The following is a 72,089-nucleotide window of genomic DNA, read 5'->3' as shown; positions in this document are numbered from 1 at the left end:
GAACCCACCTCACTGCATATACCTAGCTGTTGTGTTGAGTGAACCTACCTCACTGCATCTACCTACCTTTTGTGTTCAGTGAACCCACTGCACTGCATATAACTACCTTTTGTGTTGAGTGAACCCACCTCACTGCATCTAACTACCTTTTGTGTTCAGTGAACCCACCTCATTGCATATACCTAGCTGTTGTGTTGAGTGAACACACCTCACTGCATACACCTAGCTGTTGTGTTGAGTGAACCCACCTCACTACATCTACCTACCTTTTATGTTCAGTGAACCCACCTCACTGCATATACCTAGCTGTTGTGTTGAGTGAACCCACCTCACTGCATATACCTACCTTTTGTGTTGAGTGAACACACCTTTCTGCATATACCTAGCTGTTGTGTTGAGTGAACCCACCTCACTGCATCTACCTACCTTTTGTGTTCAGTGAACCCACCTCACTGCATCTACCTACCTTTTGTGTTGAGTGAACCCACCTCACTGCATATACCTAGCTGTTGTGTTGAGTGAACCCACCTCACTGCATATACCTAGCTGTTGTGTTGAGTGAACCCACCTCACTGCATCTACCTACCTTTTGTGTTCAGTGAACCCACCTCACTGCATCTACCTACCTTTTGTGTTGAGTGAACCCACCTCACTGCATATAGCTACCTTTTGTGTTGAGTGAACCCACCTCACTGCATATACCTAGCTGTTGTGTTGAGTGAACCCACCTCACTGCATCTACCTACCTTTTGTGTTCAGTGAACCCACCTCACTGCATATAACTACCTTTTGTGTTCAGTGAACCCACCTCACTGCATATACCTAGCTGTTGTGTTGAGTGAACCCACCTCACTGCATCTACCTACCTTTTGTGTTCAGTGAACCCACCTCACTGCATCTACCTACCCTTTGTGTTCAGTGAACCCACCTCACTGCATATACCTAGCTGTTGTGTTGAGTGAACCCACCTCACTGCATCTACCTACCTTTTGTGTTGAGTGAACCCACCTCACTGCATATAACTAGCTTTTGTGTTGAGTGAACCCACCTCACTGCATCTACCTACCTTTTGTGTTCAGTGAACCCACCTCACTGCATATAACTACCTTTTGTGTTGAGTGAACACACCTCACTGCATATACCTAGCTGTTGTGTTGAGTGAACCCACCTCACTGCATCTACCTACCTTTTGTGTTCAGTGAACCCACCTCACTGCATATACCTAGCTGTTGTGTTCAGTGAACCCACCTCACTGCATCTACCTACCTTTTGTGTTCAGTGAACCCACCTCACTGCATCTACCTACCTTTTGTGTTCAGTGAACCCACCTCACTGCATATACCTAGCTGTTGTGTTGAGTGAACCCACCTCACTGCATCTACCTACCTTTTGTGTTCAGTGAACCCACCTCACTGCATATACCTAGCTGTTGTGTTGAGTGAACACACCTCACTGCATACACCTAGCTGTTGTGTTGAGTGAACCCACCTCACTACATCTACCTACCTTTTATGTTCAGTGAACCCACCTCACTGCATATACCTAGCTGTTGTGTTGAGTGAACCCACCTCACTGCATCTACCTACCTTTTGTCTTGAGTGAACACACCTTTCTGCATATACCTAGCTGTTGTGTTGAGTGAACCCACCTCACTGCATCTACCTACCTTTTGTGTTCAGTGAACCCACCTCACTGCATCTACCTACCTTTTGTGTTGAGTGAACCCACCTCACTGCATATACCTAGCTGTTGTGTTGAGTGAACCCACCTCACTGCATCTAACTACCTTTTGTGTTGAGTGAACCCACCTCACTGCATATACCTAGCTGTTGTGTTGAGTGAACCCACCTCACTGCATCTACCTACCTTTTGTGTTGAGTGAACCCACCTCACTGCATATAGCTACCTTTTGTGTTGAGTGAACCCACCTCACTGCATATACCTAGCTGTTGTGTTCAGTGAACCCACCTCACTGCATATAACTACCTTTTGTGTTCAGTGAACCCACCTCACTGCATATACCTAGCTGTTGTGTTGAGTGAACCCACCTCACTGCATCTACCTACCTTTTGTGTTCAGTGAACCCACCTCACTGCATCTACCTACCTTTTGTGTTCAGTGAACCCACCTCACTGCATATACCTAGCTGTTGTGTTGAGTGAACCCACCTCACTGCATCTACCTACCTTTTGTGTTGCGTGAACGCACCTCACTGCATATAACTAGCTTTTGTGTTGAGTGAACCCACCTCACTGCATCTACCTACCTTTTGTGTTCAGTGAACCCACCTCACTGCATATAACTACCTTTTGTGTTGAGTGAACACACCTCACTGCATATACCTAGCTGTTGTGTTGAGTGAACCCACCTCACTGCATCTACCTACCTTTTGTGTTCAGTGAACCCACCTCACTGCATATACCTAGCTGTTGTGTTCAGTGAACCCACCTCACTGCATCTACCTACCTTTTGTGTTCAGTGAACCCACCTCACTGCATCTACCTTCCTTTTGTGTTCAGTGAACCCACCTCACTGCATATACCTAGCTGTTGTGTTGAGTGAACCCACCTCACTGCATCTACCTACCTTTTGTGTTCAGTGAACCCACCTCACTGCATATAACTACATTTTGTGTTCAGTGAACCCACCTCACTGCATATAACTACCTTTTGTGTTGAGTGAACCCACCTCACTGCATCTACCTACCTTTTGTGTTCAGTGAACCCACCTCACTGCATATAGCTACCTTTTGTGTTGAGTGAACACACCTCACTGCATACACCTAGCTGTTGTGTTGAGTGAACCCACCTCACTACATCTACCTACCTTTGTGTTCATTGAACCCACCTCACTGCATCTAACTACCTTTTGTGTTCAGCGAACCCACCTCATTGCATATACCTAGCTGTTGTGTTGAGTGAACACACCTCACTGCATACACCTAGCTGTTGTGTTGAGTGAACCCACCTCACTACATCTACCTACCTTTTATGTTCAGTGAACCCACCTCACTGCATATACCTAGCTGTTGTGTTGAGTGAACCCACCTCACTGCATCTAACTACCTTTTGTGTTGAGTGAACCCACCTCACTGTATATACCTAGCTGTTGTGTTGAGTGAACCCACCTCACTGCATCTACCTACCTTTTGTGTTGAGTGAACCCACCTCACTGCATATAGCTACCTTTTGTGTTGAGTGAACCCACCTCACTGCATATACCTAGCTGTTGTGTTGAGTGAACCCACCTCACTGCATCTACCTACCTTTTGTGTTCAGTGAACCCACCTCACTGCATATAACTACCTTTTGTGTTGAGTGAACACACCTCACTGCATATACCTAGCTGTTGTGTTGAGTGAACCTACCTCACTGCATCTACCTACCTTTTGTGTTCAGTGAACCCACCGCACTGCATATAACTACCTTTTGTGTTGAGTAAACCCACCTTACTGCATCTAACTACCTTTTGTGTTCAGTGAACCCACCTCATTGCATATACCTAGCTGTTGTGTTGAGTGAACACACCTCACTGCATACACCTAGCTGTTGTGTTCAGTGAACCCACCTCACTACATCTACCTACCTTTTATGTTCAGTGAACCCACCTCACTGCATACACCTAGCTGTTGTGTTGAGTGAACCCACCTCACTACATCTACCTACCTTTTATGTTCAGTGAACCCACCTCACTGCATATACCTAGCTGTTGTGTTGAGTGAACCCACCTCACTGCATCTAACTACCTTTTGTGTTGAGTGAACCCACCTCACTGTATATACCTAGCTGTTGTGTTGAGTGAACCCACCTCACTGCATCTACCTACCTTTTGTGTTGAGTGAACCCACCTCACTGCATATAGCTACCTTTTGTGTTGAGTGAACCCACCTCACTGCATATACCTAGCTGTTGTGTTGAGTGAACCCACCTCACTGCATCTACCTACCTTTTGTGTTCAGTGAACCCACCTCACTGCATATAACTACCTTTTGTGTTGAGTGAACACACCTCACTGCATATACCTAGCTGTTGTGTTGAGTGAACCTACCTCACTGCATCTACCTACCTTTTGTGTTCAGTGAACCCACCGCACTGCATATAACTACCTTTTGTGTTGAGTAAACCCACCTCACTGCATCTAACTACCTTTTGTGTTCAGTGAACCCACCTCATTGCATATACCTAGCTGTTGTGTTGAGTGAACACACCTCACTGCATACACCTAGCTGTTGTGTTGAGTGAACCCACCTCACTACATCTACCTACCTTTTATGTTCAGTGAACCCACCTCACTGCATATACCTAGCTGTTGTGTTGAGTGAACCCACCTCACTGCATCTACCTACCTTTTGTGTTCAGTGAACCCACCTCACTGCATATAGCTACCTTTTGTGTTGAGTGAACACACCTCACTGCATACACCTAGCTGTTGTGTTGAGTGAACCCACCTCACTACATCTACCTACCTTTGTGTTCATTGAACCCACCTCACTGCATCTAACTACCTTTTGTGTTCAGCGAAACCACCTCATTGCATGTACCTAGCTGTTGTGTTGAGTGAACACACCTCACTGCATACACCTAGCTGTTGTGTTGAGTGAACCCACCTCACTACATCTACCTACCTTTTATGTTCAGTGAACCCACCTCACTGCATATACCTAGCTGTTGTGTTTAGTGAACCCACCTCACTGCATCTACCTACCTTTTGTGTTGAGTGAACCCACCTCACTGCATATACCTAGCTGTTGTGTTGAGTGAACCCACCTCACTGCATCTAACTACCTTTTGTGTTGAGTGAACCCACCTCACTGCATATACCTAGCTGTTGTGTTGAGTGAACCCACCTCACTGCATCTACCTACCTTTTGTGTTGAGTGAACCCACCTCACTGCATATAGCTACCTTTTGTGTTGAGTGAACCCACCTCACTGCATATACCTAGCTGTTGTGTTGAGTGAACCCACCTCACTGCATCTACCTACCTTTTGTGTTCAGTGAACCCACCTCACTGCATATAACTACCTTTTGTGTTGAGTGAACACACCTCACTGCATATACCTAGCTGTTGTGTTGAGTGAACCTACCTCACTGCATCTACCTACCTTTTGTGTTCAGTGAACCCACCTCACTGCATATAGCTACCTTTTGTGTTGAGTGAACCCACCTCACTGCATATACCTAGCTGTTGTGTTGAGTGAACCCACCTCACTGCATCTACCTACCTTTTGTGTTCAGTGAACCCACCTCACTGCATATAACTACCTTTTGTGTTGAGTGAACCCACCTCACTGCATCTAACTACCTTTTGTGTTCAGTGAACCCACCTCATTGCATATACCTAGCTGTTGTGTTGAGTAAACACACCTCACTGCATACACCTAGCTGTTGTGTTGAGTGAACCCACCTCAATACATCTACCTACCTTTTATGTTCAGTGAACCCACCTCACTGCATATACCTAGCTGTTGTGTTGAGTGAACCCATCTCACTGCATCTACCTACCTTTTGTGTTGAGTGAACACACCTTTCTGCATATACCTAGCTGTTGTGTTGAGTGAACCCACCTCACTGCATCTACCTACCTTTTGTGTTCAGTGAACCCACCGCACTGCATATAACTACCTTTTGTGTTGAGTGAACCCACCTCACTGCATCTAACTACCTTTTGTGTTCAGTGAACCCACCTCACTGCATCTACCTACCTTTTGTGTTGAGTGAACCCACCTCACTGCATATACCTAGCTGTTGTGTTGAGTGAACCCACCTCACTGCATCTACCTACCTTTTGTGTTCAGTGAACCCACCTCACTGCATCTACCTACCTTTTGTGTTGAGTGAACCCACCTCACTGCATATACCTAGCTGTTGTGTTGAGTGAACCCACCTCACTGCATCTACCTACCTTTTGTGTTCAGTGAACCCACCTCACTGCATATAACTACCTTTTGTGTTGAGTGAACACAGCTCACTGCATATACCTAGCTGTTGTGTTGAGTGAACCCACCTCACTGCATCTACCTACCTTTTGTGTTGAGTGAACCCACCTCACTGCATATACCTAGCTGTTGTGTTGAGTGAACCCACCTCACTGCATCTACCTACCTTTTGTGTTCAGTGAACCCACCTCACTGCATCTACCTACCTTTTGTGTTGAGTGAACCCACCTCACTGCATATAACTAGCTTTTGTGTTAAGTGAACCCACCTCACTGCATCTACCTACCTTTTGTGTTCAGTGAACCCACCTCACCGCATATAACTACCTTTTGTGTTGAGTGAACACACCTCACTGCATATACCTAGCTGTTGTGTTGAGTGAACCCACCTCACTGCATCTACCTATCTTTTGTGTTCAGTGAACCCACTTCACTGCATATAACTACCTTTTGTGTTGAGTGAACCCACCTCACTGCATCTACCTACCTTTTGTGTTTAATGAACCCACCTCACTGCATATACCTAGCTGTTGTGTTCAGTGAACCCACCTCACTGCATCTACCTACCTTTTGTGTTCAGTGAACCCACCTCACTGCATCTACCTACCTTTTGTGTTCAGTGAACCCACCTCACTGCATATACCTAGCTGTTGTGTTGAGTGAACCCACCTCACTGCATCTACCTACCTTTTGTGTTCAGTGAACCCACCTCACTGCATATAACTACATTTTGTGTTCAGTGAACCCACCTCACTGCATATAACTACCTTTTGTGTTGAGTGAACCCACCTCACTGCATCTACCTACCTTTTGTGTTCAGTGAACCCACCTCACTGCATATAGCTACCTTTTGTATTGAGTGAACACACCTCACTGCTAGTGATGGGCGAACACCTGGATGTTCGGGTTCGGGAAAGTTCGCCGAACATGGCCGAGATGTTCGGCATGTTCGGGCCGAACCCCGAACTTCCCGAACATCCCTATTTTGGGGGCCCTATGGGGTCGCAGGCATAAGGGGGGAGCATGCCCCGATCGCGGGGGGGGTCGGAAATTCCCCCCACCCCCTCCGCTAGCGCTCCCCCCTCTGCCCGCTTCCCCATTCAAAAGTTTCAAGAAGTACCTGTATAGCGGATGGCCTGGCAGTGGGCGGCACTGTGGAGTGAGGAGGAGGAGGAGTCCGGAGAGTGACGAGTTGAGGGAGGCCGGGCAGCGGGCGTGAGGTCAGCGAAAGGGCGGAACTTCCGCCCTTTCTCTGACCTCACGCCCGCTGCCCGGCCTCCCTCAACTCGTCACTCTCCGGACTCCTCCTCCTCCTCACTCCACAGTGCCGCCCACTGCCAGGCCATCCGCTATACAGGTACTTCTTGAAACTTTTGAATGGGGAAGCGGGCAGAGGGGGGAGCGCTAGCGGAGGGGGTGGGGGGAATTTCCGACCCCCCCCGCGATCGGGGCATGCTCCCCCCTTATGCCTGCGACCCCATGGGGGGCCGTATTGCGGCCTGTTCGGCCGAACAGGGCCCTGTTCGCCCGAACAGGGGCCCTGTTCGGCCCTGTTCGGGGGCATACAGAAGTTCGGGGCGAACCCGAACTTAAAAGGCCGAACACCATGAGGTGTTCGGCCGAACTCGAACATCACCCGAACAGGGTGATGTTCTGCAGAACCCGAACAGTGGCGAACACTGTTCGCCCAACACTACTCACTGCATACACCTAGCTGTTGTGTTGAGTGAACCCACCTCACTACATCTACCTACCTTTGTGTTCATTGAACCCACCTCACTGCATCTAACTACCTTTTGTGTTCAGCGAACCCACCTCATTGCATATACCTAGCTGTTGTGTTGAGTGAACACACCTCACTGCATACACCTAGCTGTTGTGTTGAGTGAACCCACCTCACTACATCTACCTACCTTTTACGTTCAGTGAACCCACCTCACTGCATATACCTAGCTGTTGTGTTGAGTGAACCCACCTCACTGCATCTAACTAACTTTTGTGTTGAGTGAACCCACCTCACTGCATATACCTAGCTGTTGTGTTGAGTGAACCCACCTCACTGCATCTACCTACCTTTTGTGTTGAGTGAACCCACCTCACTGCATATAGCTACCTTTTGTGTTGAGTGAACCCACCTCACTGCATATACCTAGCTGTTGTGTTGAGTGAACCCACCTCACTGCATCTACCTACCTTTTGTGTTCAGTGAACCCACCTCACTGCATATAACTACCTTTTGTGTTGAGTGAACACACCTCACTGCATATACCTAGCTGTTGTGTTGAGTGAACCTACCTCACTGCATCTACCTACCTTTTGTGTTCAGTGAACCCACCGCACTGCATATAACTACCTTTTGTGTTGAGTAAACCCACCTCACTGCATCTAACTACCTTTTGTGTTGAGTGAACACACCTCACTGCATACACCTAGCTGTTGTGTTGAGTGAACACACCTCACTGCATACACCTAGCTGTTGTGTTGAGTGAACCCACCTCACTACATCTACCTACCTTTTATGTTCAGTGAACCCACCTCACTGCATATACCTAGCTGTTGTGTTGAGTGAACCCACCTCACTGCATCTACCTACCTTTTGTGTTCAGTGAACCCACCTCACTGCATATAGCTACCTTTTGTGTTGAGTGAACACACCTCACTGCATACACCTAGCTGTTGTGTTGAGTGAACCCACCTCACTACATCTACCTACCTTTGTGTTCATTGAACCCACCTCACTGCATCTAACTACCTTTTGTGTTCAGCGAAACCACCTCATTGCATATACCTAGCTGTTGTGTTGAGTGAACACACCTCACTGCATACACCTAGCTGTTGTGTTGAGTGAACCCACCTCACTACATCTACCTACCTTTTATGTTCAGTGAACCCACCTCACTGCATATACCTAGCTGTTGTGTTTAGTGAACCCACCTCACTGCATCTACCTACCTTTTGTGTTGAGTGAACCCACCTCACTGCATATACCTAGCTGTTGTGTTGAGTGAACCCACCTCACTGCATCTACCTACCTTTTGTGTTGAGTGAACCCACCTCACTGCATATAGCTACCTTTTGTGTTGAGTGAACCCACCTCACTGCATATACCTAGCTGTTGTGTTGAGTGAACCCACCTCACTGCATCTACCTACCTTTTGTGTTCAGTGAACCCACCTCACTGCATATAACTACCTTTTGTGTTGAGTGAACACACCTCACTGCATATACCTAGCTGTTGTGTTGAGTGAACCTACCTCACTGCATCTACCTACCTTTTGTGTTCAGTGAACCCACCGCACTGCATATAACTACCTTTTGTGTTGAGTGAACCCACCTCACTGCATCTAACTACCTTTTGTGTTCAGTGAACCCACCTCATTGCATATACCTAGCTGTTGTGTTGAGTAAACACACCTCACTGCATACACCTAGCTGTTGTGTTGAGTGAACCCACCTCACTACATCTACCTACCTTTTATGTTCAGTGAACCCACCTCACTGCATATACCTAGCTGTTGTGTTGAGTGAACACACCTCACTGCATCTACCTACCTTTTGTGTTGAGTGAACACACCTTTCTGCATATACCTAGCTGTTGTGTTGAGTGAACCCACCTCACTGCATCTACCTACCTTTTGTGTTCAGTGAACCCACCGCACTGCATATAACTACCTTTTGTGTTCAGTGAACCCACCTCACTGCATCTAACTACCTTTTGTGTTCAGTGAACCCACCTCACTGCATCTACCTACCTTTTGTGTTGAGTGAACCCACCTCACTGCATATACCTAGCTGTTGTGTTGAGTGAACCCACCTCACTGCATCTACCTACCTTTTGTGTTCAGTGAACCCACCTCACTGCATCTACCTACCTTTTGTGTTGAGTGAACCCACCTCACTGCATATACCTAGCTGTTGTGTTGAGTGAACCCACCTCACTGCATCTACCTACCTTTTGTGTTCAGTGAACCCACCTCACTGCATATAACTACCTTTTGTGTTGAGTGAACACAGCTCACTGCATATACCTAGCTGTTGTGTTGAGTGAACCCACCTCACTGCATCTACCTACCTTTTGTGTTCAGTGAACCCACCTCACTGCATCTACCTACCTTTTGTGTTGAGTGAACCCACCTCACTGCATATACCTAGCTGTTGTGTTGAGTGAACCCACCTCACTGCATCTACCTACCTTTTGTGTTCAGTGAACCCACCTCACTGCATATAACTACCTTTTGTGTTGAGTGAACACAGCTCACTGCATATACCTAGCTGTTGTGTTGAGTGAACCCACCTCACTGCATCTACCTACCTTTTGTGTTGAGTGAACCCACCTCACTGCATATACCTAGCTGTTGTGTTGAGTGAACCCACCTCACTGCATCTACCTACCTTTTGTGTTCAGTGAACCCACCTCACTGCATCTACCTACCTTTTGTGTTGAGTGAACCCACCTCACTGCATATAACTAGCTTTTGTGTTGAGTGAACCCACCTCACTGCATCTACCTACCTTTTGTGTTCAGTGAACCCACCTCACCGCATATAACTACCTTTTGTGTTGAGTGAACACACCTCACTGCATATACCTAGCTGTTGTGTTGAGTGAACCCACCTCACTGCATCTACCTATCTTTTGTGTTCAGTGAACCCACTTCACTGCATATAACTACCTTTTGTGTTGAGTGAACCCACCTCACTGCATCTACCTACCTTTTGTGTTTAGTGAACCCACCTCACTGCATATACCTAGCTGTTGTGTTCAGTGAACCCACCTCACTGCATCTACCTACCTTTTGTGTTCAGTGAACCCACCTCACTGCATCTACCTACCTTTTGTGTTCAGTGAACCCACCTCACTGCATATACCTAGCTGTTGTGTTGAGTGAACCCACCTCACTGCATCTACCTACCTTTTGTGTTCAGTGAACCCACCTCACTGCATATAACTACATTTTGTGTTCAGTGAACCCACCTCACTGCATATAACTACCTTTTGTGTTGAGTGAACCCACCTCACTGCATCTACCTACCTTTTGTGTTCAGTGAACCCACCTCACTGCATATAGCTACCTTTTGTGTTGAGTGAACACACCTCACTGCATATACCTAGCTGTTGTGTTGAGTGAACCCACCTCACTGCATCTACCTACCTTTTGTGTTCAGTGTACCCACCTCACTGCATCTACCTACCTTTTTTGTTCAGTGAACCCACCTCACTGCATATAACTACATTTTGTGTTCAGTGAACCCACCTCACTGCATCTAACTACCTTTTGTGTTGAGTGAACCCACCTCACTGCATCTACCTACCTTTTGTGTTGAGTGAACCCACCTCACTGCATATACCTAGCTGTTGTGTTGAGTGAACCCACCTCACTGCATCTACCTACCTTTTGTGTTGAGTGAACCCACCTCACTGCATATACCTAGCTGTTGTGTTGAGTGAACCCACCTCACTGCATCTAACTACCTTTTGTGTTGAGTGAACACACCTCACTGCATATACCTAGCTGTTGTGTTGAGTGAACCCACCTCACTGCATCTACCTACCTTTTGTGTTCAGTGAACCCACCTCACTGCATCTACCTACCTTTTGTGTTCAGTGAACCCACCTCACTGCATATACCTAGCTGTTGTGTTGAGTGAACCCACCTCACTGCATCTACCTACCTTTTGTGTTCAGTGAACCCACCTCACTGCATATAACTACATTTTGTGTTCAGTGAACCCACCTCACTGCATATAACTACCTTTTGTGTTGAGTGAACCCACCTCACTGCATCTACCTACCTTTTGTGTTCAGTGAACCCACCTCACTGCATATAGCTACCTTTTGTGTTGAGTGAACACACCTCACTGCATATACCTAGCTGTTGTGTTGAGTGAACCCACCTCACTGCATCTACCTACCTTTTGTGTTCAGTGTACCCACCTCACTGCATCTACCTACCTTTTTTGTTCAGTGAACCCACCTCACTGCATATAACTACATTTTGTGTTCAGTGAACCCACCTCACTGCATCTAACTACCTTTTGTGTTGAGTGAACCCACCTCACTGCATCTACCTACCTTTTGTGGTCAGTGAACCCACCTCACTGCATATACCTAGCTGTTGTGTTGAGTGAACCCACCTCACTGCATCTACCTACCTTTTGTGTTGAGTGAACCCACCTCACTGCATATACCTAGCTGTTGTGTTGAGTGAACCCACCTCACTGCATCTAACTACCTTTTGTGTTGAGTGAACACACCTCACTGCATATACCTAGCTGTTGTGTTGAGTGAACCCACCTCACTGCATCTAACTACCTTTTGTGTTCAGTGAACCCACCTCACTGCATCTACCTACCTTTTGTGTTCAGTGAACCCACCTCACTGCATATACCTAGCTTTTGTGTTGAGTGAACCCACCTCACTGCATCTACCTACCTTTTGTGTTCAGTGAACCCACCTCACCGCATATAACTACCTTTTGTGTTGAGTGAACACACCTCACTGCATATACCTAGCTGTTGTGTTGAGTGAACCCACCTCACTGCATCTACCTATCTTTTGTGTTCAGTGAACCCACTTCACTGCATATAACTACCTTTTGTGTTGAGTGAACCCACCTCACTGCATCTACCTACCTTTTGTGTTTAGTGAACCCACCTCACTGCATATACCTAGCTGTTGTGTTCAGTGAACCCACCTCACTGCATCTACCTACCTTTTGTGTTCAGTGAACCCACCTCACTGCATCTACCTACCTTTTGTGTTCAGTGAACCCACCTCACTGCATATACCTAGCTGTTGTGTTGAGTGAACCCACCTCACTGCATCTACCTACCTTTTGTGTTCAGTGAACCCACCTCACTGCATATAACTACATTTTGTGTTCAGTGAACCCACCTCACTGCATATAACTACCTTTTGTGTTGAGTGAACCCACCTCACTGCATCTACCTACCTTTTGTGTTCAGTGAACCCACCTCACTGCATATAGCTACCTTTTGTGTTGAGTGAACACACCTCACTGCATATACCTAGCTGTTGTGTTGAGTGAACCCACCTCACTGCATCTACCTACCTTTTGTGTTCAGTGTACCCACCTCACTGCATCTACCTACCTTTTTTGTTCAGTGAACCCACCTCACTGCATATAACTACATTTTGTGTTCAGTGAACCCACCGCACTGCATATAACTACCTTTTGTGTTCAGTGAACCCACCTCACTGCATCTAACTACCTTTTGTGTTCAGTGAACCCACCTCACTGCATCTACCTACCTTTTGTGTTGAGTGAACCCACCTCACTGCATATACCTAGCTGTTGTGTTGAGTGAACCCACCTCACTGCATCTACCTACCTTTTGTGTTCAGTGAACCCACCTCACTGCATCTACCTACCTTTTGTGTTGAGTGAACCCACCTCACTGCATATACCTAGCTGTTGTGTTGAGTGAACCCACCTCACTGCATCTACCTACCTTTTGTGTTCAGTGAACCCACCTCACTGCATATAACTACCTTTTGTGTTGAGTGAACACAGCTCACTGCATATACCTAGCTGTTGTGTTGAGTGAACCCACCTCACTGCATCTACCTACCTTTTGTGTTGAGTGAACCCACCTCACTGCATATACCTAGCTGTTGTGTTGAGTGAACCCACCTCACTGCATCTACCTACCTTTTGTGTTCAGTGAACCCACCTCACTGCATCTACCTACCTTTTGTGTTGAGTGAACCCACCTCACTGCATATAACTAGCTTTTGTGTTGAGTGAACCCACCTCACTGCATCTACCTACCTTTTGTGTTCAGTGAACCCACCTCACCGCATATAACTACCTTTTGTGTTGAGTGAACACACCTCACTGCATATACCTAGCTGTTGTGTTGAGTGAACCCACCTCACTGCATCTACCTATCTTTTGTGTTCAGTGAACCCACTTCACTGCATATAACTACCTTTTGTGTTGAGTGAACCCACCTCACTGCATCTACCTACCTTTTGTGTTTAGTGAACCCACCTCACTGCATATACCTAGCTGTTGTGTTCAGTGAACCCACCTCACTGCATCTACCTACCTTTTGTGTTCAGTGAATCCACCTCACTGCATCTACCTACCTTTTGTGTTCAGTGAACCCACCTCACTGCATATACCTAGCTGTTGTGTTGAGTGAACCCACCTCACTGCATCTACCTACCTTTTGTGTTCAGTGAACCCACCTCACTGCATATAACTACATTTTGTGTTCAGTGAACCCACCTCACTGCATATAACTACCTTTTGTGTTGAGTGAACCCACCTCACTGCATCTACCTACCTTTTGTGTTCAGTGAACCCACCTCACTGCATATAGCTACCTTTTGTGTTGAGTGAACACACCTCACTGCATATACCTAGCTGTTGTGTTGAGTGAACCCACCTCACTGCATCTACCTACCTTTTGTGTTCAGTGTACCCACCTCACTGCATCTACCTACCTTTTTTGTTCAGTGAACCCACCTCACTGCATATAACTACATTTTGTGTTCAGTGAACCCACCTCACTGCATCTAACTACCTTTTGTGTTGAGTGAACCCACCTCACTGCATCTACCTACCTTTTGTGGTCAGTGAACCCACCTCACTGCATATACCTAGCTGTTGTGTTGAGTGAACCCACCTCACTGCATCTACCTACCTTTTGTGTTGAGTGAACCCACCTCACTGCATATACCTAGCTGTTGTGTTGAGTGAACCCACCTCACTGCATCTAACTACCTTTTGTGTTGAGTGAACACACCTCACTGCATATACCTAGCTGTTGTGTTGAGTGAACCCACCTCACTGCATCTAACTACCTTTTGTGTTCAGTGAACCCACCTCACTGCATCTACCTACCTTTTGTGTTCAGTGAACCCACCTCACTGCATATACCTAGCTGTTGTGTTGAGTGAACCCACCTCACTGCATCTACCTACCTTTTGTGTTCAGTGAACCCACCTCACTGCATCTACCTACCTTTTGTGTTGAGTGAACCAACCTCACTGCATATACCTAGCTGTTGTGTTGAGTGAACCCACCTCACTGCATCTACCTACCTTTTGTGTTCAGTGAACCCACCTCACTGCATATAACTACCTTTTGTGTTGAGTGAACACACCTTACTGCATATACCTAGCTGTTGTGTTGAGTGAACCCACCTCACTGCATCTACCTACCTTTTGTGTTCAGTGAACCCACCGCACTGCATGTAACTACCTTTTGTGTTGAGTGAACCCACCTCACTGCATCTAACTACCTTTTGTGTTCAGTGAACCCACCTCATTGCATATACCTAGCTGTTGTGTTGAGTGAACACACCTCACAGCATACACCTAGCTGTTGTGTTGAGTGAACCCACCTCACTACATCTACCTACCTTTTATGTTCAGTGAACCCACCTCACTGCATATACCTAGCTGTTGTGTTGAGTGAACCCACCTCACTGCATCTACCTACCTTTTGTGTTGAGTGATTCCACCTCAATGCATATACCTAGCTGTTGTGTTGAGTGAACCCACCTCACTGCATCTAACTACCTTTTGTGTTGAGTGAACACACCTCACTGCATATACCTAGCTGTTGTGTTGAGTGAACCCACCTTACTGCATCTAACTACCTTTTGTGTTCAGTGAACCCACCTCACTGCATCTACCTACCTTTTGTGTTCAGTGAACCCACCTCACTGCATATACCTAGCTGTTGTGTTGAGTGACCCCACCTCACTGCATCTACCTACCTTTTGTGTTCAGTGAACTCACCTCACTGCATCTACCTACCTTTTGTGTTGAGTGAACCCACCTCACTGCATATACCTAGCTGTTGTGTTGAGTGAACCCACCTCACTACATCTACCTACCTTTTGTGTTGAGTGAACACACCTCACTGCATATACATAGCTGTTGTGTTGAGTGAACCCACCTCACTGCATCTACCTACCTTTTGTGTTCAGTGAACCCACTTCACTGCATATAACTACCTTTTGTGTTGAGTGAACACACCTCACTGCATATACCTAGCTGTTGTGTTGAGTGAACCCACCTCACTTCATCTACCTACCTTTTGTGTTCAGTGAACCCACTTCACTGCATATAACTACCTTTTGTGTTGAGTGAACCCACCTCACTGCATCTACCTACCTTTTGTGTTCAGTGAACCCACCTCACTGCATATAACTACCTTTTGTGTTGAGTGAACCCACCTCACTGCATCTACCTACCTTTTGTGTTGAGTGAACCCACCTCACTGCATATACCTAGCTGTTGTGTTGAGTGAACCCACCTCACTACATCTACCTACCTTTTGTGTTGAGTGAACCCACCTCACTGCATATAACTACCTTTTGTGTTCAGTGAACCCACCTCACTGCATCTACCTACCTTTTGTGTTCAGTGAACCCACCTCACTGCATATACCTAGCTGTTGTGTTGAGTGAACCCACCTCACTGCATCTACCTACCGTTTGTGTTCAGTGAACCCACCTCACTGCATCTACCTACCTTTTGTGTTGAGTGAACCCACCTCACTGCATATACCTAGCTGTTGTGTTGAGTGAACCCACCTCACTGCATCTACCTACCTTTTGTGTTGAGTGAACCCACCTCACTGCATATAACTACCTTTTGTGTTGAGTGAACCCACCTCACTGCATCTACCTACCTTTTGTGTTCAGTGAACCCACCTCACTGCATATAACTACCTTTTGTGTTGAGTGAACACACCTCACTGCATATACCTAGCTGTTGTGTTGAGTGAACCCACCTCACTTCATCTACCTACCTTTTGTGTTCAGTGAACCCACTTCACTGCATATAACTACCTTTTGTGTTGAGTGAACCCACCTCACTGCATCTACCTACCTTTTGTGTTCAGTGAACCCACCTCACTGCATATAACTACCTTTTGTGTTGAGTGAACCCACCTCACTGCATCTACCTACCTTTTGTGTTCAGTGAACCCACCTCACTGCATATAGCTACCTTTTGTGTTGAGTGAACACACCTCACTGCATATACCTAGCTGTTGTGTTGAGTGAACCCACCTCACTGCATCTACCTACCTTTTGTGTTCAGTGTACCTACCTCACTGCATCTACCTACCTTTTGTGTTCAGTGAACCCACCTCACTGCATATAACTACATTTTGTGTTCAGTGAACCCACCTCACTGCATATACCTAGCTGTTGTGTTGAGTGAACCCACCTCACTGCATCTACCTACCTTTCGTGGTCAGTGAACCCACCTCACTGCATCTAACTACCTTTTGTGTTCAGTGAACCCACCTCACTGCATATAACTACATTTTGTGTTCAGTGAACCCACCTCACTGCATCTAACTACCTTTTGTGTTCAGTGAACACACCTCACTGCATCTACCTACCTTTTTTGGTCAGTGAACCCACCTCACTGCATCTAACTACTTTTTGTGTTCAGTGAACCCACCTCACTGCATATAACTACATTTTGTGTTCAGTGAACTCACCTCACTGCATATAACTACATTTTGTGTTCAGTGAACCCACTTCACTGCATATAACTACATTTTGTGTTCAGTGAACCCACCTCACTGCATCCAACTACCTTGTGTGTTCAGTGAACCCACCTCACTGCATCTACCTACCTTTAGTGGTCAGTGAACTCACCTCACTGCATCTAACTACCTTTTGTGTTCAGTGAACCCACCTCACTGCATATACCTAGCATCCCCCCTAGATGGACAAAATGGACAAACTAGGTAGCAGAAGAGGTAGAGGCAGATCCAGAGGAAGGCCACCTGGCACCAGCAGGTCTGTGCGAGGTCGTGTTGATGTGATTTCGTGTGGCCCTGGCCCAAATTACAGTGCTCAGAAGAAGGCACGTCCCATCACTTCCCAAGATTGTCAGGACATGCTTGACTATTTAACACAGAACACCTCATCTCCCGAAGCCACCAGCGCTACTAAAAGCACTACACCCGCTGCATTTGACACTTCGCAGGAGTTATTTGGGGTGGAAATCACTGATTCACAGCCAATACTGCTACAGAAAGATGAAGGCGCTAAGCAAGTTACATCACCTCATACGTCTGAGTTAGGTGGCGATAATATGGACATAACGTGTGAGGAGGGGGATGATGAAGTACCTGGTGTTGGTGCAGTTTTAGAGTTGTCTGAGGAAAGCGAAGCTGGGCAGGATGATTATGATGATGATTATACGGATGCCACGTATGTTCCCAATAGAGTAGATGACCAGGGGGACAGTTCAGAGGGGGAGTCAGAGAGGAGTAGAAGGAGACGAGTCCCTGAAAGAAGCAGAGGGAGCTCGTCCTCAGAAACAGCTGGTGGCAGTGTCTGGCGTCATGTATTGCCAGCTATGGACAGCCAGCCAACATGCCCTTCAACGTCAGCTGCTGATGCCACCATAGTGCCATCACCCCAGGGGGGCTCAGCGGTTTGGAAATTTTTTAACGTGTATGCCTCAGATCGGAGAAAAGCCATCTGTTGTCTCTGCCTCCAAAAATTGAGCCGTGGAAAGGCCAACACTCACGTAGGGACAAGTGCCTTACAAAGGCACCTGGAGAAAAGGCACAAACAGCAATGGGAAGAACACCTGAGGAAAAGCAGCACCCAGAAGACAAGCCACCCTCCTTCTCCTCTTCCTCCTTCAGGTGCATCATCTTCAGCCACTTTCTCCCTTGCACCTTCACAGCCACCCTCCTCCACTCCACCTCTGCCCTTGAGCGGTTCCTGCTCCTCTGCCCACAGCAGCCAGGTGTCCGTGAAGGAAGTCTTTGAGTGGAAGAAGCCAATTTGTGCCAGTCACCCTCTTGCCCGGGCGTCTGAAAGCTGGCGTGGCGGAACTATTAGCTCGCCAGCTATTACCATACAAGCTGGTGGACTCTGAGGCTTTCTGTAAATTTGTGGCCATTGGGACACCGCAGTAAAAGATACCAGGCCGCAATTATTTTTCTAAAAAGGCCATACCCAAACAGTACCGTGAAGTTTAGAGGCAAGTGGTGTCATCTCTGGTGAAGAGCATTGGGTCAAGGGTCCACCTGACCACGGATGCCTGGTCTGCCAAGCACGGGCAGGGCCGCTACATTACGTACACAGCCCATTGGGTCAACCTGGTGAACGATGGCAAGCAGGGAGTACATGGCTGCGCAGCAGAACAACTTGTGACACCTCCACGGCTTGCAGGTAGGCCTCCTGCCACCTCCTCTCCTTCTCCTCCTGCTACATCCTCTTCACTGTCATCCTCCTCCTCCTCCTTGCCTGAGTGGCAGTTCAACTCTAGTGGTGCTGCCATCTCCCCCTCTCCAGCTACACGGCCCCATCTCCCCAGATCCTACGCTGCATGCCAGGTACGACGGTGTCACGCCATCTTAGACGTGTCTTGCCTCAAAGCGGAGAATCACACTGGACCAGCTCTCCTGGCTGCTCTTAACAAAGAGGTGGAGCAATGGCTGACCCCGCACCAGCTGGAGATCGGCAACGTGGTGTGTGACAACGGCAGCAATCTCCTTTCCACTTTGAATTTGGGAAAGCTGACACATGTACCCTGCATGGCACATGTGCTGAATCTGGTCATTCAAAGATTTGTGTCAAAGGTCAAAGTACCCAGGCTTAGAGGACGTCCTGAAGCAGGCCAGGAAGTTGTGTGGGCATTTCAGGCGGTCTTACACGGCCATGGCATGCTTTGCGGACATTCAGCAGAGAAACAACTTGCCGGCTAGACGCTTGATATGCGATAGCCCCACTCACTGGAATTCGACCCTGCTCATGTTCTCTCATCTGCTAGACCAGGAGAAAGCCGTCACCCAGTACCTGTACAATTACAGTAGAAGGACACAATCTGGGAAGATGGGGATGTTTTGGCCACAGAACTGGACACTGATGCGAAATGCATGCAGGCTTATGCGGCCGTTTGAGGAGGTGACCAACCGGGTGAATCGCGCTGAAGGCACCATCAGTGACTTGATCCCCTACGCTTACTTCCTGGAGCGTGCCGTGCCTAGATGGTGGATAAAGCTGTGGAGGAGCATGAAGAGGAACAGTTATGGCAGAAAGAGTCGTGGGAGCAATTTTCCTCTGAACCAGATGTTTCCTCAACACCTGCGGCAGCACAGAGGGGGGAGGAGGAGGAAGAAGAGGAGTCAGACTCGGATGATGAGGAAGGTGTTTCTGTGGAGGAGGAGGAAGAGGCGGCAGCAGAAGAACAACCGCAGCAGTCGTCACAGGGGGCTTGTGTTGCTCCACGTTCCCGTGGTATTGTTCGTGGCTGGGGGGAGGAAGAGGACTTGCGTAACGTCACTCACGAAGAGCAAGAGGAGATGGATAGTACGTCTGGATCCGACTTTGTGCAGATGGCCTCTTTCATGTTGTCCAGCCTGTTGAGGGACCCCCATATAAAAAAACTCAAGGGGAATGACCTGTACTGGGTGGCCACGCTACTAGACCCTCGGTTCAGGCCCAAAGTGGTGGACCTGTTACCAACTCACCTGAAGGCGGAAAGGATGCAGCACATGCAGAACAAGCTGACAATGATGCTTTACAATGCGTTTAAGGGTGATGTGACAGCACAACGCAATAAAGGTACCATCTGCAGTAATCCTCCTCCCATGTCCACGCAGGCAAGGACAGGACACTCCAGCGATCTCATGGTGATGTCGGACATGCGGACATTTTTTAGACCAATGCCTCGCCGTAGCCCTTCGGGATCCACCCTCCACCAACGCCTGAACGCCTGCTAGCAGCGGCCGCTATAATAATTTTTCTGGGGCGTCTACATGCCTTCCTTTTTCTGGCTGCACTGCAGGCGGCTGCAACAACAAAACAAAAGGCATGTACATGTGCCCATCCCCCTTCGTGATCATTACCTTGCCGCAGTGAAGGGGCTTGCGTATCACAATGAAGCAATGACCGCCAGCTATATGAGTGTCTGGGGCGTTGGCACACCAAAGATAAAAAGGTTGTTGCTTCATTGTGGTCAGACCACATTTGATCAGCTGGACAGTCACTGTTGTTCTGTCATTCAGCTACATCAGCCGGGCGACCATATGGGCTGTAAAGCCACCATCACCTGCACTCCATCATGGTGCGCACCAGTCCAGCACGGCCGTCACTACACAAACGGCTGTTTGCAGTCACTGCATACCTTTCAATGCATCTGTGACTGCACATTGTATTATACCTGGCAGTCAGTGCATACCTTTCACTTGAATGGATGGCAGACTTGCCCTCCATAACAGATTCTCGTTAAAGGATTTAAAGTAGATTTATTACATTAGGGCCTCAAAAGTCCTCCTGAGTCCTGTATTGTTATTTTTGGTCACTACCTCGGGACAGGCATGCCATGCCTGCTGCCCTCCTTGCCTGGATGTGTGGTGGTAGCCGTTTGTTAGGCTACAACTCCGGACCGGAATCACCCCAGGAAGGATTCCCCGGCTTTTACCCATGGTCAGTGGTCACAATGGCAGACTTGACCTCCATAACAGATTCTTGCCCGAGACCAACCTGGTGAATCGCAGTGAAGGCACCATCAGACTTGCCCTCCATAACTGATTCTCAGTAAAGGTTTTATAGTAGATTCATTACATTAGGGCCTCAAAAGTCCTCCTGAGTCCTGTATTGTTATTTTTGGTCAGTACCTCAGGGCGGGCATGCCTGCTGCCCTCCTTGCTTGGATGTGTGGTGGTAGCCATTTGTTAGGCTACAACTCCGGACTGGAATCACACCAGGAAGGATTCCCCGGCCATTACCCTTGGTCACAATGGCAGACTTGCCCTCCATAACAGATTCTCGTTGCAGGTACTGAACAGCAAGTAAAAAATGTAATGTAAAAAAAAATAGATGTAAGCTTTAACAATGGTAGAGAAAGAACCATTAAAAGTTGATAAGGCAGACAGACATTACCTAACCAGACATCGCTGAGTGAGGAAGAGCAATCTCGCCATGGTGCGCACCAGTCAACCACGGCCGTCACTACACAAACAGCTGTTTGCGGTGCGTTACACAGTGAGTTTGGTGTGTCAGTGTGAAGCAGTACTCTAATTACACTCCCTGATTGATGTATATACATGCAAGATGTTTTAAAGCACTTTAGGCCTGTAATTTAGCATTCAATGTGATTTCTGCCCTTAAAACGCTGCTTTGTGTCAAATCCAGATTTTTCCCCGGGACTTTTGGCATGTATCCCACTCCGCCACCTGGGGGTCCAGGTGTTAGACCCCTTGAAACATATTTTCCATCACTTTTCTGGCCAGCATAAGTGTTTCTAGTTTTCCAAGTTCGCCTCCCCATTGAAGTCTATTGCGGTTCGCAAAAGTTCGTGCGAACCGAACCTTCTGCAGAAGTTCACGAACGGGGTTCGCGAATCGAAAATCAGAGGTTTGGGCCACCTCTAGTAGCGGCCTGTCCCAAATTTGCTGCTCCAGGAGTCCATGGTGATATGGACCCGCTCGCCCATGGCGTGGTCTAGAGAACGGGCCACGTTTGCCACCACAAACTCATGCAGCGCTGGGGTGGTGGTCCTTGAAAAGTATTGGCAGCTGGGGATTCGCCGCTCTGGGATCCAAAACTGGAGCAGCACGTGCATATCACTCCTCTCCTGCACCAGGGAGTAGGGAAGGAGCTGGAAACACATGGCTCAGGCCAGCAAGCCGTTCAGCTTCCAGATGCGCCTGTGACCAGGAGGCAGAGGCTTGGTCAAAATCTGAAAGCTGTCGCTCAGCAGGGTCTGCCGATGTCCTGCAGGGGAAGTTGAGGAGGACTATGAGGACTGGCTGGCCTCACCAGCTTCAATGCCTGTGGCATCATGAGTTGCCGAGGCCGCACTGGAGGGAGAAGTGCATTTTTGTGCTGCTGCTGGGGCTTGATGACCATGAGGGAGGGATGATGCTGCTGCTGCTGCCAGGGGTGCTCGGATACCAATTTTTAAAATCCGAATAGATTCGGATCCGGATTCCCAGATATCCGGATGCGATTCGGATATCCGAATCCAAAATTTTGGGTATCCGAGTAGAATCGGATATCCGAACACATTATCCGGCCGGATTCGGATATCCGGATTGAAAACCGGAAGTGGTCTTTAAAATGCTTCCAAACCATTTTGAAAGCTAAAAAACCCTCCCTCCTTCTCCTCCACCCAGGGACGGCCTTGCCTTTTGTGTTCAACAGTTGTCCGAAGAGAACCCCAGATAGCCATGTAGATCCATCATACAAATGTAAGCAGAGTGGCGCAGTGGAAGTGTGCTGGGCCCATAACCCAGAGGTTGATGGATCGAAGCCATCCTCTGCTAGGCATGATTTCATTTTTGTACCTCGCTTTATCGCATGGGCAAAACGGTTTCCATAGCCCTGTAAGAGAAAGTGTAATAAGGGCCCTGCCGTTACATAGATATAACGGTAGCTAAGACTACTACTACTGAATTGAAGCCTGTAAGCAGTATCACCACGTGTCCCACTGCTTTCATCTAGCAAATTAGGCAAATAAGCAAGTTCATTTTTCTCTTGGGTATAATGGTACATGCTAGGCCAGCTTCAGAATGTAGCGTTGGTGGTATAGTGGTGAGCATAGCTGCCTTCCGAGCAGTTGACCTGGGTTCGATTCCTGGCCAATGTATGTGAGCTGGCTTTTGACATCCTACAAATCCCTGGTAGACAAGATCCATGGAGAAGGAGGGAGGGTTTTTTAGCTTTCAAAACGGTTTGGAAGCATTTTAAAGACCACTTCCAGTTTTCAATCTGGATATCTGAATCCGGCCGGATAATAGGTTCGGATATCCGATTCTACTCGGATACCCAAAAGTTTGGATTCGGATATCCGAATCGGATCCGGATATCTGGGAATCCGGATCCGAATCTATTCGGATTTTAAAAATTGGTATCCGAGCACCCCTGGCAGCAGCAGCATCATCCCTCCCTCATGATCATCAAGCCCCAGCAGCAGCGCAAAAATGGTGGTGAGCATAGCTGCCTACCAAGCAGTTGACCTGGGTTTGATTCCCGGCCAATGTATGTGAGCTGACTTTTGACATCCTACAAATCCCTGGAAGACAAGATCCATAGGGTAGGAGGTAGGGAGAGAAATATTTGCTTTTTTCCCCCGAAACGGAAATTGCACTATTCGGATCCGGATATCCGCGGATATCCAGGTATGCGGCCAGAAATCCGCATAGTGCTATGCGGAATTCAGCCCAGGTATCCGGAATCCGAATCCGGTCGGATAGCTGAAAAAAGTCCGGATATCCGGGTTATTCAGATATCCAGAATCCGGATGAGCATCCCTGGCTGCTGCTCCTGAATGCCACGCAGTGGGTCTCCTGCTCTGACCACCCCCTTCCTGGTCCTTCAGCCTCTTAAACTCTGCAAAATCATTACAGTGATGGCTCTTCAGGTATGCCTGGAGGGATGAGGTACCCATCTTGGACGCGTTGCACCCCCGGCTCAACGTTTTTTTGCAGGAGTTACACACTGCATAGCTTACATCCAGGGTGGACACATGGAAAAAAATCCATATTGGGGATGTAAACTACTCCCTTCAGTGCAAAGAGGGTGTGGTGGCTCTCCCTCTGGTTGGGGGTGGGTTGCGTGGTAGTGGTGGTGCTGCTGCTGCTGATGGCAGTGCCAGCTGAAGCACTGCCCCTGCCTGACATGTGGCGATCGATTGGCCTGACTGGAGGATTTTCCAGGCCAATTGCGGACAAAACAGGCATCGGAGGAGGCCAGCGAGAGAGCGATCAGCCTGGAGGGGGCTGGAGGAAGCCCCAGGAATGTATATATAGTGAGAAATAGTGAGAGTCAGCTTAAGATAAGGTTACTGTGGGAAAGTTCAAAGGGTCATTGTTTCTTCTTTGTTTTATAGCTTAAAAAACAGAGTGTGGTTTTAAAACTGCAACTGTAATAGTATGATGCAATGTTAAAAAAAAAGGTATGAAACTTAAGATAAAAATATGGGACTCTTTTCTTTAATACTAATGTTATACTCATTATCCCTACTATACATATTATTCATTATATCATATGTTTTTAGTGTTTGGGGGGTTTTTTTGGTTTGTTTTTTTTGCTCAAAATAAATTTTTCTTGACTTACGTCATTATTACTTTTCAAGTCTTATTTAGTGACTTTAGTACTTTTTTTTTGCTAGAGATGGATGCTTTAAAGTATTTACATATTAATAAGGTAAAAATACATATTTTCTAAGAAAAGCTTTAACCCCTAATGTTTCATTCTCCATGTAGCTTGTTATATGTGTAAGGTTAGAGTTTTTGGAAAGTCTGTATGCCAAATAAAATGCTGTTGCCATAGCTGCTAAGAACTGAAATTTGTGAAATTTGAGCTTACTATCAGTTCTTAGCAAAAATACTGTATATATTTTTTAAAATACTACATTACAACATTTTTGCACAGCACTGATCTGTTCTTGGCAATTTTTTAATGAAAGCAGAATTTTCACTTTACCGTGTTAAAGTGATGGAAGAATATACAGTGGCTTGCAAAAGTATTCGGCCCCCTTGAAGTTTTCCACATTTTGTCATATTACTGCCACAAACATGAATCAATTTTATTGGAATTTCACGTGAAAGACCAATACAAACTGGTGTACACGTGAGAAGTGGATCGAAAATCATACATGATTCCAAATATTTTTTAAACATAAATAACTGCAAAGTGGGGTGTGCGTAATTATTCAGCCCCCTTTGGTATGAGGGCAGTTAGTTGCCCATAGACATTGCCTAATGAGTGCTAATGACTAAATAGAGTGCACCTGTGTGCAGTCTAATGTCAGTACAAATACAGCTGCTCTGTGACAGCCTCAGAGGTTGTCTAAGAGAATATTGGGAGCAACAACACCATGAAGTCCAAAGAACACACCAGACAAGTCAGAGATAAAGTTATTGAGAAATTTAAAGCAGGCTTAGGCTACAAAAAGATTTCCAAAGCCTTGAACATCCCACGGAGCACTGTTCAAGCGATCATTCAGAAATGGAAGGAGTATGGCACAACTGTAAACCTACCAAGACAAGGCCATCCACCTAAACTCACAGGCCGAACAAGGAGAGCGCTGATCAGAAATGCAGTCAAGAGGCCCATGGTGACTCTGGACGAGCTGCAGAGATCTACAGCTCAGGTGGGGGAATCTCTACATAGGACAACTATTAGTTGTGCACTGCACAAAGTTGGCCTGTACGGAAGAGTGGCAAGAAGAAAGCCATTGTTAACAGAAGAGCATAAGAAGTCCCATTTGCAGTTTACCACAAGCCATGTGGGGGACACAGCAACCATGTGGAAGAAGGTGCTCTGGTCAGATGAGACCAAAATGGAACTTTCTGCCCAAAATGCAAAAAGGCTATGTGTGGCGAAAAACTAACATTGCACATCACTCTGAATACACCATCCCCACTGTCAAATATGGTGGTGGCAGCATCAAGCTCTAAGGGTGCTTCTCTTCAGCAGGGACAGGGAAGCTGGTCAGAGTTGATGGGAAGATGGATGGAGCCAAATACAGGGCAATCTTGGAAGAAAACCTCTTGGAGTCTGCAAAAGACTTGAGACTGTAGCGGAGGTTCCCCTTCCAGCAGGACAACGACCCTAAACATAAAGCCAGAGCAACAATGGAAGGGTTTAAAACAAAACATATCCATGTGTTAGAATGGCCCGGTCAAAGTCCAGATCTAAATCCAATCAGGAATCTGTGGCAAGATCTGAAAACTGCTGTTCACAAAAGCTGTCCATCTAATCTGACTGAGCTGGAGCTGTTTTGCAAAGAAGAATGGACAAGGATTTCAGTCTCTAGATGAGCAAAGCTGGTAGAGACATACCCTAAAAGACAGGCAGCGGTAATTGCAGCAAAAGGTGGTTCTACAAAGTATTGACTCAGGGGGCTGAATAATTACGCACACCCTGTCAGGAATATAGCAGCTAGTTATGATGTTGGGGTAATACAGGAGCATATTTTCATTTTTCTATCTGCTGTGTATTAGGTCAGAGATGTAGGTATGCCAGGCTGACAGCTGGCTTCATGGAGTTCCTGTATGTACATGTAAATTAACTCTATCATTGTCTGCTTCTAATTAGGAAACACTTAAGAGCAGGGAATGCTAAATGGATTTGCTAGCCTCTGGCAAGGAGATGGCTAGTTAGTCAATAGCCAGTCAGATCCTTACCTTTGGTCTGATAGGAAATAATATCACCAATGTGTTGTCACCTGTAACCTGGAGTAGGGAAGCCTTTTGTTGTGTGTGTGCTATAATACACTTTTACATGTGGAAGTTAGATCTCTGGGAATTAAATTATGTCTGGAAATTTAATTAAAACTAGTTCCCCCCTTCCAAACGGGCTTGCAACCTCAAGCCACATCTCCCAGCATAAAAAGCAGGGGCAGATACCTAAAATCAGTCCGCTCCTGATGGTAGCTGAAGCTGGGTGGACTCCCGGTCCAAGCTAAGTTGGCTCCTGGTCCAACCAGAACTGTGACCGTCCACAAAAACCAAGTCCAAGGTTCTTCTATCTTGATCCCTGTTTATTTTGGTAAGCAAATAGCCTCGTGTGTATCTTTGTAACTTCTATTCTTGAAACTTTTATTTTGTAACTTTTACTGTTTTTGTAAATCTTTTGTATATATTATTTTCTGCATTGTTCCACTTTTTTCCTGGAATATTAAATCGGTTTTTAATAAGTTTAACTTCTGCTGTACTAAACTAACACCCATAGCCTAGAAGAGACTGAAGTGTAACTGTGTATAAGTCCATGCCTGATTGTATGACTGAGCAACACTACCGTATAAGATTGTAATTGCATTGTGTGTATGGGGCACTTCTGCGCTCGACAGCAGAGTGGGAAGTCTCGGAGTGGCTAACAGTATCATTCAGAACGATTGTTAGTGGTTTTGCTTCACTACAGTGTAAGATTGCAATTGTGCGTGTGTGTGCGTGGCGTTCTCGTATTCGGCCTAAAGCGCAAAGCTGACCCGAGTACAAAAACGCGGATTGCGTGCTGAGCACTCGATAGAGTGGACGTGTCTAGCAACAGCTAGTGGTGGCAGTGAGAAGTGTTTGAGGGGTCCCAGCCTTGTTTTTAGCTTGAATAAGGCTGCTCCCCGCTTGATCTGGCCAAACCCGCAGTGGGGAAGCGTATACGCAGGCGTGCCGCGGGCCGGTTCCTGACACACCCCACTTTGCAGTTATTTTTTTTTTTTTTTAAATGTTTGGAATCATGTATGATTTTCATTCCACTTATCACGTGTACACCACTTTGTATTGGTCTTTCACATGGAATTCCCAAAAAATTGATTCATGTTTGTGGCAGTAATGTGACAAAATGTGGAAAACTTTAAGGGGCCGAATACTTTTGCAAGCCACTGTATGTGCAATAACCCTTGGAAACTATCCATACATGTTAACTACTTATTTCTTTATTACATTATAACAAATAGGAGAGAGGCAATGGCTGCATGACATGAGGTTATTTCTTTATTTTAAGATAGTTAATAACATTTGCAGGGCATATTCTAGCCCAGGTTACATTACATCATGTTTCTCTTTCAATAGCTTCTGTCAAAGCAAACATTGTCATTAACAGGAACTCCGAAGATCTGAATTTCACAGAAAAGGAGTGCAATAAGTTTGTTACGTATGATAATGTTCACGTATCGCCCCTTCAGTGGAAGGTCTGTGTACTCCCTTGTGGTGAGGATGTAATTGTGGCACATCTAAAGAAAAGCAAGAACATGTAAAATAAGAGGGAAAGCATTGCATAGAACATAATTCACAGTATACAGCAGTATCCAACATGGGGACAGGAGGTGACACAGCTCACATCCTATAGGGTTCACTGAAATCTGAGCAGCTTTTTGGCAAGCTTTGAGATCATAGACAACACACCCCCCCCCCTTATTTTAATAAACAGTCTTATGACATGTTACATAGATCTGTTAAATATGCATACAAAGCAGAGCCAGGACAAGGTCCTCCAGCACCCAAGGCTGAGACACCAAAGTGCGCCCCTCCATCCCTCCCACCCAGCCGTCACACACTGATTGCTATTAGACTAAAAGAGACACCCCAAGACCCCCAACACCTTAATCTCTAGTTATCTGGCTTGCAGTCAGTGGGCCAGATTTATCAAAGCATTACCGACAGTTTTTTCTTCTAAAACTGTTCTAACCAGCAGAAGAACAGTTCTGCATAATAGTAAGAAACTTCCCAAAGCCTATGTAATAGCGACAGTTTAGCGTGGATTTCTAGAGCTACACTAACGTTAAGAAAAGTGCAAATCCATTCCTTAACTGCTGCAGATTAAGAAGTGCTCATTAGCAGTTCTCCAGATAGTGCAGGCTAGATGTGATGTGTGAAGGGCTCCTCCCCCCTCACTCAGAGCTTGCTGACAGCAGGTGTGTTGGTTACCTCAGCAACAGCAATTCCCCTGACACACTGCACTGCCTGAGAGATCTTCCTAGCTCCTTCTATTCCATACAGTTTAAGAAGGAATCTGCACTATCTAGTGATTTCTTAGGATGCCTGAGACAGTTCTGCACGGATTTCTAAACACCTACTAATATTTTGTCTCAGATAAATCTGGCCCAGTGCCTTGTATCCTCTTTTCTTATTTCCCTCTGGAGAATGATAGCTGAGTGAGTTGCGCGCCCCTCCTACGCTGCACCCTGAGGCTGCCTCTTGCCTCTGCCTCGGCCCCGCCCTGCGCCGCCTCCGATGCTGCACCCTGAGGCTGGAGCCTCTCTCGCCTCTGCCTCGGCCCCGCCCTGCGCCCCCTCCTACGCTGCACCCTGAGGCTGGAGACTCTCTTGCCTCTGCCTCGGCGCGGCCCTGATACAAAGAATTCTAAAATAAATAGTAGCATTGTTCGCAAAACTAAAGAAAGCAATGCCTGCTGCATCAGTTCATACATTCTAATTTCCTCCTCAGCAACTTCCATATACCTACTCAATCCAGCCCCTCCCCTTTCTCATCTGATGCCATGATAGGCTATCAGTCTGCAGGAAGGTGTGGCTTTTGCTGACCTAGCATTAAAGGACATCTATCGATCGATGACATCTATATATTAAAGCATTTTTTTTTTTAAATGTTGTATGTTAGTGAACACATTATCTCTCATGGTCAGCTTTCCTCCTCAGCCTCTGTATATACTGTAAGGAGAACACAGTAAAGTATTTGTGAGCTGCGTGAGTGAAGGATGATTTTAACTGCTTTCCGACTGCTCCACGCCGATTGGCGTGAACATGGTGGCAGCCCCAGGACCACTCTACGACGATTGGCGTGAACGGCGTTCTATGGGACTAGCAGGAGATTGCCCACGCTGATGCACTCCGCCTTCAGTCTCCCATTGGCTATCACGCTCGGAGACTGTAAGATGGCAAAACCGCTGTCTAATTACCCTATACAGGGCTGCTAGATAGGCAGCGCTGTACTGGGGACAGCCATGTGACACGGCTGTCCCCTCCATAGGCTGAGGAGTGATTGTCTGTCATAGGCTGAAGCCTATGACAGCCGATCACACTGATTGGCTGGTGGGGGGAGGGAGGGAGGGGACAATATAAAAGAAATAAAAAATAGGAACATTTATTAAAAAAAAAATAGATATTTATAAAAAATAAAATAAACAACTGGGGAGCGATCAGACCCCACCAACAGAGAGCTCTGTTGGTGGGAAGAAAACAGTGGGGGGGGATCACTAAGTAGTGTGGCCCTGCAGCAAGGCCATTTTAGTAAAAAATGTCCTGGTCACTAGGGGGGGGGGGGGGGGGGTTAACACTGCGGTACTTAAGAGGTTAAAGCAGACAGAGAGAACTGGGGCAATAAATACCATGCCCCTGGCACTAGTGGTAATTTGAACCCTAATACAGAGTATTTAAAAAAAACAACTTGTATATCAATAGTTGTTCTTTAAAGTACTTTATTAAAGTACTCCAGAACTGACAATGGAGGAGATATAACTGGTTCTTGTTTTCAAATTTCGTTAATACCTGGCGCCAAATTCGTTAATAAGTCAGGCCCTTTTTTCATGGTGCCCTTTTTCCATGCATGCCTTTTATTGTGTAAAAAACCCTGGAAGGGTGTGCGTGGTCCACGCTCCACCCCTTCCTGCCATTTTAATGGCCAGCTCCTCCCAAGTTAAAACTTTTGTTTGCGTGTCAGTTTTGGGTCATTTTAAACAGTGGTTAGGGTCCCCACTGATAGGATGACCTCATTGCAGTGGAAGGGTCAATAAAAAAATATTTGCATGCAAATTTTTTTGGAAGTGAACATCCTCCATTAGTGTAGGTGTATAGCACCTGTCTCAACTGTAACAAGCGCAGTTGCATCTTTAAGAGGCCTTGCATCTCTATGCAGCTAGTGTCAGTCAGGTACAGCTTGGTTTAGATGTGCACAGGGCCGGATTTGTGGCAAGACCACTAAGGCCGGTGCCTAGAGCACCAGAGTTGAAAGGGTGCATTGCAAACTGTCTGCGTTCTGATCCATGCACGCCGCCAATTGCAAATCGCCCATATGCGCCTGTTGCAAAGGCCTGTGTAGACTTCAGTGACATTTTTCCATCCCCTGGCTCTCCACCCTAGTTCCTACCTGTCAGCCCGCCGGTGGAATGGTGGGAATTCTGGTAAAATCGGTGCCAGTGTGCGGCACAATTTGCTTGGGTGACTCGGCAGATGCGCGGCTGCTGACGGATCATGGTACAGAGTGGCTCCAGGACTTCCAGGAAGGAGGAGGACATGAATGGGGGAGGGTGGACGGGATCCAACTGCACTGCGGAGGAGCTCATCAGACCAGGAGAGCCACCGCCGGGACTGTGTGGGCTCCATGCGAAGAAAATGGCTGCATGAGCGACAGCTGGGAAAGGGGACAATGGGCGGACTGCAAGGCTCAGCATGCATCAAGAGAACACATAAACATGCTTAAAGTGCCAGCATAGCCTTCACCCAAAACACTGTATGTGTCAACCTAGCTTGAACATGTTGCACATACACTTGTAGTGCATTACACATAGGCTATGCTGGCACTTCTAGTTCCTCACACACGAGCACATACAGGCTATACTGGCACTTGTAGTGATTCACATACAGGCTATAGTCTTGCACTTGTAGTGCAACTTGCATTTCAAGTGCAAGTATAGTCTCTATGTGATGCACTACAAGTGCCAGTATAACCTGTGTGTGATGCACTACAAGTGCCAGCAAAGCTTGTATGTGATGCACTATGAGTCAGCACAGACTGTGTGTGAGGCACTACAAGTACCAGCATAACCTGCTTGTGATCCACTACAAGTGCCAGCATAGCCTGTGTGTGAGGTACTACAAGTGCCAGCTAAGCCTGAACCTGTGATGAATAATCACTGGCACAGGTCTACTTTAGGCGTGGTGAGCAGACTTCCCACTTTGCCCGAGACATGTCCTGGATTTAGGATCCCCTGTCCCAGGCTGAAATTTGTCCCAGGCAATGTCCTGAGTTGGCCGCCGCCCATCCTGGCTGTGGAACTCTGGGTGGTTACACACCGCCCAAATCCAGAAGATGTATGGCAGCTCCTACTGTCCCCCGAGGTGTGTAGGCAGGTAACAGGGTGTCACAACTATCAAATACAGGACTGCGCGCCACCTGTCAGGGCAAACCACTTCCTCCCTCTTGGTAGTGTCAGGGAGGAAGTAGCGACCAAGTCCCATGATGATGACGTGCACACCTGCACTCTGGCCTACAGTTCTTTGGCACCAGAACTTCCTACTGTGGGTGTTCACATGGCTGGGAGACATCACAAATAGGATTAGCCATCCACTCCTAGACAGATGCGATGGTGGCAAATTTGACTCCAAATCACAGCAGGCTCCGGAGGATCAGCAGTAATGGGGAGCTGAGGGCACACAGGAAAGGTGTACACAACAAGCACAGAACCAGAGACTTTGCATGTGTTTGGTGATTTTTTATGACAGATGCATTGTGCGACAGCACTTGAAACATGAGTCTGTCTTACCTACCAGCTGTTCGTTTCATGCACGCAGTCACAGCTCGGCCCTCGTTCTGAGATTTCTAAATATGCTATTAATTTAAAACAATAAACAGATAATTGTATAGTTGATAAAGTATGTTGACCCAACATCTCGCATTAACCTGGACACAACCCAGCTTTAGGGTCCCCATTTCAGGCTAAAATTTGTCCCAGGCAACATGTCATGGATATATTTCTCTGCCTAATTTATTCTGTATGTCTTGCTACTGCTAGTACAAAGTTTGACACTTTTTTGCCTTCAGAACTGCCTTCTTCTATATGGCATTTCTCTGAAATTTTGATCCACATTGACATGATAGCGTCATGCAGTTTCTGAAAAGTTATGACCTGCTCATCCATGATGCAAATCTCCCACTCCACAACATCATGGGGGAAACGTTTGAGTAACGTTGTCTGTGTTTTGGGTTACATTGCAGTTAGCACTGCCTGCATCATGGTCACGCCAATTTTTAGCCATGGCTACCTCACTCTGAATCCTCCCCCTCCCGCTGATTAATCGCTTGTTTCAAAAAAAAAATGTTTAGGATGCTGTTGGTCAGGGGGCGACTGGTGATAGTGGACCTAGGGCAGTTATCCGGCCCTGGATGTGCAACCATTCCTCAAAACTGTTACTGTAAAGTTCTACCTTTTATTGCGGTCTCTGGCTATTCCAACAAAATATACCCAAACCCACCTTGCATTATCATTCCCGTTGTTAGCCAGGGAGTCACCAATAAGAATCTCAGCTCCGTTGATGTGGTTAGGACAACAGTCCCTTCTGGCAGTAAAGACTATGCTGGATATTTTGTAACTCTCCAGTAAATCTACTCTACACCAAGGAGAAAGTTCATCATTTGTGACGACACATGAGCCATGATAGTAGTTGGTGTCCGTATTCCCATCTATTGCATTCATGGCATCATTTAAAGATGAGTCAGCCCCATAGTACTTAGATGACATGGTTGCACGACCTCTAAGGGCAACATTCTCCTCTGTAAGTAAACACAGCCAGCAGTGGGCCCCTGTGCAAAATTGTAATTGTGGGCCCACCTACGACCTGCGGCGCGCGTAGCGCGCCGCGTCAACATATGGGCGTGGCGCGCGCCGCGTCAAAAAATTGCGGACAGAAGCGCCGCGGCAAAAAAAATGGGCGTGGCAATGACCGGATGAGGGCGGAGCTAACTGTAACTTAAAGCGAACCCGGGCTGAGGGTTTATTTCCTTTTAAACAATACTAGTTGCCTGGCGGCCCTGCTGATCTATTTGGCTGCAGTAATAAACTGAATTACACCAGCAACAAGCATGCAGCTAATCTTCTCAGTTCTGACAATATTGTCAGAAACCTCTGACCTGCTGCATGCTTGTTCAGGGTCTATGGTTGAAAGAATAAGAGGCAGAGGACCAGCACGGCAGCCAGGCAACTGGTATTGCTTAAAAGGAGAGAAATATGGCAGCCTCAATATTATTCTCACCTCAGGTTCCCTTGAAAAGTGCAACGCAAAGACAGTGGGCCCAAGTTTTGGTGACCCTTTCCCCAGTAAATTCACATAATTGTGCAGGTTTTCTCAAGAAAATACACATCATGTCGGCAGATATGCCCAGAAAATACGTGCAATCATGTCGGCAGATATGCCCAGAAAATACGTGCAATCAAGTCGGCAGATATGCCCAGAAAATACGTGCAATCATGTAGGCAGATATGCCCAGAAAATATGTGCAATCATGTAGGCAGATATGCCCAGAAAATACGTGCAATCATGTCGGCAGATATGCCCAGAAAATACGTGCAATCATGTCGGCAGATATGCCCAGAAAATACGTGCAATCAAGTCGGCAGATATGCCCAGAAAATACGTGTAATCAAGTCGGCAGATATGCCCAGAAAATATGTGCAAACAAGTCGGCAGATATGCCCAGAAAATACGTGCAATCAAGTCGGCAGATATGCCCAGAAAATACGTGCAAACAAGTCGGCAGATATGCCCAGAAAATACATGCAAACAAGTCGGCAGATATGCCCAGAAAATACGTGCAACCATGTCGGCAGATATGCCCAGAAAATACATGCAATCATGTCGGCAGATTTGCGCAGAAAATACATGCAATCATGTGGCAGACCTGCCCAGAACATACACCTGCTAATATAAATAAAAAAACAAAAACATTTACTCACCTGCAGCAGCAGACCTCCTGTCCCAGCCTCCATCCGGCGCGCAGCTCCCATGGGTGGTTGGGTGGATAGGTAGCCTGGTGGGTGGGTGAGTGGGTGGGTGGGTTGGTTGGTTGGTTGGTAGCCTGGTGGGTGGGTTGGTAGCCTGGTGGGTAGGTAGCCTGGTGGGTGGGTGGGTAACTAGCCCGGTAGGTAGGTAGCCTGGTGGGTGGGTGGGTAGGTAGGTAGCCTGGTGGGTGGGTTGGTAACTAGCCCGGTAGGTAGCCGGGTGGGTGGTTAGGTAGGTAGCCTGGTGGGTGGGTTGGTAACTATCCCGGTAGGTAGCCGGGTGGGTGGTTAGGTAGGTAGCCGGGTGGGTAGGTAGGTAGCCGGGTGGGTGGTTAGGTAGGTAGCCGGGTGGGTAGGTAGGTAGGTAGCCTGGTGGGTGGGTAGCCGGGTGGGTGGGTAGGTAGCCTGGTGGGTGGGTTGGTAACTAGCCCGGTAGGTAGCCGGGTGGGTGGTTAGGTAGGTAGCCGGGTGGGTGGTTAGGTAGGTAGCCGGGTGGGTAGGTAGGTAGGAAGCCTGGTGGGTGGGTAGCCTGGTGGGTGGGTAGGTAGGTAGGTAGGTAGCCGGGTGGGTGGGTAGGTAGCCTGGTGGGTGGGTTGGTAACTAGCCCGGTAGGTAGCCAGGTGGGTGGTTAGGTAGGTAGCCGGGTAGGTAGGTAGGTAGCCGGGTGGGTAGGTAGCCGGGTGGGTAGGTAGGTAGGAAGCCTGGTGGGTGGGTAGGTAGCCGGGTGGGTAGGTAGGAAGCCTGGTGGGTGGGTGGATAGGTAGCCGGGTGGGTAGGTAGGTAGGTAGGTACCCGGGTGGGTAGGTGGGTAGGTAGCCGGGTGGGTGGTTAGGTAGTCGGGTGGGTGGTTAGGTAGGAAGCCTGGTGGGTGGGTAGGTAGCCGGGTGGGTAGGTAGGTATGAAGCCTGGTGGGTGGTTAGGTAGTCGGGTGGGCTATGTAGGAAGCCTGGTGGGTGGGTAGGTAGGTAGCCGGGTGGGTAGGTGGTTAGGTAGCCGGGTGGGTAGCTATCCGGGTGGGGGGCCCGACTCCTATCCTCCCTCCCTCCCTTCCTCACCTCGGGGGCCCCCCTCCCGATATGCGCGGCGGGAGAGCGAGCGGCAAATGCAGGAAGTCTTCAGGGCTCTCCAGGCATCCGCTAGAGGCCCAGCCGCTTAGTCTCCAATATGTCTCCAACTGGAGACATATCGGAGACCAAGCGGCTGGGCCTCTAGCGGATGCCTGGAGAGCCCTGAAGACTTCCTGCATTTGCTGCTCGCTCGCTCGCTCGCCCGCCGCGCATATCGGGAGGGGGGCCCCCCGAGGTGAGGGAGGGAGGGAGGATAGGAGTCGGGGCCCCCCGGGGGGAGAAAATTATAAAAAAAAAATATATATATATAAAAAAAAAAAAATACTTAATGGGCCCCTGAAGAAAACGGAACTTCAGGGGCCCTCGTGCGGCGGCACGGCCTGCACAGCCATATGTCCGCCACTGGTCAAGTGAATTAATTATGTATTCCTGTTCTATTTAAAGTGAAGGTCTTCAGCAGGGCCAGTTCTACCTGAGGCAAACTAGTGAGGATGCGCACACCCACCCGATTTGGAATATTCGCACAGTACAAATTTTCAGCCAGGTATAGTTACCCAGTATAGGTAGTCAGTATAGTTTCCCCAGTATAAGTAGCTAATATAGTTGCCCCCAGCATGGGTAGCCAGTATAGTTGCCCCAGTATAAGTAGCTGGGAAATCAGAATTCCGCAGAAATACAATTTACCGCAACTCAGTAATTTTAGTCCAATCACAGAACTCAGAAGCATTGGACCAATCAGAGAAAGAAGAATTTTTCTGCAAAAATCGGATTACTGCAGTAATTTTAGACCAATCACAAGATTCAGGCTTTTTTCCATTTTCCACTTTTTTTTGTCATTCTTTGCATTCTCTGATGCAAAATAAATGACAAAGTACTCCTCGGAAATTGGAAAAGCGGAAAAACAAAAAAATAAAAAAACTGGAAATCGGAAGAACGGAAATAAAACAGAAGATCTGAAAATTGGAAAAATGGAAAAATCAGGAAAAAGGGAAATCGGAAAATGTCATTGGCATAAATTGTAGTTTCCACGAAATCAGAAATGGGCATTTCCGACCATCCCTACTGAACACGACTCTTTTAGTTCTGTGCTTTGCCTCGCAGGGACGTAGGTACTACATCCCTTGCTGCCGTGTGCTCCCGCTCTTGTTATCGGTGCCAATCATTAGAGGGGAGATGAATGAATGGGAACACAGTTCTCATTCATTAATCTCTGTCCCCGTATGAATGAATGCCGGCATCAATGAGATGTCGCGTTCATTTGTGTACTTCCGATGTAACACATTGATGCATTACTTTCTATTTAGCGTATATATGTACACAATACCAAGTAATGCACAAGGATATCTTGTGGCCAAATAGTAAAATTACACCTGCACACATTTTCTTTTAAAAGCCCGACAAATTCATCTAAAATTAACACTTTAACTCCCACACTATCTATAGAAGTAGTGGGTGACTGATGCAAGGGGCAGAAGTTCTATATTTATGGCATCATATTTTGGCATGTCAGTGTATGTCCCACCCCCTTCCATAAAGGCCTTAAACCAAGGGCATAACTAGAAACCACCGGGCCCCCCTGCATCACCATAGGCACCTGTTGAAATATCGGCACTGAGGAGTAATATGGGCACCCCATAAATAGCGGGCACCATCCGCAGGCACTCACATTACCCCTCAAAATTGATATTAAACAGGCCCTTATGGTGGCAACAAAACTTCTGGCTCAAGTGAGCGCCCTAATCACCTGCTTCTGGGCCCCCCGTAATTGCCAAACTCTGCCTCAAATAAAACCCTCAACCCCCACTCACAAAACAGAAATAAGGCAGGCACCCAGATGCAGCCCCCCACCTCCCGACGAGAAAAAAGAAATCAGGCAGGCACCACACCTAGGCCCCCACAAAACAGAAATCAGGTACACAGGCACCAACCGCCCCCTCCCTCTGAGTTTATGCAAATTTATGTACATTTTTATGCAAATGTTGGACACTTGAAAATAGACCAATAAAGTCCCACCCAGGTTTATATTGATTGGTCTAATTTCAAGCTGCATATATTTGCATAAAATGTGCATACATTTGACTAATCAAGAAGTATTTGCATATCATTGATCATCCCTAGATTTTTTTATATACAGTGCCTAATTTATTTTTTTATGGAGAGAGTGGTTGGTGCCTGTGTACCTGATTTCTGTTTTGTTGGGGGCCTGGGTATGGTGCCTGCCTGCCCAAAGTATTTGCATATCATTGCAATAAAAGAGCAAAGAGAAAGTGTGGCACTCCCCTTAGAATCAAGATTGCATCAGCTGAAAAGGAAAAATCAGGGCTAAACTGATGAATCTCACCTCTCAGAGAGATCCAAGGTGAAGATGCTGGACGTTTGCTCTGTTCATCAAAATGGAAGAAAGGGAATAGCGTATGAATAATGAAGAAAAAGCATGTGCATCATACTGTCCTTGTCCAACGTGGTTTATTGCAATAGATGAGGCATATTCTTCAAACCACACATGGAAATCACTCCTAGTCACAGTCTGTCATACCATCGACTAGGCTAGTCGTGAGAGTGGAGGTGGGGTGGCGGGCACCGAGGTGAGGCTGGCGACAGCCCTATTGCGGCTAGAAGTGATTTCCATGTATGGTTTGAAGAAGATGCCTCAGCTATTGCAATAAACCACATTGGACAAGGACATGTGCTTTTTCTTCATTAACCATTTGCATATCATTGATCATGTGCGCTTGAGAGGGAGGGAACGGGGCCCAGTGAGGAAGTATCCAAACAGGAGATTCAGGAGGTAGAGAAGAAGTATGCCTCCCAGGTACTAGTGCCTGGCTCCACATACTACAGCACACAGCCTGCTCACAAATAAATATATTTTTTGTCTTACGCGTCTGCTCACTTGTTAACCACTTCAGGACCACAGGCTTCCCCCCCCCCCCCCCCCCAAGACCAGACCATTTTTTGTGAAATAGGCCACTGCAGCTTTAAGGCCGAGCTGCAGGGCCGCACAACACAGCACACAAGTGATCCTCTCCCCTTTTCTCCCCACCAACAGAGCTCTGTGTTGGTGGGATCTGATCCCTCCCCCAGTGTTTATTTTTTTTGTTACATATATTTTTATTTTTCTAATAAGTTTGCCTTTTGTTTTTAAATCTTTCTCCCAGTCCTGCCCTCCCTACCTCGGCCAGCCTATCACTGCGATCGGCTGTGATAGGCTTCAGCCTATCACTGCTGATTGCTTCTGTGTCCCCCAGGGGGACAGCGGTGTCACACGGCTGTCCCCAGTACAGCGCTGCCTTACATCGCAGCACTGTACATGCTAATTAGACGGCGGTTTTGTCATCTAACAGTCTCCGAGCATCAATCGCCGCTGGGAGACTGCTCCGCCTACCAAGCAGGAGATGCACGTGCAGCGTGCATGCAATCTCCTGCAAAACGAAGCCCCAGGACTTTACGCTGATCTGCATTAGGCGGTCCTGGGGCTGCCGCAGCGGCCACGGCCATCAGCGTGATGCAGTTGGCAGGGAGTTAAGGCATATGGGCAGGCGGTGGGCCCCTCTCAGGCTTCTCTCGATCTGGGCCCCCATGTGCCTGCATCCCTTGCAGGCACGATAGTTACATCACTGTCTTCAATCCTTTTTTCTATAAAAGTCGTATGATGTTTTTGGTTGTGATGAAATCTCACCAACTGCCCCATCATGCTTGGCCCCATCACTCTATTTTAGATGTAACAGGATGAGTAGTGGGCTTTGTCAACGCAGGGAACTCCAGGGGATTACAGGGTAAATGTCCTTATTTTGTAAGTACTGTAAACTTTAAAGTTATACTTCTTCACACAATAAAAATTGTTACAAAAATTGTATGGATCTCACCTTTAAGTTTTGCATCCACCAACATCAATAAGAGGGTGAAAATGACAATAGCGGACATGGTTATTTTCTTCATGTAGACCATGGTCTCCTCAGCTCTCTTAGCAATCAACCTAGAAAATCAAAGTGTCTATCATTGTGATTTCCCCACAAGTGGTTTGTGCTAAATACAATTACAGTCATCACACCTGCCGACTTTATGGGAATCTCAAGAGTTTTAAAATGTTATAAGAAAAACACTTTTATGTGTCCTAAGCAAGCCAATAAAATATGTATCATACATTTGGAGTATCACTAACTTCTATCCGAAGACATAACAACAAAGATTGTTTAGCGAACACCATTAAAGAAGAACTTAAGTAAAAAAAAAAAACAAAAAAAACAAATAACAAATAACAATAGACCTTCGATTTTAAGGTTAAGTTACAATATGAAAAAAGTCTATATTTAAATGCAGTAAATGATAGATAATGTATAGATAATGTATCAACCTAACGGTAATGTAAATTTACATATATCAAAAGAAAAAGCAGTGAACTTATCAATGGAGTTTCCAGGGGGTCAGAGTACACAGTCCATAATGCCCACCTGGAAACCATGTGGAAATGGCAATGCTTTCGCCAGGGATTGCTATACAGCTGCAATATGGTTGTATACTGTAAGGACCCCTGACAACTTTGTCAATTTTTTTGGACCACTTGTCCCCCATGCAGGCTGAGATAGTCAGAGTATGGAGTCCCATCCATGTGGGGCTTCACACCCTCAGCTATACCAGCCCATAAGGGCCCATGGTATGGGGGGAAGCTCTGGAGGAAAGGGGTGGCCAAGCCTCCTCCTCTCCCCCAGAGCACTCATCCAATCCATGGACAAGGTGCTGTTTCCCACCACTGGTGCCCCAGGAGGAGTTGGGGGTAATGACACCCTGGGTGGGCTCATGGTGGCATCTGGGAGTCCGCATTCTGGCTGGAGGATTCCCATTGGTCTGTTAACAGACAAATGGGGAGCCTTGGAGTCAAATTTAAAGATGCTTTGGCTCTAGTTATACTTAGTATAGCTAGAGCTGCGTGGAGGAGTAGCGGCGTGTGGCGGAGGGTGTGTGGAGATCTTCAATCAAGCTCGCAACATTAGAGGATATTAGTGGGACATTTTCAAGGATATTGGCATGGGAACATTGTTTAAAGGGAAGGTTCAGGGAGGGTGGTTAAAAAATAAAAAACTATTTCCACTTACCTGGGGCTTCCTCCAGCCCGTGGCAGGCAGGAGGTGCCCTCGCCGCCGCTCCGCAGGCTCCCGGTGGTCTCCGGTGGCCGACCCGACCTGGCCAGGCCGGCTGCCAGGTCAGGCTCTCCTGCGCTCCAAGGCCCGGCACTTCTGCATCCCACGCCGGCGCGCTGACGTCATCGGACGTCCTCCGGGCTGTACTGCGCAGGCGCAGTAGTTCTGCGCCTGCGCAGTACAGCCCGGAGGACGTCCGATGACGTCAGCGCGCCGGCGTGGGACGCAGAAGTGCCAGGCCTTGGAGCGCAGGAGAGCCCGACCTGGCAGCCGGCCTGGCCAGGTCGGGTCGGCCACCGGAGACCACCGGGAGCCTGCGGAGCGGCGGCGAGGGCACCTCCTGCCTGCCACGGGCTGGAGGAAGCCCCAGGTAAGTGGAAATTGTTTTTTATTTTTTAACCACCCTCCCTGAAAGGTAAGTATTCATGGTTAATTAAGAATATTCAATAATTTTTCTTGTGGTTGCATTATTATTTATTTAACTCTTTGTGGAAATGGGTAAGGTGTGTTATGTAACCCTATACTCATTTCTCCTTGGGATGGGGCTGGCATCTGGGGGTTCCCTTCTTAAAGGGGAGTCCCAGATGTCACCTTGAGCCCCCCAGGGTGTTGTCACTCAACCTCTCTCTGGAGCGCAGGAGGTGGGGAAGAACCTATTCTCCATGGACTGGACAAGAACTCTCGGGGAGAGGGGGAGGCTTGGCCACCCATCTCCTCCAGAGCCCCCCCCCCCCCCATACCATAGACTATGCAGGCTGGTATAGCTCAGGGTACAAAGCCCCATGTTGCTCTGCATTCTGGCTATCCCAGTCTGCATGGGGGACAAGGGGTTAAAGTGTAACTGTCGGGTATAAAATAAAAAATATTTTTTTTTATTTTTATCAGTTAAACAAGTAATAAGGATGCTAAATAGGCAATCCAAAAGTTAAAATCACTATTACTTTTCTTATCCATAAAACATAATTTCCTAGTTTCCCTGGCTCTTATTTGGTACATCTGCTGCACAAAGGAAGTTGCAGGGCATGCTGGGTTTTTTTCTCTTCATTACTTTCCTCCCCTTTTCCCCTCAGACATAACTAATGCAGCCTTATTGGCTGAGGTCTCTTTCCCTCCTGTTTTCCCCTCCCACACCCACACCTCTGTTCCTCTCTGTTTGGCCAATATTTCTCATGCTGAGAAGCTAAGAAAATCACTCAGAGCTGGATGGGAGTGTCTGAAGACTGGGAGAAGGGCAGGCAATGCATACACAATCAGGCAGAGGAGAGTAAAGGAGGAAATGACATCAGGGTTGGCTTCAAAACAGACACAGTTAAAATGGAGATTTGTTTTCTTTTTTACTATAGAAAAATCACTCAAATCAAAATGTTGACGGTACAATACATAGGTTATGCAAGCAGAGGAAGTATTTATCTACTTAGATATGTGTTGGGGGGGGGGTTCTGAGATAGTATGTCTGACAGCTCCTCTTTAAAGAGCCTCGGAAGTGAAGCCCTCACATCAGTTTTTGTTTTTTTGTTTTTAATTTCCCACACTTTAAACAAAAAAATACATACATTTATTATACAAAATGGTATTTCCTTGGTTACATTCTTGTTCAAATATCATGATGAGCGTGGAATTGGGGCAGATTTGGCTGTCGGAAATCAAGCGCCTCACTGGCATGTTGTTTCGCCACCGAATTTTAGCAATACACAAAATGTGGAGCACCATCCACTAACACTAATACAGTCCTATCTGTAATAGGTAGGAAACCCTGATATGTGCAGAATGGCCAATAAGATACAATGCTAAACATAAAGACACCAGCTATGGCCTCAAAGAACCGCACCACATCAGACCATCAATAATGTTGAAAAAGTATATCCTTTAATAATATATCCACAAACAATTAAAAACATAATTAAAAACAGGTGGGGAATGGCATGTCAACCCAAATTGTCGGAGAACCGGCAGGAGAATAAAGTGCTGATCGTGTGTATGACACACCACTAAGGGTGTGAACCATCGTTAGTAATACAAACAATAAATCGTGAACAATGGGAATACATTGTACACTAGGGGGGGGAGAGACCAAGGAGCAAAAGTGCAAAGTGCATGGATGAATAAATAATTAAATAAATAACAATATACATATGAAATTGCATACAACCAATGAACGTGATAACTGTATCTCAAAAATTGTTAACAGTAAAAAATCAACAACAATAAATCAGTGTCATGAAGGTGTTGCAGTAAGTATGGTAGAGAAAACCCCTAAGAATGAAGAGCAAGTGAAGACATGGTAGTGATGACAGGAGGTAATGAATGAAAACATACACCAATGTAGTGAGGAGTCCTACCGGTAATGAAGTAACTCCACGGGTCCCCCACCGCTGCTATCGCGATTCGCCACCGTCATGTGGCTTTCTCAAAGCTACTGAGCTACCCTCTTGCAGCCGTTATATCCTATTCCGGAGGGGAGGAGGAAATGGACGCCTGAACGTAGCGTGGCTACGCTACTGCCTCCATCGCCCCACGCTGCTGAGCAGCGTGAGAGCTCTGTCGGCTTCCGTATCTACAGTGGCCGCATGCAGCCAAAAATGTTGTAACACGTACGTACGTAACTCTAAGGGGAATATACGTATGGGCGCCACCTAGTGTTTTAAATGTATACTGCAGGCATAGGACATGAAGTAATACAAGCCTGCAAAACTAAAACAAAAATGTAACCACCCACCCCACCTACTGGCTGCAAAGAAGAGCTACATATAAACTCTGTAATTGAAGATAAAAAACAAAGGAGTCAGAAAGCGAGGTAGAAGGGGTGGCCTCGCTTATAAAAGAAAGACTGCACCCCACGTCCGCAGAACTTTACAACAACTTGAACAAAAGGAGACGGACATATACAAGCCCAGAGGAGACTCGGATGTGAATAAATTACAGGTACTCAATTTAACGACCATTACACTTAGTGATACCGAGATGTCTCTATTACAGAAAGGCCTATCTTTTGCACCTATGAAAACAATTGATATCTTCGAAACTGTTAAAGATGTGTACCTGTTTTGCAGGCGTTTAATTTTAAAGAAGATGTTCCACAGAACAGATGTCATGGATGAACAAACTCGTTTGGCCATAGAACTCCCTGACAACATAGATCGACAGGTCTTCCAGGATCTTATGGACCTGGTAAGTGAGAGTGAGGGCCCACAACAAGATAATGACGAGAGGGACAGCAGTAACAAGTTCAGACCACAGTCCACCTTTTTGCCCCCTTTGTCGACCTGCCCACCTGTCAGGGTTTTCTTTGATCTGGTGGTCAGGGATATTGAAAAAATCAGGACCAACAAAGGCATAGGATCCAATCTAACTCAGTTGGAAAGGCGGGCCATTCAGGATTTGATGAAAAGAGATGACATAATAATCCGTGAAGAGGACAAGGGGGGTAATGTGGTTATCTGGGATGTTAATGACTATGTGGCTGAGGCTAACAGACAACTAAACAACAACAAATATTACAGGAAACTTAGGACGAATCTGACTGACATCTTTAAAGGACAATTGGAACACATCCTGGATGGGGCAAAAGAAGATGGTCTAATTTAAAAAAAAGAAAGGCAATACCTTATGGTGAGTAAACCGATAATTCCAACATTTTACTTATTACCTAAGGTTCATAAGGATAAGACTAAACCTCCTGGTAGACCTATTGTGTCAGGTATAGGCAGCCTGATAGAAAAGAGTTGTGCTTTTTTGGATTTTTTTCTGCAACCACATGTCATTACATTGGACTCCTATGTCTGAGATTCCTTAGATCTCATTACCAAACTCAACGGAATATCTGTACCTCCAGGTGTGTTCTTTATTACATGTGATGTGGAAGCATTATACACTAACATCGATCATGAATGTGCTAAGGAGGCCGTGAAATTCTTTCTTTCCACCACACCAGTCTCTAGACAAGACTTTAATGAATTTTTGATTGATCTCATGGGATTTATTCTCTCACGGAATTATTTTACCTTTAATGGTGATTACTACTTACAGACACACGGTGTATCAATGGGCGCGAAATGCGCTCCTTCTATCGCCAATCTATTTCTAGGTTGGTGGGAGAGGTGTGTGGTGTGGGGTGAGACGATGGAACGGTACCACCCCCATATTTTGGGGTGGTACCATTTCATAGACGATATCTTGATCCGATGGGATGGCCCTGAGGACTTGGGGCGGGATTTCTTACATGATCTTGGGAGGAACACCCTCAACATAGTACTTACCTCATCAATGTCTAATTCCACAACCAACTTTCTGGATTTACATTTGTTCTTCACAGATGATGGCCACATTGGGAGTACTTTATACAGAAAAGAGACTGCTGTGAACAGCCTACTCCCTTATTCGTCTTTCCATACTCAACAACTATGGAACAACATACCCACAGGTCAGTTCTTACGTGTTAGTAGGAATTGTTCCGATGAAGGAGATTTTCAGAGGGAGGTCTCTGACCTAAGAGAAAGATTTTTGGATAGGGGATACCCACAAAAGGTGGTAGACTTGGCACACAGGAGAGCCAAGAGGTCTGAAAGGGAGACACTATTATATCCTAAAAGGAAAAACAAAGACCAGTGTGTGCGACTTTGCACACCATTTAACAGTAGCTGGAATCAGTTGCAGGGGATCATTCGAAAACATTGGTCAGTATTGACTACTGACACAGTGATCACTAAATATTTACCTGATAGACCTTCCATCACGGCCAAGAGAGCTCCCAACCTGAAGGATTTGCTCACAAGGAGTCATTTCCAGAGGAGAACTACTATTGGAGGACAACGAGGGGGCAGTTATCCTTGTGGCAGATGTAACATCTGCCCGTTTATGAAGGTTACTAAAACAGTTCAGAGTCCAAAGACAGGAAGGGAATTACACCTGAGACAGCATGTCAATTGTCTCTCCGGTGGAGTTGTATATATGCTACAGTGTCCATGTGACAAAGTGTATATTGGGCAAACAAAGAATATGTTAAAAGTGCGGATTCAAAAGCACTGGTCAACAATCCGGCTGGCTGAGAAAGATTGGATTGAGGGGAAGAATCTTACCCCTGTGGCCGAGCATGCTCTGAAAACACATGGAGGGAGTACTAAAGGCTGGACTGTGGTAGGTTTACAAAAAATCTGTTTATCTCCTAGGGGTGGTGACATGATCCAAACCTTGTTGAAGAATGAGACAAGATGGATCTATGAGATGGGATCCTTGCAACCAGCAGGTATGAATGAAGAATTTACTTTTGTGGGGTATCTGAAATAATCTTATTATCCTGCTCTGACCTCCTGGCGTAGTTCATCCTTTGGTGCTCATTGTATCAATTAAGATTTCAACTACAACCTTGCACAGCATGTTGTGTTGGTCACACCTTTTGGGGTTATATCTTTTGGGGTCTGGATTCACTCAATCTTTTCCCACCACCATGTGAGTTTATACGGTTGTGGTTTGCTTTGGTGAGTAGTGAACCATTAGTTATAGGTAATTGGTCTGCACACGGGACAATCTCCACCTTTTTTGGGGACTCGTGGTCATGTTTATCTTTTGGTTGTTGGTTTATGGATTCATGTCATCCTTCCTTTACATTCCGTCGACAGGTGCTTGTGGACGAGTTTTTTATATATTGCATTATATTTAATGTGTTATTTCTAGTTGCAGATCATACGCACAATAATTTAGGACAGCATGTATTCCTCATCTTTGTCTGAAGCAGGAGGATTCCTGACAGGACTTTTCTCGGGATTCTGGACCCTCTAAGAAGACTCTGGATTACTTATGCAATGTTCAAACTTTTTGTCCATTTGGATGTCCTTTAATCCAGGATTATATATATATGTATATTGCATTTGTATATTACCCACACAGGACATAATTGGTTAAATTTAATAATGTGGTTCTAATGGCCTTTATTGTACCTTGGGAATAGCTCTGATGTATCTGACCAGGTGTGATGTTAATTGTTATGTACCCATGTATTAATAAGCTCAAACAAGTTGCTCTCTTACCTAGTATTGCATTATCTCTTTTCGTGTAATTTTTCCCTTTATACTATTTTTATTATTATTCCTTTCCTTTGTTTTTTATCTTCAATTACAGAGTTTATATGTAGCTCTTCTTTGCAGCCAGTAGGTGGGGTGGGTGGTCACATTTTTGTTTTAGTTTTGCAGGCTTGTATTACTTCATGTCCTATGCCTGCAGTATACATTTAACACACTAGATGGCGCCCATATGTATATTCCCCTTAGAGTTACGTACGTACGTGTTACAACATTTTTGGCTGCATGTGGCCACTGTAGATACGGAAGCCGACAGAGCTCTCACGCTGCTCAGCAGCGTGGGGCGATGGAGGCAGTAGCGTAGCCACGCTACGTTCAGGCGTCCATTTCCTCCTCCCCTCCGGAATAGGATATAACAGCTGCAAGAGGGTAGCTCAGTAGCTTTGAGAAAGCCACATGACGGTGGCGAATCGCGATAGCAGCGGTGGGGGACCCGTGGAGTTACTTCATTACCGGTAGGACTCCTCACTACATTGGTGTATGTTTTCATTCATTACCTCCTGTCATCACTACCATGTCTTCACTTGCTCTTCATTCTTAGGGGTTTTCTCTACCAAACTTACTGCAACACCTTCATGACACTGATTTATTGTTGTTGATTTTTTACTGTTATCAATTTTTGAGATACAGTTATCACGTTCATTGGTTGTATGCAATTTCATATGTATATTGTTATTTATTTAATTATTTATTCATCCATGCACTTTGCACTTTTGCTCCTTGGTCTCTCACCCCCCTAGTGTACAATGTATTCCCATTGTTCACGATTTATTGTTTGTATTACTAACGATGGTTCACACCCTTAGTGGTGTGTCATACACACGATCAGCACTTTATTCTCCTGCCGGTTCTCCGACAATTTGGGTTGACATGCCATTCCCCACTTGTTTTTAATTATGTTTTTAATTGTTTGTGGATATATTAATAAAGGATATACTTTTTCAACATTATTGATGGTCTGATGTGGTGCGGTTCTTTGAGGCCATAGCTGGTGTCTTTATGTTTAGCACCAAATTTTAGCAAGGCGCGCCATAGCAATAACTGCAGTCAGAGGTATATGGAGGCTGCCATATTTATTTCCTTTTAAGCAACACCAGTTGCCTGGATAACCTGCAGATCCTCTGCCTCTAATACGTTTTAGCCATAGCCCCTGAACAAGCATGCGGCAGATCAGGTGTTTCTGACATTTTTGTCAAATATGACAAGATTACCTTCATGCATGTTTCTGGTGTAATTCACTCTACTGCAGGCAAATAGCTCAGTAGGGCTGCCAGGCAACTGGTATTGCTTAAAAGGAAATCAATATGGCAGCCTGCATATACCTCTCACTACAGTTCTCCTTTAACCCCTTAAAGGAAGTGGTGGGCCATAATTTTGCATAAAATTATGTTTTTTTAAACGAAATTCGCAATTACACATCGTAATTGTAATGCAAAATTTCAGAGAAAATAGTAATTAATTTCCTATGTAATAGTAATATTTATTAATTTCACGTAATTTTTGTGAAATTTCACGTAATTTTTGTGAAATGTCACGTAATTTTTTGCCAACTTTAGTAGCCGCTGGAGAGATACGTAGAGGGCGCACTTCTTTTGCGCAGTTTTGCCGCGAATGGAGTAAGTTATGGGACCCGGTTCGAAAGAGGGAGAAGACTGAGGATGGCGGCACGGGAGCTATCCGAACATATGGGGCTGGAGGAAGCCCCAGATATGTATAAAATTGTTATATGTTATCAGCTCTGGTACATTTTAAGTACCAGCAGTCTCTGCCCCCTTAAGGACCAGAGACCGCTGGTACCAGAAAACGTCTGATACTGACAAATCCCCACCCATACCCGCCACAACTGCCATCCACGATGCAGTCCTAGAACCTCAAGCCATACACGCTGCCATACGTTTGTTGTGACGGCAGAACTGTGAGAGCCGGTCAGGGGCCGCTTTTATTGGTTCCTGACCCTGTGATCAATGTAAGCAAATCGGAGTTGCTAACATTGAGGACAGGGTCAGGAGCCAATGAAATTGCTCCTGACTGGCTCAGTGTGCTGCGATGGACAGAGATCGGCGGGAGCTACAAGAGTAGCGAGAAAGCATGGCGGTGGTGATGTGAAATCTACGCCCTGGCAGGTATTAGAGGATCAAAACAGGACATAAATTTCACCACTGTCCATAAGTGGTTAATGGCAAGAAGCATAATTAAAAACACGAACTTTAAAAAAAATTAATACAACTAGTTTTAAATGTCTATGAATTAAATTGTCATCTGTTACTTATAAAAGGGGGAAAAAAAACTTCTATAGAATATATAGTAATGGGATGATTTAGTTATAGTTTGGTTGAAAAAAGACAATGATCCATAAAGTTCGACCAAAGAATATCACTAGCCTGCACCTGCAGATCGGCCAGCAGATCCAGAGGGCATCTATAAAACAGGTTTGCAAATATAGTATTACTATACCTGAACCTGTAAGCTGCTGCTTTCTTCTTCTGTGGTAGCACACTCTTGTGTGGGATTTATAGAACAGTGAGCATTACGAAGGATGTTGACATAATGAGGGGCATGGCCCGATCTTGTCTTGTTGCAATTTCAGGAAAACAGCTGAATCAATTTTCCAAGGAAAAAAAAAATAGCTGACCTTACGCAATGCAAACCTGACATGATACTCGATGAGGAGATACACGTGGCTGGATAGTGTATGAGTTAAGGGCACCACCTCTGACAAAGAAGACCTGGGTTCAAATGATCAAATCTTTGCTCTGTGGGTAGGAACATACTAGGCAGAAACGCTAGCGATAACGCGCATGATGTAAGTCAATGGGCCACATGAAAAATTGCATTTGTTTGCGTTCTGCAATGTGTGCTTTTGAAAACACTGAACTTGTTTCATATTTTTCCAAAATGCATCTAAAACACACATAATGTACAGGGGTTGCACAAAATAATGGAAACACCTTGAAAATCAAGGCGGCGGAAATCGACTTCTTACTTGAATCTCTAATAACGACCATAAATGCTCAATAATGCTGGGGTCTGGGGATTGTTGTGGTGGCCAGATGAGATGCTCAACTTCATTAGAATGTTCCTTGTGCCATTCTTTAACAATTCTAGCTGTATGGATTGGGGCATTATCATCTTGAAAGATGGCATTCCCCTCCGGAAACAGTTCTTGAACCATAGGATGAACTTGGTCGTCCAAAATTCCTAAATAGTCTCGGCTGTTAATTCTTCCATGAAGGGAAATCATTGGCCCGGCAGATTTCCATTTTCCAAGAAATAGCACCCCAGATCATCACAGAACCCCCGCCATGTTTTACGGTTGGGAGAAGGCAGTCTGGATGAAACGCTTCTTTCTGCTGTCTCCAAACGTACACTCGGCCAGAGGTCACAAATAAGGTAAATGATTATTCGTCAGAGAAAATCACATTTTTCCACTGCTCGAGGGACACATTCTTTTGGTTTCTACACCACTCTAAACGCTTTGAAACATTTGTCTTTGAGAGCAGAGATTTTCTAATTGCAGTTCTTCCGTGGAATCCAGATTTGTGCAGCTCCCGTCAAACAGTTTTTGTGGAAAATTGGTGTTCATTCAGCTCTGCAGTGATTTTAACACCCATGGTCTTGTAAGCTTTTCTAACAATTCGATTTAGAATCTGATGGTCTCTTTCAGACAACTTCGACTTTTGGCCACAACTGTGCTTTGCTGAGGACGTTTTTCCTTCTCTTTCAAAGGCAGTCATTACTTTTGAGACAGTACCTTTTGAAATGCCAAGCATTCGGGCAGTTTCTGTTACAGTAGCGCCTGCCATACGAGCACCAAAAATTTGGCCTCTTTGAAAGTCTGAGAGATCTGCCATTTTTATAAATTATAGCTGATTGCCCGGCGTTGCCCGGGTATGTATTTGGCTGGTGTTGGCTCTGCCCCCTTTTCTAACCCTAACACACAATGACTCAATGACCTAGTTTGTGAGCTTTGCAGTATTTGGCATCAATAATTTGCATTGAAATGAAACAAATCTGATTGGCTGTGGCTCCCCCCTCTTTTCTGAATTTGAACCCCAGTCACCCAATGACCAACTGTACCAGGTTTTAAGATTGTGTCCTTAACAGTGCAAGAATATTTCCCTTGAAAAGCAATAATTGAATTTGGATTGGCTTTTGTAGGCTCCACCCTCTTTTATGAATATTAATCCCAGTCACCCAGTGACCAACTGTGCAAAGTTTGAGAACCCTACCGTTAACAGCGTAAGAATGGCTGCAGTTTAAATATTCCCAGTGAAATTTGTATTTGTCTCCGCCCACTGATGACCCAGCATTGCCTGCGTATGTATTTGGCTGGTGTTGGCTCCGCCCACTTTTTGTAACAGACAATTACTTAATTATTAATAATTAATTACTTAATTATTAATTAGTAATAATTACTTAATTACTCAATGAACAAATTTGTGAGCTTTGCAGTCTTTGGTATCAATAATTTGCATTGAAATGAAACAAATCTGATGGGCTGTTTGTGTCTCCACCCCTTTTCTGAATGTGAACCCCAGTCACCCAATAAATAACTGTAACCCAGTTTGAGGCTTGTGCCATTAACAGTGCAAAAATGGCAGTAATGAAATATTTCCCTTGAAAATCAATAGATGAATTTTGATTGGCTTTTGTAGGCTCCATCCACATTTATGAATAATAGCTGATGAATCGGCGTTACCCGGGTATGTATTTGGCTGGTGTTAGCTCCGACCACTTTTTCTAACCCTAACACACAATTACTTAATGACCAAGTTTGTGAGTTTTGGGGTCTTTGTCATCAATAATTTGTATATTCCCATAGAAATTAAACAAATCAGATTGGCTGTTTGTGGCTCTGCCCCTCTCCGGCATTTGAACCCCAGTCACCCAATGACCAACTGTAGCAGGTTTGAGGCATGTGTTATTAACAGAGAAAAAATGGAAGCAATTTAAATATTCCCCTTGAAAATCACCAGGTTAATTTTGATTGGCTATTATAGGCTTCACCCACTTCCCATAATATTAATCTCAGTCACATAGTGACCATCTGGGCAAAGTTTGAGAACCCTTGCCATTAACAGTGTAAGAATGGCTGCAGTTTATATTTTTCTAGTGAAATTTGTTTTTGGCTCCGCCCACTTTTTGTAACCTTGACACACATTCACTCAATGACCAAGTTTGTGAGCTCTGGGGTCCCTGGCATCGATAATTTGTAATTTACCAGTGAGATGAAACAAATCTGATTGGCTGTTTGTAGCTCCACCCCTTTTCTGAATTTGAACCCCAGTCACCCAATGACCAACTGTACCAGGTTTGAGGCTTGTGCCATTAACAGTGCAAGAATGGCAGCAATTTCAATATTCCCTTTGAAAATCAAAAGGTGAATTTTGATTTTCTTTTTAGGCTCCACCCACTTTTCTGAATATTAATCCCAGTCACCCAGTTACCAAGTTTTAAGCTTTTGGGTTTCTGCCATCAAAATTGTGTGAATGGAAGCAGTTTATCCAGTAAAGTAATCTGAGTGGCTGTTTGTGGCTCCACCCCTTTAGTGGATTTGAACCCTAGCCACTTCATGACCGACTGTAGCTGGTTTGAGGCTTCTGCCATTATTAGTGTAAGAGTGGCAGCAGTTTCAATATTTCCCTTAAAAATCAATAGGTGAATTTTGATTGGCTGTTGTAGGTTCCACCCACTTTCCTGAATATTAATCCCAGTCATTCATTGACCAACTGTGTCATGTTTGAGAACCCTGCCAATAACAGAATGGCTGAAATCAATCTAACAAATATGATTAGCTGTTTGTGGCTCCACCCCCTTTAGTGAATTTGGACCCCAGTCACCTATCAGGTAAGAGGCCTCTGCCATTAAGAGTGTAAGAATGGTAGCAATGTAAATATTCCCCTTGAAAATCAACAGGTGAAATTTTATTGGCTGTTGTTGGCTCCACCCACATTTCTGAATATTAATCCCAGTCACTCAGTGGCCCACTGTGTCAAGTTTGGGAACCCTGCCATTAACAGTGTAAGAATGGCTGCAGTTTATATTTTCCCCTGGAATAAAATGTAGGTGTTGGCTCCGCCCACTTTTTCTAACCTTAATGTACAGTTACTCAATGACCAAGTTTATGAGCTTTGGGATTTTGGTATCAATAATTTGTATATTCCCATTGAAATTAAACAAATCTGATTAGCTGTTTGTGGCTCCGCCCCCTTTACGAATTTGAACCCCAGTCATCCAGTGACTAACAGTACCAGGTTTGAAGCATCTGCTATTAACAGTGTAAGAATGGCAGCAATGTAAATATTCCCTTTGAAAATCAACAGGTGAATTTTAATTGGCTGTTGTAGGCTCCACCCACTCTCTTGAATATTCATCCCATTCACCCAGTGACCAACTGTGCAAAGTTTGAGAACCCTGCCAGTAACAGTGTAAGAATGGCTGCAGTTTATATTTTCCAAGTGAACTTTATTTTTGGCTCCACCCACTTTTTGTAACCTTGACACACAGTCACTCAATGAGCAAGTTTGTGAGCTTTCAGGTTCCCGGCATCAAAAATGTGTGAATGGAAGCAGTTTATCCACCAAGAAAGTCTGATTGGCTGTTTGTGGCCCCGCCCCTTTAGTGAATTTGGACCCCAGTCACCCAATGACCGACTGTAGCAAGTTTGAAGCCTCTGGCATTAACAGTGTAAGAAAGGCAGCAGTTTTAATATTCACCTTGAAAATCAATAGGTGACTTTTGATTGGCTGTTGTAGGCTCCACCCACTTTCCTGAATATTAATCCCAGTCACCCAGTGACCAAGTTTGCCAAGTTTGAAAACCCTGCGATTAACAGTGTAAGAATGGCTGCAGTTTACATTTTTCCATTTAAAATGAATGTCTGAAATTTCATTGGCTGTTTTATGCTCCACCCACTTTTCCTGGATTTGTAACCTCGGTCACCAAGTGACCAACTGTGTCAAGTGTGGGGACTCTGGCTTGATTACTGTGAGAATGGCAGCCTTTTCCATTTTTTCCATTGATGGGTGAAATCTGATTTACTGTTTGTAGCTCCGCTAACGTGTGCAGGGGGGCCGCGAGACCCCCAGAACATATCATCCCAGGTAGTAAGGGATCTGTATACCAAGTTTCGTTCAAATCGGTCAAGCCGTTTTCGAGTGATCGCGGCACATACATACACACACACACACACACACACACACACACATCCGATTTTATATATATAGATAACCAACTTTTATTTAAATATCTGTAAAAAAAACTATTATTTTAATTAAACATATCAAATAACACAAATAATAAACAAAAAAATGTAACAAATGTCAAGTTTTTATTGCTTAAAACATGTTCAAAGATTATGTTGCCAAAATGTTAGGTGTTTCCATTATTTTGTCCAACCCCTGTATGTCAATGGTGAAGCAGCGGTATAGCGTTTTATTGCGTTTTATTGTGTGATTTTTTTTTATAAAGAAACAAGTTTGATTATGTATTTCTGCTTCTTGTTGACTTCCTAGTGATGAGCCAGAGAGGACATCGAAAATGTGTTTTTATACTGGCCACATCCCAAAACATTTGCTTAACACGCATATCAGAGATGCATACAAAACACTCAAAGACGCACAAAACTGCACTTGCGATTCATATGTGTGAAACGTAAATCCAGTAAAACGCAAGCAAAATGCATGCGTGATACTCAAACGCACTCAAAACGCACTTCATTGTGACAAAAAAAACGCACAAAGGCAAATGCAGCAAAACGCAATCTTTCACGCACCACCTAGTGTGTTCTCAGCCTTCCTGTTCCCCAAATGCCCAGCATGCTCACGGTGAATCAGAACGCCTAGGAGTGTATAGGGGGCTAAAAAAGGACTAAAATGCCCTCTTACTACCATTCTATGTAAAACAGAATTGTGTCTTCTTAAAACAGGAGGTATTTGCGAAAAGGGACTGTCACGGAAGAGCCGTGAGACCAGAAAACGCAATCGCAATTGGTTTCCTGCAACGATTATCGTTGCTTTACCTGATCAAGATTTTATGTCTAGGGGGTAGCAGACTGTTGAGCCTGGGGTCTTCTTTTGGAAATCAAGCATTTCAGTTGTTAGCATAACTTCCTTTTCATGAGACAAGTGGCTCTTTGACAAGACCTGGTTGTGTAATTAACTTCATCAAGAGAGTTCCTTCCTAGGCCAGTGACCCCAAGGTGTGAAAGCTTTCTAGCAGTAAGCCCAAATGGCAGAGTGTTGCTGCCTTTTTGAAGAGACAGGATAAACTCCGCAGTAGACCAGACTGCCCCACTCCATTAGAAGCAGAGAGAAAATGAATGCTGTATATGATTTTTAGCCTGTTTAAGGAATACCATTCATGTGAGAGGTATGAAAGTTATCTCATTCTGCTAGTCCGGATCTGGTGAATATTTTAATATTAAATTGAGGCCACTGACATACCCAGACCCCGAGGTATTCCACTACTTCATAACCGGACATGCGACAGCAACCAAGTTTGATGTCATATGAACTGTCATATTCTGAGGAATATGAATCTGTGACTGTTATGTGTGTGTGGTAGGTGTAAGCTGATATATGGAAAATGTCACATCAACCCAGGAGGTTAACCGCACCCTGTCCAGCCCCTGGGCTGAACCTGCGACCCCACCCTAAAATGTGGGTCATTCAAAAGAACTTGCCATGGTCTCCTCCTTTAGTCCTCCAAATTTCATCTTCATGGGAGCATGCTGCTGCTTTGAGGATGAGTAGCAGCCATTTTTGTTTGAACTTTGCTCTGGAAACAAAGAAACTTCACGTGTTTTTCCCCAGAAAGGACATATTTTCACCTGACCTTAAGTATACATATTTTATTCCCCTTTTATTTTCATACTGCGCTATTATTGTGTCTATCATTGTTGATTTTAATGATTTTCTGTATATATTAATTATTTATATTGCATTTATAACAAACAACTAAAAAGTCATTTATTTGTTCAGCTACCCTGCTATTCAGCTGCACAAACAGAACCCTAGCTTCTAAAGAGTCGCTACTACTGTTGATAGCTAGATAAAATAGAGTGTGTCTAACCGCTTTTATTTGCAGGTATTAGTATCAGTGTAGAGGTATCCTACCTTTCTGTAGGAGTGGTGGCAGTTATACCCTGAAATAGTGTGTAATTTGTATTACTGTAACTCGCAAGCTCCCTTCTAGTCTGTCTGGTGCCAAAATTCCAGCGGTTTTCTGGGCACCGATTGCGACCACAGATTGCATGGTCTGTGTGCTGAAACCAATTGGAAGGCATTGTGCGGTCTGGCCACTAGGGGGCGTGTGACAGGGACAATTTACATATTTAGCAGTGATGCATTGTGGGACACCTCAGAGCTCACTCCAACCTGAATAATCACAAATACCTTCTGTTTTAAGGAGGCAAAATTCTGTTTTACCATTCCAGTTCAGTGAGCCAGTACCAATGCAGTAAGGAGTCCATGGGCAAGACTCCCTGACCTATTGAGTGTGCCTTAGTGGCTGCAGCTCTCAAGCCCTCTGTGTCCAACAGGAGAAAAAGTCTATAGAGATATTGGTGGTATTATTATTATTATTATTATTATTATTAGCAGCAGCAGCAGCAACTGTACATTCAGTTCTAATCCAAAATAGAACTTTCCTATAAAAACCTTAAAGTTTCAGGTGAATGATTCATGACAGCTTCTTTAATGTTTTCAGCTCCTCCCACACAGACACATTTTTTGCTAGTGAAGGGCTTGTTCACACCTAGGGCGTTTTCACCTTTTTTTTAAGCGACAGTGAGTTTCAAAATCACCGTAAAAGTTCTTGTGCAACGATTCCCTATGAGAGTGTTCACATCTGAGTGGTTTGATTCCGATCTGCTCACTAAAGCGCTGCCTGTACCATTTTTGGTGTTTGCCTCAATGGAAGGGGAAATTGCAAAATGCTTGAAAAAGTGATTTGTATAGCTATTTCCCCAGCGCTTTTAAGAATAAATACATTGGGCTTGATTCACAAAGCGGTGATAACTCAGTTAAAGACTTTAGGCGTGATAACCATTTTTATCATGCCTAAACTCAGTTTAGGCATGATAAGTTTAGGCATGATAAGTTTAGGCATGATAAGTTTAGATAGGTTTAGATCGCGCACAAAGTCCCGCACGCAAAGCAGCGCCATTAAACTCTATGCAAAGTGCACCAGACTTTGCTAGCGCAAAACTTTTGATCAGCTGTGCACTGCGGTGCTAACCCAGTTGGTGCTTAAACTTATCACGCCTAAAAACTTATCACACCTAAACTTATCATGCCTAAACTTATCACACCTAAACTTATCACACCTAAACGTATCATGCCTAAACTGAGTTTAGGCATGATAAAGGGCTTTTCACCATTGGGCCTGATTCACAAAGCGGTGATAACTCAGTTATCACACCTAAAAGACTTTAGGCGTGATAAGCTTTGCACCACTGAGTTAGCACGTTTTGTGCTCTTTATCGCGCGCAAAGTTCCGCGCGCAAAGTTTTGTGCGCGCAATCGCGCAACTCCACGCACAGCGCCCATAGGGTTTAATGGGCGCATTGCGTGCACTGCACCGTGCGCCGCGCAAAACTTTGCGCGCGGGATTTCGCGCGAGTTTCATTTTATCATGCCTAAACTGAGTTTAGGCGTGATAAAGGGCTTTTCACAGGCGTGCAAACACTTTGCACCGCTTTGTGAATCAGACCCATTGTATTCATTCTTTTCCGGTTCAAAGAGTTCACTTCCTGACTTGCGTCAGGAAGTGAAAAAACACTCATATTTTTCTTTCTGTAATCATAGAAACAGGTGTGTACATCATAATCTTTATTTAAGCCATAAAGACTTAACGTTCAAAATGTATCAATCCAGAACACCTCCTTCTGTTTCAACTTACTCCCACCCCTCCTCATCACCCCTACTCAGTTTCAGGCCTCTTGCACACTGCAAGTGATTCCGATTCAGATTCCGCTTTTTAATCAGTTTTTACATCCGATTCCGATTTGCAGTGTGCAGGGAGCAAACTGCAAATCGGAATCTGAATCGGATGTAAAAACTGATTAAAAAGCGGAATCTGAATCGTAATCACTTGCAGTGTGCAAGAGGCCTCAGAATTTGATCATTCATCATCATCATCATCATCATATTCTGAAATACAGTGGAAAAACAGAAAGTGATGCAGACTCTGTAACAAAATTTTCAGCCTTATTTCTTCTATCCTATAAGTCCCTATACCTGTTCTAATGTGGTCTGGCTTACTGCAGCCTTTTCTAGTTGCACTGTCTCTAATTGATCTAATCTTTTTTTCTTGGTCAAGCTTTGTCGACCTAGGGAGGAATGGGCTGCCTCTGTTGTAATGAATACAAGTTATGCACGCCCCCCTCCACACCCCAACCAGGCTCTGTGTGCTTTATTTATTCCTCACAGACAGCGTCCCTGCTCTCAGTTTCAGCTTGTCTGTGATGCAGTTTGTGAGGCTTAGGGGGGAGGGAGCTGCCTGTCCCATGCTGAGAAACTGTGAGAATCCCAGACTGGAGTGCAGATCATTCCATATGTAATTAAAACTTGTAGTATACAGTAACATTATATATATATATATATATATATATATATATATATATATATATATATATATATATATATATATATATATATATATATACATACATATTAGTGTGTTTGTGTGTGTGTATCTATCTATCTATCTATCTATCTATCTATCTATATATATATATATATATATATATATATATATATATATATATATATATCATATATACACACACACACACACACACACACAAACATCCCTTCCTGGTAAGCAGCCATGTTTTTTGTTTGTAAATACTGCCTAAAATGGTGATTAAAGGCCAGGATCGTGGCGGGGAGTGGCGGAAACGGCAAGAGGGACCCAGGAGATCACAGTAACCCGATTGGTATTTTTTTTATTGTACAAATCGGTCACTACAGATCATCTTTAAAGAGGAGGAGGTGAGTAGTGATTCTAATGACAAGGAGTAATATCGTTTCGGGGCATGCTAAGGGATAGGTGGAGGATAAACATAGGGGAACACTGGTCAATCATCATGTGTGTCCAGTCCACATGTTGCAGTATCTATTGATAGACCCACAATCATTTACAGTATCAAAAAAGGGATTATTTCAAGATGTTCTCTCTTATGAGTGCCTGCAACAAAGACAACATGTACATACTGACCACTGAAATACAGAGTTTAGTGCTCTCGCTGACCCATACTCCATCTCTGATCCTCCATCCTTGCTCCTAAATTTTACCATGCTTCTTCCGCACACCTTGATTGTGTGTCAATCATTATGGATGTCATCCAGAGACCAAGGTTTTATACTGATTTTGCTCAAGCTCTCATCGGCTTTTGATACAGTAAACCACTTCAGGACCTCAGGCTCACACCCCCTAGTGACCAGGCCTTTTTTCACAATACAGGGCTGTGCAGCTTTGTCAGCATGCTGCACAGCCATACAACTAAGCACAAAAATGCATTTTTCCTCTTTTCCTTGTCCTTAATAGGACACTATTTAAGGGGTCTCTGATTGCTGCTGCGATCTTTGGGGGGGGGGGTTATAAAAAAGAGAGCCTTTTCCCTCCCTCTCCCTCCCTCCCCCCTTTGCCATCCTAAATCTCCATAAGATGGTGATCAGCTCTCTTCCCCACCTCTCACAGACATTAGTCTATGAGAGGACACGCATTAGGAGCTGCCCTGAGGGACAGCCGAGTGTCCCCATACAGCGCTGTACAAAGGTAAACAAAGGGGATTTCTTTCCTCTTTCGGCTCTACACAGTCTGCTAGCCGGTCTGATTGCAGCTAGCAGGCTGGTCGATGAGCAGAGCTCTGTGAACCGGCAGGGAATGATCGCTCATGCGTGCGCGCGTTCCCTGGTAAACTGCAGCTCCAGGACTTGATGCCAATCAGCGTTAGGCGGTCCTGGGGCTGCTGACGCGGTCAGGCCCATCAACGTGACACGATCGTTAGGTATTTAAACATGAAATGTTGCTTGACAGTCTACAAGCTTACTGTGGCATTTATGCTTGTGTAATGGCAAGTGCAATGCATGTATTAACCAGATTTTTTTGTATGCTTACATCTCGGTAGTTTGGCCTTCACATCTGCCATGAGGTCACTATCCCTCCTCTTTATTTCTGGCCACAGCTTTTGCATCTGTAGGCTTGTCAGCTGGTGGTTAAACTTTCTGCCAACCATGGAGATCAGCGGCACAATGGTCGATCTTTTGTAAGACAGGCTGCTATTTTCATAGCAGAGCCAGTATCTATTTTCTAAAAAATTCAGAAGCCAAGAGCAGTAGTGCCCACAGAAAACACATACCAGTATGAAGAATATATCCAAACTCAATGCTAATTTAGGTTAACACGGTATAGACTCGGTCACGGTCCTGGAACCCCTTCAGGTAAACAATTCCTTAGGCTGCCGGTGCTACACCTCACTCAGGTCACCCACCTGAGGGTAAAGTCATGCAAAAAGTGAAGAGGCGGCACACAAAAGGCTTGCTATTTAAAGCATGTATTGACGATGGAGCAACACTACATGTTACAAACCTTCACGGTTCTTCATCAGGTGTAAAATGAAACCAAATACAGCCCACACATTTATGCAGGTTCAGGACCACACCCCTTTGCTCGGGGGCGTGGTGATCTTAACTAGACAATGGCCACACCTTGCTGTCACAGTTGCACTAAATTTACAAAATTCATCAGTTTTCCAATAGATAAATAAATCCAATATAAATATCTACAGAAATTAACATTATTACAAATTTACATCCTCACTATGCTTTTAAACACAATACCACATTGGGGGAACTCCGCATATGGCTACCCCTTTAATAAACATTATAACTGACCGTGATCCTAGGGCACTCCACTAGGGCTACCCGTGAACTCCGACCTAAAAAAAGAAAGGTAAAGATTGTAACTGTAGTCACTACCACTACATTCTGTTATATATTGCACCGCTAACATTACATGGCCTAAGTATAAACAGCAGTAAAATGCCCGGTAAACGACACTGCTATAAGTGCTATACAAAAAAACTCCTATGCACAACACTAAAAAAATGCTATAAAAATGCTGCAATAATGCTATAAAAATGCCATACAAAACTGCTATATAAAACATTTCCACTGCATATGCTCATTCATCCCTCTTGGGTACATAACATCGAGATGACTGATCCATCGTGCCTCTTTCTGGAGCAGGAGCTTCTCTTTGTCCCCCCCACAACGTTGCAGATCTAGGGAATCAAGCACCATCCATCTTAATTGTGAGGCCCTGTGTCTAGCTTCACGAAAATGTCTAGAAACAGAGGTCTCATATATTTCTTTGCCTTCCAAGTACCCCCTGATAAATCGCTTGTGCTCTTGAATTCGCACGCGCACTGCCCGTGTGGTCATGCCTACATACATCATGCCACACGGGCATTTTAAACCGTACACCACGTAGGTGCTGGCACATGTGTACCTGCCTCGGATCTGCACTTGCCTACCTGTATGTGGGTGGGATATGGAGTTGCCTCCCACAATTGCTGAGCACACGTTGCAACTGCAGCAGGCAAAGGTACCATTCCTCTGTTTATTCAACCTGTTAGTAGCTACCTTCCTAACTGTATTCTGGATCGTTCTCCCTCTCTTGAGGGCAAACAAAGGTTGCTCTCGAAAAAGATCTCCTATCCCCTGATCACTACTAAGGACCGGCCAGAACTTCCTGACTACCTTTTTGACCAAGGGGGTATTCTTCCCAAACTGCATGACAAATGGTATACGTTTAACTCCACCCCCTGTTTTGTTGTTACCTCTCAGCAAATCTTCCCTCTTTAATGCCCCTACTTCTTCTTGGATTCTGACTACTTGCTCCCTTGGGTACCCCTTGGTGACAAATTTGTCTACCAAATCTTGCCCTGCCAGAGCATAGTCCTCTGGTGTGGAACAGATCCTCTTGGCCCTTAAAAATTGGCCCCTAGGTATAGATTTTGTAGTATGGGGGTGGTGATAACTGTCTTTCCTTAATAAATTGTTTCGATCGGTGGGTTTTTTGAACAGTTTTGTGCTCAGGCTGTTCCCATGTTTAGAGATGGTAACGTCAAGGAAATTAACCGTCTCCATTGACGTCTCCATGGTAAACCTGATGGTGCTAATTTAGGTTAATTCACCTAACACAGGCTACATCTGACATACACTTAACCCACTTACATTTTTGTCACAGTAATACTAATACTGCTATTGTTGAAGTCACTCAGAGGCTACTACAAACATGGGGCCTACAATGCTTGTCACAATACAGAATGTTGCACAATGCTGCTGCTGCATGCAATACGCTGCCACCAAAAGTCACAGCCTGTTACTATGGACATGTAGATGGGTCAGACGTTTCCTGATGAAATTTAGCACAACATGGGCACTCCCCATTAATCTAAAGAAAAACAAAACCATGGTGTTCCACAGGAAAAAAAACAAGAATCTCAGAACTAGAGATGGCCCGAACGGTTCACCAGCGAACTTGTTCGCGCGAACAATGGAGGTTCGCGTTTGACCCTCCCCCTATACTACATCATTGGGCTAATCTTTGACCCTCTACATCACAGTCAGCAGACACATGGCAGCCAATCAGGCTGCACTCCTTCCTGGACCCTCACCCCTGCTTATAAAAGGCAGGCAGCATCAGCCATTTTCTTACTCTGTCTGCTGCCTGCTTTAGTGAGAGAGGGGAGAGGTTGCTGGAGAGATAGGGAAAGCATTAGTTAGGTCTAGAGTACCACTAAAAAAGCTCTTTTGAGAGCTAATGTTCTTGTGATGTGTTTTGTGTGTGTATGTGTGTGTGTGTGTGTCACTGACATTGCATATACAGCCCTGTCTGTTGCAGCTGGCCCTTGCTAATTGCTATACTGTGCCAGGGCCAGCACATTCAGTGCATACCTTTTCACTGCACCTGTGTGACTGCACATTGTATTATACCACCAGTCAGTGCATACCTTTTCATTGCACCTGTGTGACTGCACACTGCATTTTACCACCAGTCACTGCATACCTTTCATTGCATCTGTGTGACTGCACACTGTTTTATATACCAGTCAGTGCATACCTTTTCACTGCATCTGTGTGACTGCATATTATTATTATTTATTGCATTTATAAAGCGACAACATATTATGCAGTGCAGCGCAGCGCATATTGTACAGTATTTGTCAAGTCAGTGCATACCTTTCACTTCATCCCCCATAGCCCCCAATATGGACAAAACCACAGGTAGAGGCAGAGCCAGAGGCAGGCCACCCGGCAGGTCTGTTCAAGGTCGTGCTGATGTGATTTTGTGTGGCCCTCGGCCAAAGTACAGTGTTCAGAAGGCACGTTCCATCAACTCCCAAGATTGTCAGGACGTAGTTGACTATTTAACACAGAACACCTCATCTTCCTCAGCTTCCGCATGGACCGTGACATATCTTTCTCCTACTGCTCTGATTCTGGCACCCCACTTAACACTCATCCAGCAGCCACCACTTCTACTACTAGCACCACATCCGCTCCATTTGACAGTTTGCAGGAGTTATTTGGTGGGGAATTAACTGATTCACAGCCATTATTGTTACAAGATGAAGGCGCTAAGCATGTTACTCCACCTCATATGTCTGAGTTAGGCGTCAGTATGGACGTAAGGTGTGAGGATGATGAAGTACCTGTTGTTGGTGCAGTTTTGGAGGTGTCTGATAAAAGCGAAACTGTGGAGGATGATTATGACAATGATGATGATTTTGCCATAGATGTCACATGGGTTCCCAATAGACAAGATGAACAGGGGGACAGTTCCGAGGGGGAGTCAGAGAGGAGTAGGAGACGAGTTGCTGAAAGAAGCAGGGGGAACTCGTTGTCAGAAACAGCTCGTGGCAGTGTCCGGTGGCATGTTTCACCACCTATGGACAGCCAGCCAACATGCCCTTCAAGGTCAGCTGCTGCCGCTACCACCACAGTGCCATCATCCCAGGGCTCAGCAGTGTGGAAATTTTTTGTGTGTCTGCCTCAGATGACAGCGATGCCATCTGTACTCTCTGCCACCAAAAATTGAGTAGTGGAAATACCAAGACCCGTGTAGGGACAACTGCCTTACGAAGGCACATGATGAAAAAGCACAAACTGCAATGGGATGACCACCTGAGGAAAAGCCGCACACAAACGCAAAGCCACGCTCCACCTCCTCTTCCTCCTTCAGGTGCAGCATCTTCAGATACTTTATCCCTTGCACATTCACAGCCATCCTCCTCCACTCCACTCTCACCTTGAGCGGTTCCTGCTCCTCTGCCCACAGCAGCCAGGTGTCCGTTAAGGAAATCTTTGAGCGGAAGAAGCCAAAGTCTGCCAGACAGCTGGCTTGGTGGAACAACTGTTAGCTTGCCAGCTGTTACCATACCAGCTGGTAGACTCTGAGGCCTTCCAAAAACTTGGGGTGATTGGGACACCACCGCAGAAGATACCAGGCTGTAATTATTTTTCTAAAAAGGCGATACGCAAACTGTACTGTGAAGTTGGTGTCATCTCTGGCACACAGCGTCGGGTTAAAGGGTCCATCTGACCATGGATGCCTGGTCTGCAAAGCACGGTCAGGGCAGGTACATTACTTATACAGCACATTAGGTCAACCTGGTGACTGCTGGCAAGCAGGGAGTATGTGGCTATGCAGCGGACCTAGTTGGGACACCACCACTGCTTGCAGGCAGGCCCGCTGCCACCTCCTCTCCTTCTCCTCCTACTGCTACATCCTCTTCACTGTCATCCTCCTCCTCCTTGGCTGAATGGCAGTGCTACTGGTGCCACTCTCCAACTACACACCCCCATATCCCCAGGGCCTATGCTGCAAGCCAGATAAGACGGTGTCACTCCATCTTGGACATGTATTGCCTCAAAGCCCAGAGTCACACTGGAGCAGCTCTCCTGGCTGCTCTGAACAAACAGGTGGATCAATGGCTGACCCCGTACCAACTGGAGATCGGCAAAGTGGTGTGTGACAATGGCAGCAATCTCTTGTCGGCTTTGAGTTTTGAAAAGTTGACACGTGTACCCTGCATGGCACATGTGCTCAATCTTATAATCCAAAGATTTGTGTGTAAGTACCCATGCTTACAGGAGGTCCTGAAGCAGTCCAGGATGGTGTGTGGGCATTTCAGGTGTTCCTACATAGCCATGGCGCGCTTGGCCGATATTCAGCAGAGAAACAACTTGCCGGTGAGGTGCTTAATTTGCGATAGCCCGACTCACTGGAATTCAATGCTCCTCATGTCTGACCGCCTGCTGCAACAGGAGAAAGCTATCAACGAGTATCTGTACAGCTACACTCAAAGTCATGCTTTGGGGAGCTGGGCATTTTCTGGTTGAGGTACTGGACACTCATGCATAATGCCTGCAGGCTCATGTGTCCGTTTAAGGAGGTGACAAACATGGTGAGTTGCAGTGAAGGCGCCATCAGTGACTTGATCCGAAATGCTTTATTCCTGGAGCATGCCGTACATAGATTGGGGGATCAAGCTGTAGATAAGCGTGAACAGGAAGAGGAGGAAGAGTTGTTGGAAACATCACGACCAGAATCAGATTTGTCATCAACACCTGCAGCAGCACAGATGAGAGGTGAGATGGAGGAGGAATAAAGGTGCCACTGCCAGTAATCCTCCTCCTCCTTCTCCTACCATGTCCACGCAGCCACTGGGAAATGACCTGTACTGGGTGGCATTGCTACTAGACCCTCAATATAAGTACAAAGTGGCGGAGATGTTACCAAATTACCAGAAGACAGAAATGATGCAGCACTTGCACAACAACCCGGTAAGTATGCTTTACAGTCACAAGGGTAATGTCACAGCACAATGGAATATAGGTGCCACTGCCAGTAATCTTCCTCCTCCTCCCATGTCCACGCAGGCAAGGACAGGAAGCTCTGGCGATCTCATGGTGATGTCGGACATGCGGACATTCTTTAGTCCAACGCCTTAACCCTTCTGGACCCACCCTCTAACAACGCCTCGACCGGCAGGTAGTGCACTACCTGGCCTAAAGTGTGGATATAGACACTCTGAGCACCGATAAACCCCTGGACTACTGGGTGCGCAGGCTTGATCTGTGGTCAGAGCTGTCACAATCTGCTATCCAACTTCTGGCTTGCCCTGCCTTAAGCGTCCTGTCAGAGAGGACTTTCAGCGCAGCTGGTGGCATTGTCAGTGAGAAGAGAAGTCTCCTAGGTCAAAAAACTGTTCAGTACCTCACCTTTATCAAAATAAATGAGGCATGGATCCCGGAGGGCTACTGCCTGCCTGAAGACTAAGTCAGTCCCCACACGCAACATCCCTGCCTGCACACCATGTGACTGCCTGCCTGAAGACTAGGTCAATCCCCACACGGCATCTCTGCCTGCCGGCCGCCGCTGCCTGCCCCAAAACTAAGTCTGTCCCCAGACTCCCCACACAGCATCTCTGCCTGCAGGCCGCTCGACTGCCTTCTCCGCCACCACCAACATGGTCCAACAGGGTCCAGGACACCAGGTGGATTCCTGAAAAAAAAAAAGAAAAAAAAGTAACTTCAGCAAAATCCCACACGAAAAAAACACAGACAACCATGATAAATGTAGATGAGAAAAGATGCTGCTTTTTGAGGGGAAGGGCGCTCTGACAGGGGGTACGACGTCACAATTTCAGTGATAGGCGCTGTATTACCCAGATCTGCCCCTGTTTGTGGGGAGAATTCTTTCGGACCATTTTTGTAGAGTGTCCGTGTCAGGGTGCATGTTCAGTATCAGGATGCATGCTCTGTGCCAAAGTGCATGCTCTGTGTCAGAGCGCATGCTCAGTGTCAGGGAACATGCTCAGTGTCAGGATGCATGCTCAGTGTCATGGTGCATGCTCAGTGTCAGGATGCATGCTCAGTGTCAGGGTGCATGCTCAGTGTCTGGGTTCATGCTCAGTGTCAGGGTGCATGCTCTGTGTCAGGTTGCATGCTCAGTGTCAGGGTACATGCTCAGTGTCAGGGTACATGCTCAGTGTCAGGGTGCATGCTCTGTGTCAGGTTGCATGCTCAGTGTCAGGGTGCATGCTCAGTGTCAGGGTGCATGCTCAGTGTCAGGGTACATGCTCAGTGTCAGGTTGCATGCTCAGTGTCAGGGTGCATGCTCAGTGTCAGGGTGCATGCTCAGTGTCAGGGTACATGCTCAGTGTCAGGGTGCATGCTCAGTGTCAGGGTGCATGCTCAGTGTCAGGGTGCATGCTCTGTGTCAGGGTACATGCTCTGTGTCAGGTTGCATGCTCTGTGTCAGGTTGCATGCTCTGTGTCAGGTTGCATGCTCTATGCCATGCTGACTGGTAGTGCTGGTTTGACAATACCAGTCTGCCTGGGGGACAAGTGTAAAGCCCCACATGCACTGGGGGATTTCTGTCACTCGGCAGGGATCGGTACTTGATCTCTTGGGCGACAGTGCAGTGTTGAAGCTGTGCGGACATGTCATAAGCCTCAAGGTTTATAACGCATCTGTCACTATGGAGGGAGGTGGAAGGAGAAGCTTCTGACAGAGTAGATTCCCATGGCCGAGTGAGGGGGAGAACAATGTGAGCAAGTGGTACTCAGACATCGGAGGTCTCTAAAGAACTGGCATGCTGGATATTTAGCAGACAAGTCAACAGCTGATTAGTTTGAGCTCCAGAGACAGATTAAGACCGTACAGGACCCCAGGTAGGCCAATTAATTTGTGCCCCTCCAACCACTTCAGGACCACAGACTTTACACCCCTTAAAGTGGCTGGATGGTGTAATGGTTAAGGGCTCTGCCTCTTACACAGGAGACCAGGGTTCAAATCTCAGCTCTGCCTGTTCAGTAAGCCAGCACCTATTCAGTAGGAGACCTTAGGCAAGTCTCCCTCACACTGTTACTGCCTATAGATACAGTGACCAGATTTTCCTTGGCTCAACCTGGGACGGAGATGGGGCGCCGCACCAAAAATAGGCGTGTCCATGACCAAGGCGGGGACAATGGGTATGTCCATGACGTGTGGTAGAGCGAACTGTAATGTAACTCTGAGGCAGTGGGCCACAGTTTCCTCCCAAAACACAGATGGGCAATGTGACCCTAAATGTAATTAGGCAATGTTCCCCAAACACATAAGAAAGCAATGTTCCCACAATGATGTGGTGAAATGGGAGATTTGCATCATGGATGTCGGTCCATGACATGACTATGTACTCTGTAAAGTGCTGCAGAGGGTGCAAGTGCTACATAAATACATATTAATGATATGGCGGTACATTAGACTTTGACTATGGCCGGGATTAGATTGTGAGCTCTACCAAGGACATGACTACATTCTCTGTGCTGCCTTAGATGCCAGTGCTATATAAATACATAATAATATCGTAGGACATTAGACTATGACTATGGTGGGATTAGATTGTGCACGAAATCAGCAGAAGCTGCTGATGCTACAGTATTAGCATACCATTTAAAAATCATAAGCCCCCAAAATGCTAAATGCTGCAATAATAACCCCGCAGTAGCAAATGCAGTCTCTATGACCATCTAGTAATACTTTTACCTCTGACATGAAATGCAGCAGAAAACAGTTACTCCGAGTAATGGTAAATGAGGCAAACATTACCTCAGGCGGCCACAAAGTTCCACGGCTGGGACACCCGGCAGCCAAAAGTGGGACATAACCTGGGACACATTGCAGCCTGGGACAGGGGACCATGAACCTGGGACAGGGGACCATGAACCTGGGACGTGTCCCAGGTAAAACGGGACGTCTGGTCAGTGTACTATAGAGCGCGTCCTAGTGGCTGCAGCTCTGGCGCTTTGAGTCCGCCAGGAGAAAAGCGCGATATAAATGTTATTTGTCTTATGTCTAAAGACCAGGCCATTTTTCACAAAAATGGCCACTGCAGCTTTAAAGCGGATACGAGATGAAAAACTAACTATAACAAGTAACTTGTCTATATATCTTATCTAAAGCTAGCTGCAAACAGCTTTAATAGAATATGATTCTTTCTTCCTGTGATACAATGACAGCAGCCATGTTGTTTGTAAACATTACACAGAGGCAGGCTTATCTGTATCTTGTGCAAAAAAACCTAATCCCCCCTCCTCCCCCCTCCTCCCCTCTGCCTCTGAAATCTCTGGCTAGCAATACCTCCCCCTTCTCCTGCCCAGACTGAGCTCCCATGAGCCCTTGCTACTGTCTGAAAGTGCCTTGGCTCTCTGAAAACCTGTGGGCGTGGCTTGCTTAGTTTATAGGGAATTAAAGTATTAAGACAAAAACAAAAAAGTATTTGGCTTAAGGAATGCCCTATAAACAATAGGAAAGGAACAGAATTATGCAATGAGTAAAAGTTAATCTCGGATCCACTTTAAGGTCAGGAAAGAGGGATAGAGGGTCAGGGCTTCCAAAGAGGGACTGTCCCTCCAAACGGACAATGATCAATGGTCAGACTCCTGTGGTTGTGCTTGGTGGGATGGGGGCACTTGACTGAGACATACTCATAATGGTATACAGTATTTGCCACTGTAAAAAGAGGCCTTAGTAATTGCTATACCTACCAATGTTGTATTTTGTATCAGTGTCTATATTTGGGGTATACCATTGTCCGTATTATTATGTATCTCATGTTTGTTTTCTTACTTTCTACAGAAGCACAGAAGATGTTGGTGCTTTGTAAATCAATATTAAAAATTGTGTCAAGTGAAAATAACATTGGGACAAGCTAGCAAGTTTTATCTTTTATAGCCGGATGAGCTAATATTTACAGAGCACCTTCATTAGTACAGTACTGTTGTTTGCATGAGTTAAGCAATCCTCAGCCCTTACCACTGCTGCTTGTTGCCATTTCATCATTTGAAATTTGAGAGCTTATTCTTGATAAACATTTGGATTTTTTTCCACTGCAATGACTGTTTTGTTTTATGGTATGATATCTTTTTACAGTTCCAGAGAAATGTGAAGTTCCTGTGTCAACAAATTCTATTAAGCCAGAGATGTTTGGTTTTGGATTCCAACATTCCCAGATACATTGACAGTCATGGGCGTACGTTATAAAAAGGGCGTCGGGAAAAAAGGGCGCGGGATGTAAACGATAAGCATTAATAGCGTTTATAAAAATATTGTACTGTATTTCGTTTACAAATAATGTTTTAAGAATTTATAAATCTTTAAATAATATGTATGAAATCGGCAATTGTGAAAACGTTAAACTTCCCTGTTTCAAAAGTGAAACTTATAATTACGTTTCTTAAAAAAAGATAATATATGTTTAATTGCTATAATTGTATATTATTTTGAATAATCTTCATTTATTGTTTCTTCTTATAATAAAATCTGAAAATATTGTTTATAACGATGATATAAATCTAACTACGTTCGTAATAAGTGTTGTAAAACATTAGTAAGTATTACTAAAATTTTACTAAAACTATACCTAACCCTACTCTCACACAGAACCCTCCCTGTACCTATCCCTAACCCCTAGACCCCCCTGGTGGTGCCTAACCCTAAGACTCCCCTGGTGGTGCCTAACCCTAAGACTCCCCTGGTGGTGCCTAAACCTAAGACCCCCCTGGTGGTAAAAGTGGAAGAGAGAATGCTGTTGGGAACGGCTGACGTAAGCTCCCTTTATACGAACATACCCCATGAGGAGGGAGTACAAGCTGTCCAATTTTACATGGAGGAAGATAACAGTCTAAATGCACATCAAATTGAGTTTTTGTTGGATTTGTTGAGATTTGCCTTAACCAAAAATTATTTCTGGTACAAGGGGGATTATTACTTACAGAGGTTTGGATGTGCTATCGGGGCGTCCTTCGCACCATCTTTGGCTAATCTATATATGGGTAGGTGGGAGGAGTTGGCCATAGAGAAGGGCGCCCCCAATATCATTACATGGGGTCGCTATATAGACGACCTCATTGTGCTCTGGAGGGGGTCAGAGATGGCCCTTAAAGAGTACTTTGAGGACCTGAATACAATGTGGCCGAATATCAAACTAACCTTGGAGTTTGATAAGCAGTGTATACATTTTCTGGATCTTAATATCAACTTGGAGGGAGGGGAGTTAAAAACAAAATATTTTTTTAAACAAACAGACAGAAATGGGTTCATTACGGTTGACAGTTGTCATCATCCACAATGGCTAAGGGGGGTCCCTAAGGGACAAATGGTAAGGTTGCGTAGAAACTGTCGGAGCTTGACGGATTTTGATGAACAGGCTGGGATTCTCAAGACCCGCTTTATGAAAAAGGGGTTTTATGAGGCCCAGCTGCAGTGCAGTTTCTAGGCTAAAATGCACCCAGGGCGAGGGTGTAAAAATTGCGCCCCCCCTAGGTTAGATAGGTAGGTGCCTCTCAGTATAGGTTAGATTAGGTAGGTGCCCCCTAGTATAGGCTAGATTAGACAGGTGCCCCCCAGAATAGGTTAGATTAGGTAGCTGCCCCCCAGTATAGGTTAGATAAGGTAGCTGCCCCCCCAGTATAGGTTAGGTAGGTGCCCCCCAGTATAGGTTAGGTAGGTGCCCCCCAGTATAGGTTAGATAGGTAGCTGCCCCCCAGAATAGGTTAGATTAGGTAGCTGCCCCCCAGTATAGGTTAGATAAGGTAGCTGCCCCCCCAGTAT

The 72,089-nt window shown here is 45.6% G+C and overlaps 1 long non-coding RNA gene across 1 annotated transcript; it reads right to left on the bottom strand.

Moving 5' to 3' along the window:
• Window positions 1-28,377: 28,377 nt before the first annotated feature.
• On the bottom strand, window positions 28,378-40,147 carry LOC137571159 (uncharacterized). Its single transcript, XR_011031299.1, has 2 exons — window positions 40,069-40,147; window positions 28,378-28,638 (listed from the first exon to the last, which is right to left on the bottom strand). It is a non-coding gene; the product is annotated as an uncharacterized lncRNA (long non-coding RNA).
• Window positions 40,148-72,089: the final 31,942 nt, after the last annotated feature.

The sequence above is a fragment of the Hyperolius riggenbachi genome, chromosome 4 (assembly GCF_040937935.1).
Source record: "Hyperolius riggenbachi isolate aHypRig1 chromosome 4, aHypRig1.pri, whole genome shotgun sequence".
Taxonomy (NCBI): domain Eukaryota; kingdom Metazoa; phylum Chordata; class Amphibia; order Anura; family Hyperoliidae; genus Hyperolius; species Hyperolius riggenbachi.
This window is presented reverse-complemented; position numbering and strand designations above follow the sequence as displayed.